Source organism: Hippoglossus hippoglossus, chromosome 21 (assembly GCF_009819705.1).
Source record: "Hippoglossus hippoglossus isolate fHipHip1 chromosome 21, fHipHip1.pri, whole genome shotgun sequence".
NCBI classification, from domain to species: domain Eukaryota; kingdom Metazoa; phylum Chordata; class Actinopteri; order Pleuronectiformes; family Pleuronectidae; genus Hippoglossus; species Hippoglossus hippoglossus.
Genome location: NC_047171.1, coordinates 10,283,924 through 10,344,871, shown reverse-complemented (window position 1 = coordinate 10,344,871; position 60,948 = coordinate 10,283,924). Strand labels below are relative to the sequence as shown.

General features: G+C 42.0%; 1 protein-coding gene across 1 annotated transcript; it reads right to left on the bottom strand.

Annotated features, from left to right (window-relative positions):
• Positions 1 to 1,214: 1,214 nt before the first annotated feature.
• vwc2l (von Willebrand factor C domain containing 2 like) lies at positions 1,215 to 24,299 on the bottom strand. Its single transcript, XM_034574694.1, has 4 exons — positions 23,361 to 24,299; positions 22,101 to 22,617; positions 10,420 to 10,549; positions 1,215 to 4,759 (listed from the first exon to the last, which is right to left on the bottom strand). The coding sequence occupies exons 2-4, from the start codon at positions 22,512 to 22,514 to the stop codon at positions 4,608 to 4,610; spliced, it is 696 nt and encodes a 231-aa protein (XP_034430585.1). The 5' UTR covers positions 22,515 to 22,617; positions 23,361 to 24,299; the 3' UTR covers positions 1,215 to 4,607.
• Positions 24,300 to 60,948: the final 36,649 nt, after the last annotated feature.

Below are 60,948 nucleotides of genomic sequence, written 5' to 3'. Positions count from 1 at the left end.
AAAAGATCAATGGACGCTCAATATAAAGTGTAGAATGAGGAAAACAAAGCAATTAATTGTTCCGTCACAGCTCCTAGCCCTTGCTGTGAATTACAAGCAAAACTGTGTGTGTCTGTGTGTGTGTGCATTCCCCACCACCAACACTGGTCTGCAGGTACAGTATGTGCGCTTTTAAGAGGTCTTCCACTGGCCATCTCCCAAGATGAAATTCAATGGGATGAGTCAGGGATGCACCTAATTGCTATTGATTGCAATGTGCTGCATAAAATTGCTTCCCTTTTCTTGTCCACGGTGGGAGGTGGGAGAAGGCAATTAGCAGCGTGGACAAGATAGAAGCCCGGACTGACTCGTAATGAAATGGAATGGAGGAATGAACCTGTGAGTAATGCCCTTGAACTGGCTGAGCATTACAAAAACCACATTAAACCCTGGTGTTTTCTCTCTGAGAACTGTGGGCCAGGAAAAACATTGTACCGTTTTACTTATTCAGAAATGTTCTGTTCATGGTAACGATGAACTTAAGGGTTTTTTTGTGTCCCAGGTCAGCTGTAAAGTTTGCACATGGCTGAAGAGATTTGCTCAGCAGTATCCTCTTAAGTATCAAATGAATTTCACCTTGCATCCCGGTCATACATTTAGGTGACAGTAACTGCGGTGCTTTTCAAAGTGAAGAAATTAGCCTTTTGTAATTGTGTGCATTGATCATAGACTGTATATAAAGATGGATGACGCAAAAATCTCCTGCACACTTTGAGCCAGAGTCTGTGCAGTAGTGATCGCGGTGTGGAGCCGCAGTATCCAGGTCCCGCCTATACACACACTCGACCAATCACGAGTCAGTCTTAGCTCTCAATCATGACGTTTTTATAGCATCAAATTATAAATTGAAACCAAACTTGCTGAGATTTAAGCATGTGAACATACACCAGTGAGATAAGAACTACTTAAATTGACAGAAACCGTCTTTGAGAAACATTTATATGATGTGTACTTCGACTTACTTTCACTTTTAGGCGGTATAATTACCTATACTGCAGCCAGCCACCAGGTGGCGATCAAGACACTTTGGCTTCACTCTTTTGTGAGCAGTCATGCTAATCTTTCTATACAGTCCATGGTTTGGATCTAGAAGCATCAGCATAATCCACAGTGAGGACAAACAATGAAGAAAAAAAACAAAAAAAACAACACTCTCTTTTTCCGAATCACAACTTCTTTTTAGGTCTATTTAACAAAATAGTTTTTGTCTCCATGAATAATACACATTTCATATATCTTATGTTTTTTTGTTTTTTTTTACTCCACCTCAGATTTCAGAATACACATTATACGTTTGAAGATATTTACATATGAACAACATGGGGAGCACCAGGGGTTGTTGACCGTTTCAAATTTGGACCTTTTGTCTCTTGTACAGTTCAGGGTGAACCTGTGTGAGCGTGTATTCATATACAATCAAAGATGCTTTTGATTTACAAACATAAATTTCAAATCTGTAATAGAAACTATATTGTAAGACATATGAGTTCCACACGAACAGACCCTTGGTGCCCCCACAATTTAATACAATTGATTGTAGAATAACAGTGTTTCTCTCTTCCTATTCCAGATAGAACTCTGTGTTGTTCAGGCACACTTTTATGTAACAGTTTTGTTGCTGAAAAAACATAACAGGAGGGGGGGGGAAACCACAATCTTTCATTAGTCTCCAGCTACAGTAAGTCGGTGTCTCGTGGAAAGAGTGAATGGTTCATCTTGACAAAATGCCCATGTACAAGCCTGCGGTGGAAATGATGCAAGGACACGTGGGGTCATTTGAAAAGACACTCGCAGACAAACAAATACTCAAGTTTCTTGGCAGAAAGTGAACAAAGACAGAGTTTACTGCTCATTTGTCCTTGAAACAGTGCAGCTTCACATATTTGCAAGGAGAAATGGACGATGTGTTTTTAAAAAAAAAATACAGCTTCCTCTTTCTGGCGACAGACAATAGGCCTCTACTGTATGTTAATCTACATCCACACTGATCCTCTTTAGTTCTCAATGAGAGAAGTAAAAGTATTTTTCCTATGGCCTCACTTTTTTCTCTCCTACCTTCACATCTAGTTGATAAAAGCTGCTTGTAAAATTGAGCTGAGCAGCCATAGCTGTTACAGTGTCGCACTTTAGCTGTATCAGATCAAGTTTACAGTACAATGTCACAGGGATCAAGTTGCCCGTGTACCCGGATTTGTGATTTTTTTGCTGTTTCTCAATTGACTTTTATCTCAACAATGTGTCTTTTTAAAGCCATCGGTGAACTGGAATCTGTATTTTTTTTTAGCTGCGACTGAACATTCCTCGTCCTTTATACTCTGCTGGCTGTTACTGGAATGTCAAAGGGTCAAATAAAGAGTAGTTTTGGTGAAGATGTAGCTGTAAACCATCACGGAGGATTCAAACAAAGCAGCGTTTAAAGAAGTCTGTCCGTGCAGCATGAAGCCAAAGGCCATGCTTCGGGAATGTCTATCAGCAGAAGCAGCGGTAAGACAGCGATGGTGGCAGAGATGCCTCAACCTTGTCAACTGACTAACTCATTTCAGTCGTCCACTCAGTTAAGTAATTCCAATACTTTTTTGGGGGGGGGATTCATGTAACGGCTGAATAATTCTGTGGCATTTCAAGTAATTAAGATAAATGAGGCACCTTTTATTCATCCTAAAATGTCTGGAGCTTTGGGGCCGTGATTGATAAACCATACATGTCAGTTTTGTTTTATGCGTCTGCAGACCTCAAGCAGATAGATGAGGCCTGTCTTTGCCCACTGAAAGACACTAAATCACTGTAGCTTAATGATGACAATGACTCCGGCTCCACTGTTGCACCTAAGACTGGACTCCACCCACATCCTTTCACTTCTAATTCCTCCACCACCCATGTGCTGCAGTTAAAACACCACGCAGCTGACTTCGCAGGCTTTGAGATTCTTCCCAAAATTAGTTTTTACTGCCTTTTAAGGTAATATAGCTCTTTGCTCGTCAGCCCTTTATCCCTGTGTTCATTTCTGTCTCATTACACAGCGCAGGGAGCTGCTATTAAGCAGCCCATCCATCAGCGCCCAGAAATGGGGTCTAAAAGGTTAACAGGAAGGGATTTTCTGGAAATGGAATAAACCCTTGTGATGAATGGAACGAGCTTTCTGGATTTCACCTTTGAATTAATGACTAGTATTTATCATCTCAAAAACAAAAATGTTTTGGCCGCTGGTTGGGTGCTTTTTCTTTCTGACTGGACCCCTTGAGGGCCACTGTGGTCTGGGGGAAAATATCAAAACAATATATTAACTAAGCCCCGGCCACAGTGGATTAGCTTTTCTATTCTGTATCGGGGCGTAACTACAAATTTATTAGGTAATCTATAGCAGTGGGTTAATGTAACCGATTTGTTTCTTAACAAGCCTTGTAGGTTTAAGTGCCTCACTGGGTGCAGAGCAACACACTGTGTCTGTTAGACCGTGGATGAATTGGGTGCTTGTGTACGCTCACACGGTCTATGTGCATGTGAACGCTCCTTAAAAGCATTTAGACAAATGCAGATTCCCTCCTTTTGTCTGCCGGTTTCGCGTCGAGTGCTACCCAGCATGCAGGCTGCGGCAGCGCCAAAGCACCCAGCTGGATGATTTATCGCAGAATACTCCGTGATTAAGGGAAATTAAAGCAGGCTGCTCTCGGCTCGCTAATTGCTTTGATAACAAGTTCAAGTAGTTAGTTAGTGGGGATATTTTGGAGGATATGGACCTCTGAGAGAAAACAATAACGACAATTAAGCCGGAAGGGGCTGCCCAAAGTTGTTTTTCCATACTTGCTGGTTACTATCTTTTCTGTTCTTCAGCTGATTTTTCAATATCAATGTACCCTGCCTGTGCTGCAACAATAGAGACAGGACTCAAAACGGTGGTGCGATGATCGATAAAGTCACTGTGTTGGGGGCTTTACAAGTGGTTTATAAAAGTGAGAGTAGCATCGTCCAAGTCTTAAAGGTGACTTTCCCGCCATAGGGATAAAACATCATGGAGACAAACGTGTTTGTGTGATGTGCATTTTGTAAACAAGCTCTTAGAGTGAAATTGTGAAACTCAAAAACACACCTTTGCAGTGCTTTCAAACCTCGTGTGAACCCTCCAAAAAACAAGCGCTGTTAAGTGTGCTTACGGTTTGTTTTTTCCTGCTGTTGCAATTTGACAACACCTGCGTGACAGACAGACAAGCAGATGACATACACACTGGAATCAACATTGAGCAATTCAACATTGCCATCAGTTAGGAAAGAGTCCCGGGAGCGTAGAAACGTTTTGTGTGTGTTGTGAGAGCAGCAAGTCAAGCGAGTCAACTTCTTGAAAATATATAGGACGATTAAAACTGGAGGGTGGAAGCGGCCACGAGACAAGTTCCGTCTTTTTTCTCGGTGGCTAGATTTGTTATTCGTGAAGCTTTGTGAGTGCGTCTCCTCGATACTATGCTGTCTCAGGTAACATAGGAATTGTGCTCCTGCCCTGTCAATCATACAAAATGGTGCAGTAGTAGGCAGGGCCTTGCCTGAGCTTTTCCACCATCCCCGGCGGAGTCTCTCTATGACAACGACTGGCCGTTGAGGCACTCCCGCCGCCAGCACTGTGCAGGCTTCCACCAGTCTCCGTTGTGGCAGCGACAGATGGTGCAGTCGTCCACCTTTACCTCAATTCCGGCTGGGATGATCGTGGTTCCAGCAAAGCAATTTGCACCTGCCGCATGGGAGGGAGAGAGAGAGAGAGACAGAAAAGAGGGAATGAGAAAGACAAGAAATGGATGTGACTCTCCTGAGAGCTTCTCTTTTCGGAGGGGTGGTGGAGTGATGCAGAGAGCTGCGGGGAGTTTGGGGAGTCAGAGCAGACGTACAGATCTTTTCACGGGCATGCACCGATGGGCTTGTTTTTGCAACACTAAAGCGCTTTTGTTAGTCTCCCCTTCTCCCTCGACATAGAGCGCTTTGCATCCTAATGCACCACGAGCAGAGAAGCCTGCCAGGCGCTGGCTTGGCAGTACAGAGAGGCTGGAGTACAGAGAGAGGGAGGGAGAGAGGGAGGGAGGGAGGGAGGGAGAGAAAGCTGCTTTGAGAGGCAGCAGGGAGGATGGTGTTAATCACTTCAGTCTGTATGAAAGGGCCACAGAACTCCTTAGCCATTCCTTCCAGTTCCTTTCTCCCCACTCACTGTACTGGCTTCCAAAACAATAAAAACAGATGAAATATGACATCTGATTTACCCCTCACAATACTCCACCTTCCTGTTGATCAGATGTCTTAAATTCTGAAATGTGTTTCATTGTGTAGCACTGGCACACCTCATACCCGCGTGTTTGGTAAATCTCAGCAGATCGAGAGACGCATTTGCCTGCATGGGTACATTTAAGGATCTGTACTCGAGGAAGCCCAACAAATGCTGTTACCTTTGAGAGGGACTTGTGTATCTTGTTCCTCTGCTTCCTTAGGCACAAGAGCCAAGAGGTGCCAGGAATTCGCCCCAGTTTTAATCATTTAAATGAAGCAATCAGCGGCTCAATTGGTGTGACGGTGACTTTGGATTGCTCTCAGTAGTCTGCTCCCGCAATCCCTGCCAGATTCAAGACTCCTCTACGAGTACTCATAAAAAACTCATATGTCTCATAACTCTTGAAGACACAGTAGCTTTCACGGCTAATATTCATCGACATCTTAGTGGCCCAGTGAATTTGATTTAGTGGGAGCTAACTTAATGCTAGCAATGTAAATGTGAGGCAGCGTGGTTAGTCGACCTGAGGAGCCCAGAATGCAGTTGGGGACACGGGGACTCAACCTCTCCAATTGGACACTATGCCTGTCTTTTTGATTGAAGACATTTTTACATGTCACAGTTGGTGAGGCAAGGGTGCAGTTAATAAAATGAATGTGATGATGACTGAATTCCATTTAGCTGTTTCAGTTTCAGGTATATTGTATATGCTGGTTCACTGACACTAAACTAAAATGCCACCATTACCATTTCCTTTCCTTGCTAAGCCATCAAAAATGTTCCGCTGTGAAACTGGCCTGTTAATGTTTTGGCAACTGAAAAAACACAGAACTAATGCTGCTTTCAGACATGTACTGAACTCTGGACAATTTTTTGGCGGGGCTGTATGTTAAAGCGCAAATGAGTTGCTTTGCCCATTCTTAGGAGTTTTTCCTGAGAATGTCCTTCTGAGCCCTGTGAGACTGCAGCAAGAAAATTCCCAGCGAGCAAATGGGCGTGTTGATGATGTTTCTAACACACAAAGGACGCAAAACTGAAATTAAGCATAAATTTCAATGATACTGAAGATGTCACCTTGGAGAGACGATGAGATTCGAGAGCTTTTGGTGATAACAGCCTAATGCCGGTGATGTGTTGTAAACAAAGACGTGTGATTTTTACTGTTATACATTATGTCCTGCCTTTTGAATGCTCAACCCAAATACTGAGGAAATTTACTTGTTGTTGTGAATGTGTCTGACCCAGACAATGTCCTGCTGCGTTCTTCTTTAGTGAACGGCAAATGCTGGAGAATCTCCGGATCAAATTATCTGGACCTTTTCTTAGAGTTCATGTCTGAAAACGGCTTAAGGTTCGGTGAACATTATGGTTATTTACTGAGTAAGCACACCAAGTCAAAGTATGAGATGGGGCCGACCTTCTTTTACAATATATAACCACAATAACTACTTTTATTCAACCTAATCAAGTGTTTCAATAGCCTAAATATTGGCTAAAAGGTTTGGCAATAACTCCCAATATTGCCAGAATGAAAAGAAGGTGCAGGAGGCGGTAATGATCAATGTGATACTGGCAAAACAAGCTGCTGGCTATCTAGCATCTCCATCCTTTGCCTCGGCCTGGATTAGCCCCATGCTTTTTTCTGACCTGATAAAAAAACCTTTTGATCCGAGCTTAGAGGAGACATTGAGAGCGATCTGAACTCTCATTGATCTGCCTTTGAACAGCTGGCACAGGTTACAGGACACACTCTGCAGAGGTTGATGAGGGTACACTGTGACTGCTGCTGCTGCTACCAAGTGTGATTGTTTGTTGCCAAGATAGATTCCGAGCCACAAGGACAACACTTTCAGCTCCCTGTCACCACTCAGGGGAAACGCGGTGACCTGTCCGAGCAAAGTGATCAATTCACGGCCAATAGAAGTTATTGAAGACGGGGGGGGACTGTTTGTCCTGTGTCGAAACTGCCTCAGCACATACTCCCCCCTAACGACAGATGGATGAGTGAATGCGTATCGGGGCAAATTAAAGTCTATTTGGCGCAAATACAATTGCTGCCTGAAGGTAAGAAAATCTTTTCACCTGCCAAAAACCTGCAATTACCCAAACCTACAGCTCGTCCACAGAATATGTCAATTTGAAAATGTTACCAGGCTGTAACTATATTGTACTTTCACTCGATGACAGGTCTGTCACAATAATCACGGTGACAGCACTCAGAGGTGGCAGATCTATAAATGGTTCTGTCCTGTGGAGACACCGCCCGTTTCCAGAGCGCTAGTTTTTATCCTTTACATCATGAGAACTGGATGATTACATGTATCCCCTGATGCATTTACAGTATTTAAGTCGCGGCGTCGGTTAGAGCTGAATCAGTTGGATTCATTGAACGTGAAGCTCGGAGATAAAGCAATCCTATTCACTCCACTGTGCTGCCTTCTGCTCTCTGTGACTGTTCTCAGGGAGAAACTCCAAGAAGCAGACCGACTAAGCTCCATGCGTATGTTGGTAAGCTCTGACAAAGAAGGAAGCCACTCGGCTGATTCGCAATTTAAATCAGATTTCTACCAGGTTACATTTATTTTAAAAGGGTTTTTTTTTTTAGATGATGAAATGATCTTGAATGAATGACTGGTCTTTGCACCCATTTTTAATCAACATACACATTTTAACAAATCATAAAATCCTAATGTTAGAAACATTCCCCTCTAACATTTCAGTCCTTGGGAAATTCAGATTTTTGTTTTGACATGTAAACAACCCACAGGCGTCTTGTTTAACCATCTCAGAATGAGTGGGTTCAGTCGGACCTTTCACCTGCGCTGGAATGGTGCAGATGCAGTGTGGAGATACTACAGCTGCCCTTCCCACTCAATAGAGTTTGTCTGCAGATGCAAAGAGAAGCATCGCGCGTGTGACACCCAGTGACCCGGCAGACATACACTCATTTATACAGAGCGTGCTTCTTTGCCTCTGGAATTAGAACGTCAAACACAACTTTATCAAATCCGAATCTCGAAAACGCACATTTGGGTTTTTTGGAAAAATGCTTCTCCACCATAAGGTGTAACAAGAAAACACTTAACTAGAAATACCATTGATAATTTCGTGAACTAATCAGTATCTCTCGACAATTACATTTTTTTTTTTTTTAAATAAAACAAAATGTGTCCAGGCTTGTAGTGGTTCACATGTCAAGAAAAAAATTAATCCCATCAATGTGTTGACCAGAGCTCTGAGAATTCTCACCAGATTCCTCACTGAATATCAGAGATAAACTCTGGATTTTACTCACTATATTTATTCTTTTTAACTGACTGGACTACTCTTCATCTTGCTGGACCTGAGTCTGACAATTTAAGCTGTAGCAATCAGTGCTTTGCAAACTTCTCCCAGTAGAATGTTGCCCACTCAAAAAAGTTACATTGAGCAAGAACAGGAATTTGGGGTGAGGAGTGGGAGTGAAAGCAGCACCATTCTCCCTATTCCAAGTCAGTGTATCATCGTAAAGCTGCTATTTTAAGTTTTAAAATAACTTTGAATTTGTCCAATATTTGGTTTATGACCCACATCAGCCTCAGGTGTTCTTTGTGCTCAGTAGGAATTGATAAACATTGGACTTAAATCCAATCGGGCAGAATTGCTGGCATGGCTGGAGAAAATGGTGAAAATTAAAAACTGAATGAAAAGATACCTAGTCAATAGTGTGTGGTGGAAAACTCCTGCTAACTGTGGTTATCGGCCTTTCTTGTTATCCTTCCCTGGTGGGAAGTCGTATTCAGTGCACAAAGCATATTGGCATTTTCAAAGTGCTAGTTTCACATGATTATTGGAGCCCGATGCTTGCAGCAGGTGAAGTAAAAGACAAATGTCTCACTGTCTCCCACTGATTGCATATCTAACCAGAGCCCATAAGTAAATGTCTTCCTTTCGCAGTCGTCCCCCCCCCTGTCCCCCTGGCCCAAAAAAAAATTTGACCTAAAGAGCATTCCTTCATCGTCCTCTCCACAAAGGCCTCAGCCATCCACCCCCATAGAGACTTATCTGGCTGCCAGAGCCTGACCGGGCGCCCTTAGGGAGCCTAGAGACGGCAGGCCTGCCCTGAAATGCCAAGGGTGTCACTGTGTCCTGTCAGCCTGGATTAGCTCTCTCCTAGCAGCTTATGCAGCAGCCTTGTTAGGGTGGGTGTTTGTGTTTGCGTGTGTGTATTGAAATAAAGAAAGCAAGGGGGATGAAAAGGAAATGAGAGGAAGTGTGAAAAAAAATAAACCTCAAGTAGGTTGTGGTGAAACGCCTCAAATTTCCTAAATTTCTAAATTCCTCTCTTCAACCGTTGCCAAAATAAATAGAAACAGATTTCACCCATTTTTCTTTTTGTTGCCTTCTTTGAAAAGGGGGATACTCGTTCAGTTAACAGTTTCTCCATTTTTAATGTGGCACAGCATTATTATGAGAAGACTGAAGGCAGTAAAAAGGGGATTTAATCACAAATCTACATCTTGGTACATGTATATTAGGTTCTCATTAAGTTCAAGAAAACTATTTTTAGTTCTTCTCAGGTCTTTAATTATCTGAAATTTAGGTGTGAGTGTAAAAAAAGACAAAATGTGAGTCTGTATTTTCCTCACAGCTGCATTTGGCTGTTGATCATCCCGGCCAGGATCGCATTGCAGACTAACGGTTACTGTACTTTCCTCATAAAGCTCCATGTGTCCCTTAGGATCGGTGCTGGCAAAGGGACGTCTCCCCCTCCGCCTTGTAAATAGCCAATGAACCATTGGAATCCCATAATTCTAGTTTAGTGATTGGCTGTGTGTGACAAGGGCACCAGGGCACTGGGAGATAAAAGGCCCTCTGAGGACCCATTAGTCCCTCCTACCATGCCTTTAATCAATGGGCTAATGTTTGCTCTGCTTACTGTGTCATTTATAATTAAAACTAGTACTGCTCATTAGTGTACAACGGGCCCAAGGTAATAATTTTAATTCATAAAACATCAATTACATCCTCATCCTCTAAAGGCGCGGCCATCAAATGGCGATAGCCCAGATAAACTCGCCATCATCGGTTTAATGAAAGTTTAATGACTTCTGAGGAATGTGCGTTGAATTCCAGAGGAGGTGAAGAGTGTTTACCGTTTTTACAGATGGGGCAGCATTGCTCCGGCTCGTACACGGGGTTGACGCACTCTGGGACGGCGCAGTCCGACACCACGCAGTGCACCTCGTTATTTGGTTCGCAGCGGCACCATTCGCAGGGTGACGGCTGTGGGCAGAGGGGGCAAGAAAAACAGCGGTGCCAGGTTAGACGGTTCAGAGTGAAATGCTCCACAGGACTTAGCCTACTAGTGGACAGTTGCAGAAACTGCCTGCTAATATATGCATAATATATTTGCTGACTTTTTTCAAATTAAGAATACTTCTATTATTTGGACCTCCCACTGTTTTAACAAGCAAAGAAACAAGTTAATGAATTATTCACACAGCCAACAAACAGAGCCTGTAGCTGACTTTGAATAAAATGACTAGGAATAACTATTAGGGAGTCTAGAAAGTGGTCTTCGTGATATTTAGTATTTTGCTGTGTTCTGCTGCGTTCTGCCTCAGGCGTTGGTTCAGAGGCTTATCCTACCACCTCTGCAACATGTAAATCAGTGCAATGCAGCTCTCCTCGCTGCTGCTGCTGCCTCTTTTCTTTACTCTATCGTCACAAACTCTTCTGACCGGAAAATGAACCCAAATGCAATTACACGGAGTGGAAAAATACAAACCGTTTCCACGTCTCGAAAGGTCACCTGCTCATCATAATAGATTTTCTTTCTGCTCATCACAGTTAACAGTCTTTTTTGGGGGCCTCTCTATGCGGAGTCCAGTCTATCAGCGACCCGGTTCCAAACTAACCTCAGAGGGTTCAAATATTCCATCATCAAATATTGATTTTATTTTTTATTTTATTTTATTTTATAAGATAGGTCAATTTATGTGAAGCACACCAACTGCAACCAACACATTTCAGCTGAGTCATAATAAATATAATGAGTCGACCATTTGAAAGGTTGCAAAAGTCAATATTCAATGCATATCATTATCATATTTATATTCTATACTTTATTTTATGTTTTGTGAGCAAGTCAGTGACTTGACTAATGTGCAGTACAGTAAAGGTTACATTTTTATTTATATTTTTAGAAGCATAGTTTGGCATTTTGTGAAATACAGTGAGAAGATTAACTCCCCGTGTGTGTAGCTGTTGCTTTTACACTTGTAAACTGTTTTGAGTGAAATAAAAAGGGCTTTAAATGTGCTGTTGGGCAGATTTTGTTCCTTGTGGATGGAGCTGTCTGTTTCCTCATGCATCATCCAGTCTTTACGCTAAGCTAAGCTAACCAGCTGCAGGCTACAGCTACAAATACACCATACACATTTGAAAGCTGTTTTAAAAGCAAGAAAGCAAGTAATCCTTCCCCCCCCCCCCCCAAAATGAAGAGCTATTCCTCTAATCGCTAGTTATTGCACTTTGATTGAGTGATTCTGTTTTCCTCATTATGCCATCAACTGTCCCAAATGCACATCTGAACAAGTTTGCCATATTTTTCCATTCACGAGTGACAAGCTGAGTTAAAGTTAAAAACAACAACAACCCAGTTACTGCTCATGATCCGGTTGTTTGTAGAGATTAGTGAAAGAACTATGGTGACACCGGATGCTTTAATGTGACTATTCAACCAGTTTGGGCAGGAATTCATCAAGTGGCACAAAAAGGGAAAGTCGGAATTTAAATATTAGAATTTATATTAGAATTTATGGCAGTCTGGATGCACTGCAACCATATTAATGGGTAAACATGAGTGCATGACCTATTTTGTGATTGTGACTACACTTCCTGCAGCATGAGATCTCCAAAAGCTCCTGTGAGAACCAGGTCAGGGAAAACGATTCCATTTTCTTTCCTTGTGCTAGAAATGTTTAGAACATTAACTGTTTGATAGATGTCGTTAATCTGATATGCCAGACAACTGTCCAGTGGCATACAAACAAAGGATTTTTTAGAAAGGTCAACAAGAAGTTATCAGCGTATTTTGTTAAAGAGCAGACCCCTTACAAGGAAATGAATCCGTGCAGGAAGAGCGGCCGCGTCTGGGACTTGTTTCTGCTCTGATATATAAAAAGCTATGTTGTGTGCCTCCCCGCTTTTAAAGATTCACACTCTCAGTGATGTTAATGAAGATAGATTCCCTCTGCTTTTTCACCGTCTGCTGCATATTTTTCCGAGTTTTCTGAAGTAAAAACCCATCTCAAGGCTTTTCCTCCCCCGTTCCACGATGCACTTAAAGGCTTTTAAGAAACACCCATATAGATGACATCTGAGCCTCCATAAATGAACCCTCCTCACATTAGAAATTCCTGTCAGAAGTTCCTCTCATATCTTACCCCACTCAAATAGGTGACACCAGGCTGCTGACGTAAACTAGAGGAATATGTATCAAACGCCCCTGCAATTCTCCACCCTCCTGTCAATTTGAGGGGCTCATTCAGAACTGTAGCGATTAAACATAAAGTTTAGGTCTCATACATATGGAAGATGGACTATGTTTTATTAAACGTACAGGGTTAGAGGGCTGGCTAGGTGGGACTCTGTCAGTGGTGGAGCATAAGGGGCTCTGTCTGACACGATTGGACTAGTCTTATCCCTTTTATGATTGTCCAAGTATTTCTTGAAGAGATATTTGTCTTGGTCCCAGGACCAGTGATAACCTGCCGAGAAAACTCAGCTTTACATATGTTAAGTGAAAATGAGGGACCCTAACCTTTGGAAACAAACTGCATGGTATAAATGTCACCTCAGACACAAACAGCAGCAGAAACTCAGTTAATTTATAAAGGTTATCAATATTTTTCATGAGGGAATTGATGCCCTGTCCACCACACGGATATTTAGCCAAATGACCGTTCCCTTCCTAAGTGCAGATATAAAATGCAGTTTCTTTGTATCCATGTGTACGTGTAAACTGGAGTGTTTGGGAAACAATGACATCAAAGCTTTCTGTGTGCCTGCACCTTCTTGCATTGTGTGAGGAGCATGCGCCAGAACACTGGAGGCTATATCCCGGTTTCTCTACGTTTGTTTTTTTCACTGCTACGTCTAATTACAAGTTTGCAGCTAAATTTAGCATCACTGCAACACATTACCAGCATTCAAAGGCGTCTGCCTCGCTCAATTTTATTTGGACTGCAGGGTTCTTCTCTGGTATTTGACGGATTGTTGATGTATAGACTATATCGCCACCTACTGGCCAGACATGCTTGTTTGAGCGCTTGCAGTTGTGTTTCTCTTCTTGCCTGGATGAAGATCTTTTGTAAAACCAAGGTTGTGTGGAGATTTATTTATTTATTTATTTTAATGAAGAGAAAAATATCTGTAAATAAAATATCCGCAGTGTAGACAGGGCCTCAAGCAACAGTGTTGTATGCAGTAATGAGATGCACACGCTTATATGGAGGCTCCAACTCAATCAGTGTATTTACATGCAAACCAGCGAGATAAATGCGGAAATCCCCAAATCTGTGTTTGGCCTCGTAAACATGATATCCAAACCTGGATAAACGCCTCTTTCTGACGGAAAATCCGAGCTGGAGCTCTGCAACAGTAACTTCGATACCAGGACAGCTCATCCACTCTCACGATCACAGTGCAGCGAAAAAACATCCTCAACTCATCTTATTTAGTTGTTTTTCAGTGAAACACGAAAATATGATGATGAGCTAAATTGAAAGGGAAAATCTAGCACGGACGTCTGAATGCAGAGGAGGAATTGCCTGGCTCGTCCTTTATTGCTGCTGATAAGATAAAGAAACTGAAACCTGAATGCGGTAGAGTCCTGGCAGACAGAAACCTAAAAAAAATGGACTCGTTCTTAGATGTTGAAAGAGCTCAGTGTGTAGAGAAACGAGAGAGGCTGGATGTGGAGGAGTTTGACGGACCTGCACTGACGCAGACAGTCAGAACTCTGCATAATCTTAAGGTACAAATAAGTGTTTCTCTGTGTTTATGTTAAATCCACAGTATAATCAGGACACAACTTAAAACCAGGGAAATCTCCCCGGTAGCATCATTCCAACAATTATAACCAAGTCAAAAAAGCGAGAAACATGCATCCAGTGTTTCCTGAAAGCTGCTTTTTCTTGGAATAAAAGCAACAGGCCAACAACTTGTTTCTGTTCTTTACCACCGAGCCCGTAGTCACCAGTAGATGTTAGTGGCAGCAGGACAATTAGTTAAGTGGATGGTAAAGATCCAGCTAACACCAAGTCTGAATCATATTTGATCGACTGCCAAAAGTGCAGCGGGGAAATTAGTCTAACACATAAAAATGGGGACAATTAGACACAGTTAGTTTGGCACAGACACCGTTTCGCTTCTCCCCCATAAGGCATATTACTATCTTTATAAGATAGAGAGGGAGATGATTAAAAATTATACAGGCGTCTTTAAAGTGCAACATTGGTGAGGCATGACGTCGGCTAAACCTTCCACTTGTTTTTCTTAGCTTGGTCTCAAATAGACTCTGCTGGTGAATAAATTGGATTTAAACTCCACATAAGAGTTTTTACACGTTTGGTTTGAGTCGATTGCAGTTGATACTTAAAGCAAACATGAGGGAGAAACGACAAAAACACAACCTCCGTTTTTTGTTGTTTCTGTCTCACATTTATTTTTCATTATTGCAGGATTGACAAGAAACGGCGGCAGCTGGTTTCTCGACAAGCTGAATGCAATATTGAGAGAGATCCGGCTGTGTTTCTTGATCCCACTGCTACCACTTCATCCAGGTGGCTTCTACATACGAGGGGACTGGCTACGAGAGAACAGTGGCGTTTATTCACATCACACGCTGGCCTTTAAAAGTAGAGCACATCCAAATCTGAGGTGGCATTTCTCTGTAGGTTAATCTGCCACCGCGCCCGGTGAAGCAGGTAGAAGCTCGCCGCTGCACACGCCTCCTACAGAAGTATGCTAAAAATGTGAAAAAGAAAAGTACTCCGTGTTCTTATGCGAAATAGCCGCAACGTGTTCGGCGGCGGCGCCCGGTTCTTTCAGCGCGTCCCTTTGTGTGAGTTCTGCTGTGAAGAGGATCAGTCCAGACTCAAAAGAAAATGGAGCAGCAGCATTGAATTTGGACGTGCCGCCAGATGTTTTGGTGAAGGAAAAATCTCCTGTTGCCCCCCCCTCCCCTCCCATCTTATCGGCGTGGCTTTCACAGTGAACCGGCTGTCGTGCCTTTCATTCCCACCCTGAGACTAATGGGAGACGGGGCAGGGAAGCAATGAATAGTCAAATAACCTTCAGCTGGGGCAAATGGTAATGTGAAAAATACTGGGGGGCTGGACAACAGGGTCACAGGAAACGCACCCATGCGGATAATAGGAGTGACGGGAATGGATTGACAGTCAAGCTGCATGCTGCTGTTCAAGTCAAGACAGTATTTTAACGGCGGGCAGGGAATTCAGAGAGAGAGGGGGTGAGACTGAGAGGATCTGGATACTGAAAACACTGATGATGTTTATACAGGGGAATTGTAAGTTCACATTGTCTGCACGTTGTTTCTTATAATTAGGACGCCGGACACTTTTGCTTAACTGAAAAGAAGAAATTGATTTCTAGCAATCATTGCTGTCATACTGTACATGTCAGCGCTGAAGTGCAGAGGCACTAATTACTGCTGTGTGCGATGTGGAGGCTGTGTGTGCACGTGCATGCTGCTTTAAATCGATTACTGTGATTGTCTGCACGTGGGCTTCCATCACACATTCCTATAACTAAGGTACGCTAAGTGTGCTAAGGTGCTGAGGTACGTAAGCTCTGCAAAGACTTCTCTTGTATTGAGCTGACAATTAAAAATTACTAAAAACAGAAAATACAAAAAAACTGCATTTTCTCTCATTTGTATATTACAAATGCTTTGAGGTAAAAGGCAAAAAAAAAAAATCTCTGAATATCCCTCCTCCTTTAACTGCACTGCATTTGGATAGATTAGTACCAGGGATTTAAAGGAATGATACATAGGAATAAAGTATTAAGGCCACCTGTTTTAGCAGTGACTTGCAAATTATTCATTTAACATTAGTTACTTCCAAACTGGGAAAGAGAATCTGATGGCTGAAATCTGTATGTACCTTTAACCCCCTTCCCCACACCCCCCACTCTCAACTCTGTATCCCTTCCCGAGGGGGGATCGCAGGAAGCACGGACGGGATTGTTCACATTTGAGTTCACATCCCAGCCCTCGCCTGACGATCTGGGATCTGAACTCACCCTATAGCTCCTGGTTCTTGATTGCAGCTGCGCTGAGGCCAGAGGCACACCGGCTGCCGTGCTGGGTGGGATGGTGCCTTCCTCATCTGATGGGGAACCCTGTCGGTGAAACACCTACTAAGGTTGAGTGGCATGACTCTCTGACAGGGCAACAAAACAAAATGATAGAAAATACACCCGCTGGCAGTGAAGCCGCACCTGCAAAATCTACATTAGACACTGTGGATGAATTGGTCCTGCACAGGTTAGATCCAACAAATGATGAGCTGACATTGCACTGCAGTCAGCTGCTTTACATTTAAGGCCCATTACCACTTGAATGAGGGTGACGTCTACTCTGCTGACATTGGACTTCGTGAGTGACCTATTGCATGATGGGATTTTCAGCAAAATTAATTAAATGCTACATCAATTCACCCTTTTGACTTGGAGCCCCCCCCCCCCCCCCCCCCCCCCCACCTGCCAGCATCCCAGACGCTCTCCCCTCACCGCATCTCTTTTGTTATCTTCATTCAAGATGCTGTGTCTCTGCGCTTCTTCTCCATCAGATGCTACTGAAGCTAAATGCAAACGTGCGCACAAAGCGCCTTGATTACAGCCAATGAAATGCCAATGAGGCCCACACCAAAGGTTAACCTGTCGGCTTCTCTAAACAGGGGTCTGTATCACAGCCTTTGATTTCCTTGGAAGACTGCGGGGTTCCAAGGCTTTCATGTCCTCGCCGAAGAGGCTCAACCTCCACACTGGATATGGACGAAGTCATTACTACTCGTGCGGCCTTAGATGGCGGAGGGTGATCATCCTGCACCAAAGATTCCCTCTGTCCTTATTTCTGCTAAGGTGCTGAAGTACGTAAGCTCTGCACAGACTTCTCTTGTATTGAGCTGACAATTAAAAATTACTAAAAACAGAAAATACAAAAAAACTGCATTTTCTCTCATTTGTATATTACAAATGCTTTGAGGTAAAAGGCAAAAAAAAAAATCTCTGAATATCCATGGCATCCAAGGCAGGGGTGAAAACCTCTGTCCTTATTTCACCATGATAATCAGTACGAGCAAATGAATCTTTCTTTTTTCCCCCTTAAGTAAGAAGAAATGTCCTTCCCTCTCCAGGGCCTGTTAGGTTAGCATGAGGCTGAGGTGCACTATTGATGGACTTGATCTTGCACTAGCTGCATGGTGTATGCACACACAGCAGAACTTACACATCTCAATGCAGGACTGAGTTTGATGCTGTTTAACATGTAACTGCACCAATCAGGACAGATTCATTGTGTAGGTGTTAAATACGCTGATCCCACGTAACACAAACAGTACTTCACATTCATGCTAATGTACCAAATAAATAATGTCAGGCTGCAGCTAACAATTCTTTTTCGTAATCTATTTTTTGAATAAATAAAATTAGTATTCATGCAAATCAAAGAAAGCAGCTATATCTGACTGTTTGGAACCAGTTCTGCCTGATTAATGTCAAATGATTAATTGCATATATAAACTGTTGGTTCACTTTTGTGTTAATTGACTAACCAGTTAATTAAGTAATTGGTTCAGCACGGGTATAATTGCCTCTAGAGGCTTAATCATTGTTAACGTTAAAAAAAACTAAATGGTGCAACTCTCCATCTAACTGAATGTATGGAGGCACTCTATGGTTCTTTTGTTTTTCAAACTGAATTCTCATTTCCACAGATAAACTGTAGCAGACTGGTTAATAATGATCTTTGCCTGCATGTTATTTGGCTTAACTCCCTGTGCAGCCCCCTGCCTGCTTCACTTTACCCCAGTGACCTGACGTGCTAACATTCACAGGTGTGACATGTTTGAGCATCTCCCGACAGAAGGCCTCGCCGTGAACACTCATTATTCAAACAGAACAAACGTACTATTAAATTACATGAAATTCTGACATTCGCTGTTTCCTCACACTGACGACTAACTTAATCACGCTGTGGTGCACTTGGGATGTTTCAACCCAAAATGAAATGTATTCATGCCAGTCAGAACTGCAGTGAGAGCTTCAGGTTGTTGTGTTTATGAGTGTGTGATGACAGTTTGTCTGGATTACAGTCAGATAAGGATGTAGTTTGTTTAATAAGTTTGTAAACAGGCAGCATCTCCCTTCAGCGGAGGCAGCCCAGGTTCATGATCCCCTTCCTTTATAATTTTAAATATTCATAATGATCAACTCAAAAGCTGCACTAATCCATATTTTTGGGGAATAATGGTTCAAGTCACTTATTATAGCCTTGTAGCTCCATAGAGTATTGTAGCATCTTTCAGACAATTCTTTTGATTTTACAATTAGCTACAAGAAGCTACATGTTTGAGCCAGTTGACTTACTGTCTGTCAAATGGCTCCCTGTCATTGAACCTCATCAGCAGCAGCGTATAGAGAAAACTATTTTAAAACCAAGTGTACACTGCCTGTAAAGTTAGTGAATAGCTGGGGATCATAGTAGAGCATTTCAGGTTGGTGGAGACCAAACACGGAGCCAAAAGGAGAGTGAATATTGGACTTCACCCTCATAAACAGCTAAAAACAAGACTCCAAACGAGTGCTAATGTTGCTCTGATTGCTGGATGTCTAAAGAGGGAACTGTTTGCTAACGCATTTGCCATAATGACTTTGTAAGGTGACAATATGTCAGTGTTGAGTTTACAGCTTGTTCCACTTGCAGTGCTTTCAGTCAGAATATAAAATTCCAATGTTTTAATAGCTCAGACGAAGAGTTACTGAAAAAGAAATAATGTGCTCACAGGCTCATTGTTTGGTGTTTTGAACAATGTTAAAACAATTAACAGTTAATTGCTACTTAATTGAATATGTTGGTTTTATGGGAATGTTTTGCAAAATTTGATGAGACAATTCTAGGCAGAATAAAAAAAATAGCTGTGGGCATTTGCGAATGATGGCTTTTCAGAATAACGTTGTGTATCGGTTTAATTTGTTTCTTAATTAGTTTTATCCAGTGTTGGGCAGTAACCAGTGATGTGCAATGAATCAGCTACTGACCTTGCTGTTATTCTTGGGGAATCTTTTGAAAGGTTAGATTCACATGTACTTTTTGTTCCATCTCTACTTAAAAACAGCGACCAACAGTTGCTGCTTCCCTCATTGTCATCTGAGCGGCTATTTGGTTAGAACAACAACGAAGCACACTGCTGTTCACTGACATATAAACATAAATATAATTGGAAGAACCCGTCGCTCACAAAGCTGCCACTGGTATTTGTTTTCAATTTTTTACACCACAACACTGGTGGATAAAAACACTGGTGTTTGTCTCTAAAGATTGTCTCCCCACAGTGATCTGTTTCTGAATGCATCTGAGGTAATAGTCCCTGCTGTCTGTTGTTTTGTATGAGCAACAGGGTTGTGTTGTTTTCACCTTATAACAACTTGTGGCTGGTGGCTTGTTTCTCTCAGCAAACACCGGACTCACTTGATGTTCAGGTGTCTAATATCTGACCTTATGTCATAACAAGTAATTGTAAGATCCAGAGCATAGATACATTCAGTCGTGTATCTTAAACTAAAATGATATAATATAATTAAGTTTGCCATTGTATTTTTATGCATTTGGGTAACACAGCTACAAAACTACTCCTAACCAGTTACTGATGCGCTTGCACAGATGCGAACACTGTAAACCGCAGAGCTATACCGTTGTTTAGACCGCATCATGTCATTTTATATTTCAATCTCTTACAGCCCCAATCCACTCGTGGGGAATTTGAATGAGGTTCCCTCACGGGCAGCAGCAGTTTAAACACAGACTGTAGTTATCATGCTTGTAGTGTCATTTTTAATCAGGCAGTAGTGTCAGGCTCCGTAACAGCCGCCGAGACACTGGTCTGATGTGTAGGAACAGTGCAGGAGACACGGGGGGGGGGGGGGGGGGGGGGGGGGGGGGGGGGGGGGGACCGGATCTGCAGCAATGATTCAGTGTCCACACCTTAGGTCCAGTGTGTAAGATTTAGGTGAAAGGGATCTATTGGCAGAAATTGAATACAAAATAATCCTAGAGATGTTTTCACTGGTGTGTGTCATCCAAATTGTACGAATTGTTGTTTTCTTTACCCTAGAATGGACCTTTTATATTTAAATACTTTATATTTACATCAAGAGTGGGTCCTCTCTACGGAGGCTGCCATGTTTTTTAACGTAGCCCAAATGGAACAAACTAAACACCTTTTGAGTTTTTATGACAACTGAAGGCTACCACAGGTTCTCTGTCATGTTTGGAAGGGGAGGGAGACGTGAGGGGTATTCAGCTGCAACATGCAGCTGCACCACTAGATGTCACTGAATCTTACACACTGAACCTTTAAAGCATTTAAACACTGTTGTATTTTGGTTTGGTTCAGTTGTGCTTGGGGAATGATCGGTTGATGGTGTTGAGAGTTGAGGGGGGTGTTTACTCTGGGACGCAGCCATCTTTTTACGGCCTTGGCTAATAAACACATTTTCATGATGTTTTTGCTGTAGAATGCCAAGAACCAATATGAACTCACACCAACATCCTCTCCACTGCTGGTCAATGCTACTGCAGAGCTCTTTGCAATTGTTGAACTGCACTTCACAAACAGGAGGGAAGGCAGTGAATGTGTTTGATTGACTTCAATATGTTAACCTTTAAGACATATTGGGATGCACATATTCATCTGCGTCACTGGACAGGACTCATATTCAACATGATTGAATATGAACAGACAAACTAAGATGGCTGCTGCCGTGGCATCCAGACTTTAATCAGACTGATTCATTGTTTGTGACTGACTGAATCCACCTGGCAAAATTAAACCAGCTCATTAGCGTCAGATAAACTGCAAATGCGAGTTCAAATGATCTGAACAATTTTATCACCACTGCATCATAAAACATTATAAATGCTCCTGTGAGACAGTTCATATTGGAAACGTTGATGGCACAAATGCAGTTTACCATGACTTGTGTTTTTCTAAGTTCAAACTCAACCAGTTGCTTTAAAGGGATAATTCACCCCAAAATGAAAATGAACACATTATCTACTCACCACTATGCCAATGGAGGGGTGGACGAAGTGTTTGAGTCATTTACACAATGTTTTTAGCCTAAATGTCCTCGGATATCCTCGTCTGGAGTCTCGTTTGCATGTGGATATTAAGGCTAAAGCCATAGTGTAAATGAGGTCGTTTTGAGTCAAATTTGAATGTCGGGCCTTACGCACACTTGGATGACACCACAGGAGCAGTATGGAGGCATGTTAGGTTTTTTTCTGTATGTTTTTTTACGTTTGAAGAAGTGCTCACCATTTACTTCAATTGTATTGGATTTGGCTGTAACACTGTTTACCCCTGAAACTCTAAAAGTGTTATATAGACTCAAACACTTCACCCACCCCTCCAGCGGCATAGTGGTGAGTAGATAATGAGTGGATTTTCATTTTTGGGTGAACTATCCCTTTAATGGACAAACGTAGATTATTAAACAAATCATAGATCAAGTCAGAATTTACCTTGAATTCCTCCAGGATCTTGTACGTTTTCCCCCGGTACTCGCAAAAGTTTTTAACCTCCTTGCACTCGGGGCAGCAGCCATTGTGCTCCACTTTGGTGCACTTGGGGTGCAGTTTGGGGCACTCGGGCTGGTCGCACACGGGGCCGTCCTCCGTGCACACGCACGGACAGTTCGAGTGTCCCGGGTAGAAGCGCTCCGCGAGTTTGTAGACGAAGCCACTGTCGTCCACGCATCCTTTCCCCCGGTAATCGTCGAAGACCATGTTGTCGCCGTTGGTCCGCTCCACCTCGTCCGCGGTGTAATCCTCGGGGTTCCCCACCGAGGCCGGAGACGCGGCTCCCAGGGCCAGCAGGAGGACGAGGGCGGACGGGAGGAGAGGGCCCATCCTTCGCCGCTGCATCGGTATCCACATTCAGCTAAGACGGTGTGGATGTCATCCCTAAGCTCCGGGTATCCTCTCCGTGTCCGTCCTGCGACCCGTCATCGTCATCAGCATCATCACCGGAGGAAACGTGCTGCAGTGGGAAAGAATGAGAGGAGATGTGATGGACGGTGGTTCTGCTGCTCACTAACTATTACACCTCACCTTCCCAGTACTTTCCCCTCTTTGCTTTTGCCCATATGTTATTTACTGCTTCCTATACTGCTGCAGGCAAGGAGACAAATGGGAATGCAGCTCGTTCAACAGGCTCATGTCTATACTCTTGAAAGAAAATTAATCATTTTTAACACAACAAACACGAGTGAGTAAGTGTGTGTGTGTGTGTGTGTTTGGGTGCTCCGAATGATCACCTTCCTGCAAAGTCTCAGCAATAGCAACACATGCAAATGTTAAATCATCCATTATCTGATGGTTGGGGGGGTGGAGTGCATATTAATATTCACAGTGTTCTTCCCCACATGCATTCAAACCAAATCAGCTTTGCACAATTTCAAACTCAGAGACAACAGGTCGCTTTAAGTCCGCATCAGATTCCGTCCATGGCAGCAATTATAAAAACAACCACTGCTTTAACAGTAACCTGCGTTTTACTAAATCAGCCACGTTGCATGCAAATGGCTCGAATCTCTGTTAAATGCGCAATGATTTCACCCAAAATGCGTTACCCCCTTTTGAAACAAAAATCCAGTCAGTTAAATAGTCCTGCACGGGGATAAATACGTCCACATATTTGGTCTCTAAGTGCTGCATTCGTGTATTGACACATCAGCTGAAATACCTGTGACGGGTGTAAATCAAGCGACAGGACAAACTCACCGCGTTGAAATTGCTTGATATCCACTCAGTGCGAAGCCTCACAGCCCTGCACACACAGGGCTACGGAGCAGATTACAGACAGACGTCGGGCTTTTTGGAAAACTTCACTTTATCCACAGGGTAAATTCACCACGGGCTCCACAAGAAGATAGAAAAAAAGGCTGCTATAATCCTCCCCCCCTCCTTCGGTCGTGGTGGTGGGTTTTTAAAAGCAATTAAACACCAGCTCTTTGGAGATACGGTTCCCCCCTCTGCTGCGCAAAGAAAACGGTATCCGTGTAAAAGTGGCTCTGCTTCATGATTATCCTCATCGGACTCACCTTTTTTTTTTTTTTTTGGAGACAATCTCACAGTTCACGTCCAGAGGCAGAAACACACATGGTGAAAAAAAAAGAAAAGCTGCAAGGGGAAAATAAAATCCTCCAGCGTTCCCTGAGAAATCCGGAGTCAATTCAGTATTTCCCCCAACGACTGCAGGTGAATGTTAGTCAGTGTTGGTGCGCATAGCGCGTGTAGCCAATACATCCAGCGGTTGCATGAGAAGGAAGAGCCTAGAAACGAATAACAATCCCGACGGGTAGAAGTTGAGGAAAATGTTAAACCATCGCAGGCACCGGAGACGAGGAGGGGGGAGGTTCGGTCGGAATCGTCGTCAGCAGGGCGAGACTGAGGAGGGAGCGCTCTGACTTTCAGCACCTTGGAGAGCGACTGTCTCCTGCGTCCTGCGCTGAGCTCAGCAGCGCGCCCCTCCTCCTCCTCCTCCTCCTTCTCCTCCTCCTCCTCCATCCTCCTCCTCCTCCTCCTCCCCTCACTCACTCACAGACAAAACAATGCTCACATCCCACCACCCGAGGACAACTATGCCCACTGCATTTCTGCAACTGCTCCTGCGAGAGTTAAAGGCCAAAAGCACAATAAAAGTCGAGGAATGGAGGAGCAGCTAGAAAAGTGGAGAGGTAGGTTTAGGTCAGGTCTGTCAGATGTGTGTGCTGTGGTGAGTGCCCTTTCCCCCCCCTGTAAACTGGTGCGTGCATGTCCGTGCAATCGTCCCTCCGTGCACGTGTGTCTGCGTGCGTGCCTGCCAGGGTGTCTTCACATGACCTGCAGCAGGATTCCATTGAGTCACCCATTAATTGCAGCACAGTTTACAAGAAAGCCCATTTGTATTCTGCAGAGCAACGCAAACGCGGCGGGGTCTGACTCGCTCCTCTCAGTCCCCACAACACAACAGGAAAATGCAGCTTGGCTTTGCAGAGCGGCATCATGCTTTGTTTTACAGATGGTAGCCCGCAGGGGCCACTGCCTGACTATGTGTTCAGTGTGAGCACAGATGAATGAGTGGGAGTCAAAAGACCTTTCACTTAATTAGCTATTCTCATGAGGGATCATACACATCTTATCAACTGCAACCTTATGGCCTGTCTTGTTCATATATAACTATGCGTTCATGGCCTTGATATGTGGAATGATTATAACCTGCTTCTTTTTTCTTTTTTTTTTACAAGAGCTCCTCCACTGGAAACACCTGTCAGCCCCCAGGGTATCTCACCTCCATATTAGAAAGGATTTGTCTTCTGCACAGCTGCTGCTTGCTTGACCCATCATGGAAGGTCAAATCCAACCAAGAAATATGCATGTGTATTTACTCCAGCACGTTCTATGCCTGACTGAGAACTAACATTAAGATGCTTCATGTGGCTAAATCTGATTACAGAGTCCAGGAGTGTTTCAAAGGAACTATGGGGACCGCAGGTAAAAGGAACCTGCATGGGTGAGACTACTTTGTACCAAGTTGAACCATTAGGAACCAAGGTACTGAGAATTTGGCAGAAAGCTAGAGGCATCCTACATAGCAAAATGGTTTTGGCCCAGATTTGGCCTACATCCTACACATCCCACATTTGGACCACATAACCCGTGGAATGATGGCACTTGGGCAGTCTGCTCCTGTTTGCTCCATCTGGGCCACGAGTAAACCAATACTGCATGTGAAAGGTGGCCTGAATTAGTTTTATGCAACTTGGACCATATTCACCATTTACCACCTGGGCCACTATAGGGTCACATTCATATTACTCCTTCCCTAGAGCAGAGCTTGTTTGTTTTGGGATCTTTGGGCCACATTTGTCATTTTTCAAGTGGGCCACTGTAGGCTCACATTAATTTTGTCTGGGACACAAGAAGGCCAGCGCTGTCGCATCATTGCCTGTAGTGGCCCACATCCCTATATGCTATTTGGGACAAGGGCTCGTTATGGGGTTTCTGAGCTTTGTGTCTGGTTGTGGTTGAGGTTTGTGACTCCAGCAGATCACAGAATTTAGGGAGGTGCTTGCAAAAATGTCCATTGCTGTGGACTGACTGAATAATTGGCTGTTCTCTGTGGGCCCTTCTCAGCTCAGGGCCCCGGGCGATTGCCTGCTTTGCCTACCCTGTTGCAATGCTGCTTGCAACATCCATGCAGTACAGGTATGGTTTTAAGCATAAACTATTTCAAATAAACATCATATTGTAAACTGTATGTATTCAAAACTCACCCTATCAGGTTGATTCCTCCTCACTACCTACACTTAAAGGAGTGGATGATAAATAATGAGAAACTGGGAATTTAGAGGACTTTAAAGGTTTGAGAAAGGAAATGTGTGACTTGTTCTACAAGAGCTGCTGCTTAATATCTGGAATGCGTCCTAAATACATTAAATGCACAATGCTCATTAATGCTCGGGCACATCCTGGACGTCTTCTCCTCTGATAGGTGCAAATGGCAAACCTGCTCCCCGGTAACATTTGTCATGTAAATGCAGGATCAAGCTCCGGGCTTGATGACAATCTCACCTACACAACTGACACTTTTATATGGAGAGGAGCCCGTCAGCTTCACTCCTCCTATTATTTTCCTTATGTCGAAAAAATACAAATAAAATCTGATCCATAATCTGTGTGTGAGCCGTATCATTAGGCTAAACGACGTAGCTTGTGAGTGCAGGGCTACGTTACAGATCACGAGGCAGTGCAGCCCGTGTCAGTGACAGCGATGACGGGGGAAGGGGGGTTTGTTATTGCTGAAAGACGGCAGGTGTTTGAAATGCAGATGCTGGCATCGCTGCAATCACAACAAAACCTGTGGCAATCAGGGGTTTGTCAAACTCCTGGTAACACTCGCAAAGTGCATAATTACTGTGTCAGCTGAAACATTTAGCAGGCGAACACGAGGGCGAACGGAGGTTACACTGTTAACTTTTCTCCTTGACTGACTGCAGAGCCGAGGAAGGCGTATTTTTAGTACACTTGCAGATGGGGTTTGCATCTCGTTTTAATCTAAACGTCGACTGCTTCTCTCTCTCTCATAAAATTGCACAACCTCTTTTTGCGTGGGCTGTATTTTGCCCTTGTCACTTCTCTCTCTGACTCTGTTTCCTCTTTAAATCAAGCCTCCCCCACATACAGATGTATTTTGTGTCAGACTAGGGAGCTCGTAATAAAAAACCAAACAATCCCTCATGGTTACTAAAAGCATGTCTTTCTTCGAGACTTTGCCCAAACATGCACCTTCACCCAGGATTAAAACCTGTGCGTTTTCCAGGCTGCACTCGACCGTGTCCTTAACACTGCAGCGCCAACTCCACGCACACACACATCCCTTCCCCTCCGCTCACTGTAGAGAAACGTCTTGTCCGTTGACCTGGTTACAAAGAGAAAGGAACACTTATGGTTTGAAAAGCCTTTCATCTTCCTGCCTCCTCTCACACCACCCAGCTGCAACAGAGCCAGAGCAAGTATATCATTTATTAAATCTAACATTGCACTTGAGCAAATGTTGGATCCTAATGTGAGATGTGTTGTCTAAGACGGCCGGCCAGCTACTCCAACACGCCATGGTCCATTAGGCCTTCACTCTGGCTCACGGAAAACATGGGGTGGATGATAAAAAAAACAACATAGGAACAGAGAAATGAACTAGAGCCACCACTTCTATTAACAGACTACCCATTCTTTTGTTTTTTTATTTGGCGTGTGGTGAAGCAGTCCTTTTGGTGGGACAATGCACTCATATGAATTTTTGTTCCTGTTTTGACTGAAAGAGATGTTTCCATTTCCAGTTGAATTTGATGTGCGGCAAACCAACCGCCAGCCAACAGCACTGGGTTCCAATTCAATCAGCTAATGGAGAGCGTGCTGCCGCCCCCGCCACCTCGCGCCTTCCTCCTGCCCTCCACCACCTCCGTTTCCCTGATGTAATGCATTCACAGCGAGGGTCTGCCCTGCATATTACAATGGTTATAATGGTTTACCCATTAAGGCTACATGTAAAGCCTCCTAGCAGGTTTTGGGCATTATGTTTGGTCACAGCCATTCACGCTTACTTATTACACTGAATGCCAGAGAGTTCAGCTGAAGCTCGACAGAGAATAGAGGAAAAAGAAGCAGGCAGGGGGGGGCCTCAGGTGGATCGAGACTTTTGTGTAGGCGAAGCATACATTTTTTTCTTTTCCATGGAAATAGGGGTTATGCTTAATAAAACCTTTGTGCTAATGTCTTTGGCAGGGAATTTCACGTTTTAACAACGCTCAGCTCTTGCTAAGTATTCTGTTCGTGCCTTTAATTTAACACTAGTGGTACAATTTCTACTGTGACAAATTTAATCCTTAGCTTGAGCTCCTGCAATCCCCTGCTGATTTGATTCTGTAACAATGTGAATTCATGTCTTTCTGGCTGATCCACTCACAACTTGTAAAAATAATTCTGCAGAATCTGCTTTGAGTCATAAAATTCAGTAAAGTCATGAATCTATTAGCACTAAAATCAAGATGGTTTTATAGTAATTTGTGTGTGTTATGTGTGTTGGTCTGCACATATAATACAGCATCAGTGACAGAGGCTGTATCTTGGAGCATGAGACATTTGTGAAGGTTACATTATTTGACTGACTGATTTCCAAATTTCACCACCAATCCATTTTCTGCATCACTTGTCCTTCGGAGGTGGCAAACTCCAAACAGAAAGACCCCAGCCCCCCCGTAGGTTCAAACCATAGATTTTAAATAAAGATGAAGGACGCCTCTCCTCTTCCTCGCACTAATCAGAAATGAAGCTAAAATGTCCCCAAAACAAACACTGCCATCTTGCACTTTTGGAACCAGAGTCTGTGCATTAACGATTGGGTGATGGAGCCGTGATAGCGAGGCCCCGCTAATACACATGCTCGACCAATCGTGAGTCAGTCTCAGCTGCCAATCATAACATCTCACCCTATTTTACAGCATCAAATATCTGATTAAAATAAAAAAAATTACGACTTGAACAACATCAATGTGATAGGAAATACCTAAAATGGCAGAAACAACTGTATTTGAATTTCTAGTTTGCTCTATGTCCCATCCGCTAATATGGAGGAGGCAGGGTTTTATGGCCTATACTGCAGCCAGCCACCAGGTGGTGATCAAGATGCTTAGGCTTTACTTTTTGGGAGCCATCATGTCGTCAGTGATATTCATTGCACCACTGTGCCGCCCCAAATTTCTAAATCTATCAAATTTGTCACATGTTTTTTGCATGTTATATAGTGCATGTAGATATGAAATACCTCAAAGCTACATAATGGGAAACGAAAGAGGAAACTGCGTTAAACGGACAGTAGGAAACAATGTGTTATTTACAAACTGGAAGCTTTTTGTAGCACGTGTGCGGTGTGGATTGGATTCCTGAGTGTTCCAATTCAAGCCGGCCTCCAAGTGAATGCATCTCATAGCCCCACACTGTTTCACCCCATGCACTTCCCCCTGTGGTCCTATACACCACGTCCTGTATTACATGGCACACTGATTCAGACTTTCAAATAGCCCCTCTAAAGCAAAGACGGGAGAGATTCATTGGCTTTTCGGGATGACTCAGCTCCGGTGGCAAACGGTGAATGGCGGAGAAATCCATGCTCTGGTCTCAGTTTGCCGGTGGATCGCGGGTCTCCCTGTGATACTTATTATCCCAGCTGTGTGTAACGGTGCCCCTGTGAGTGCTGGCATTTTCCACCGAGTTAGAGTAAGAGCTCTCGCCTCCTCCCAGAGGGAACCTGTAGGGACTCTCTGATTCGCCTTCACCAAAGGAGCTTCCGCAGCTCCGGGGAGGTACTGAGCTCTGAGGCCGTGTCGCTGTGGTTGGTTGCCTCTTAATGACTCTTCTGCTTTAGACATGCAAATAGAGCTGAAGTGCAGAGAGGGCCTGGAGGGACAATTTGGCATATGAATCAAATGCAATATACTGGATATTACTTTGTAATGTGTGACTAAGTTGTATGAATAAATAAGTCCAAATAAATGAATTGAATACCCAACAATAGCAGTGTGCATCATGAATAATAAAATGATGAGAGGTTTTCAATTTCCAAAATGTTACAACGTTAATTAGTGCAAACTTCATTCATTTCTAATATTGACGATTTTAAGGAATAGGTCAAACTTTTTGCCTGAAGGTGGTGAACAAAATTTCAACATTTTTAGCAACATTAGTGGCTAAAAGTCCAGCTGAGGAACAAAACCGTTCACAACAGCACATTGTGACATTGTGTTTTGTTTATAGAAATTCAATTTGATATATAATTTTTAAATTGTAATCTGGGAAATCTAATATGCATTCAATACATTCCACCCCCTTCCACCGGCCCTCAAAACATATCCACGTGAACGGACTGACAACTGCTGGAAGGTGACTCACTCGTTAATTTCTGGTTATTTTACCAGGGCTACAGATGCCACTTTTTGACTGTAGAGGCAATTTGAGGGGCTGCGTTTAGCTACCACGGGATGTACATGTATGTTACCGCAGGACAAATCTTTTTAAACAACAGAGATTACAACTAAAGAATTAAAGTTTCTATGTATTATTTGTTTTGATGTATTTGATTTGGAACAGATCTGAAATCCCAAAATACATCTCGCAGTTGGCTGGGGTATAAATGACACTGACTGTCACTGCTGTTTCTTATTTGTTTTGCACTTATGCATGTTCCTCTCCATCTTCTCTGTCAGAGCCAGTCTTTGTTGAAGAGTTGGCCACATGACAATAGGAGCCATCAGGTCTCATTTATCTCTCTCTCTCTTTTGGAGTTGTCGGGATGTGTTGACCCATCTTTGTTTAATCTTTTAGCAAATTAAAAATATAATCCCAGTGCGGTTATGGGCTCAACACAATGTGCTTTAACTCATTCTAAATTAAAGCACTTGTGTTCGTCATAAAATGAACTTCCAACACTTAAATAACCTCTGTAATATACAGGAATTACGAGAATTCTTGTAAAAATATTTACAGGTATCTTTTAGAGTTGATGTGACAAACCCTTCTGCAGGCTCACAGTTTTATTATTGAAGTTTAACGATCAGTTTCACTTTCTACATACCTTCATATGCTTGATACTGAAATCATACGTGGGTGCAGCCTCATTCAAAAAACTTGAGAAAATCCCTTAAATTCCTTTGCACAGATGAAACCACATCCACTTAGTGTGCAGTCTGAGCACCACTGCCGCTCAGGGAAGAGTCGCACTAATCACCGCTTTGAGTTGGCTTTGCACAACGACACGGTGCGTTACAGCATGAACTTCCTCAGATTTCACAACACTCAGGAGGCACTGGGGAGGTGGAGTGTTTCCCAGCGTTTGGCAGCCAATTAGATTGATTGACACCACGTACAAAGGCTGTCAAAGGGTGTCTGCCACGAGCCGAATGTATTCAATGGTAATGATCCACAATTACACCAACCCCCTGGGGATGTTAACATTGTTCTCACAACTGTTGTTGTGAAACTTTTGACACCTGTAATGAGAAAAGAAAACATTTCACTATCTGTATTGTTAATCACCAGTTGACCGCTTTTAGAAATATGTGTCTTGGTTTTGTTTTCTTGAAACATTATCAGTAATGAGCCTATGTTTTTTTTCCCGATCTTTATTCAAGAGTGAGGTCTCTCAGTTTAAGAGCAGGATTGTGCCTGCACTCAAATATACTCTGCATGTGCTTAGATTTGCTCTGCTTTGCCTGTGCCCAAAATCCAAGAGCAGAAGCAAGAATCCGAGAGCAGAAGTGTTCGAACCTGAACATGAAATCAACAAGCTCTACACTCAAAGATCAAAGGGAAGTTTGTGACTTTTATCATCTGACCACCCTTACCTGGTCAACCTGGCCGGGGGGGGGATCAATCTACGCCCCCTGTTTTTTTCCGCTCCTTGGTGGATCACCCTTCTGGATCCGCACCCACCTTGACACCTTTTCTGCAGCTTCAGTTTTGTTCTTGGCGGCTCTTCCCTCCTGCTGCCCTCTTATACCAAGCAGACCTAGAACTGAGTGTGTGTAGAGAGACTATCCTGCAGCGCCCCTGCAGCTCACCTCAATGGGCTCACAGCCGGCCTTCCTCCAAAACCAGTGAATGCTCAAGGTCAGTGACAACAACATATAACAATAATGCCCTTGGATGATAATAATCAGGGGCGGCCACCTCTGTAATCCGGCCCCTTGCTGTCTCGATTGTTGACCTGCTGTTCCTTTAACAAAGGTTATGCAGTACAATAATGCTTGAAGAGGGAAAAAGGAATGGATGACAATAGTTTCTTGAACCTGAGGTTTATGTTTTGATCTCAGTTAAGTTGACCAAAGCTGAGGCAGAGTACAGATAATACTGCATGCAAAAATTTGAACACAATAAATGTCATGTGGAAACTTATTTGCTGTTTTTGAGTTTATTTGATCAGAAAATTTGAAGAAGACCTTGAAGTTCTGAAAGCAATTTTCTATGTGTATATAGTGTACAAATATTAAAATCTCATGAAAAGAAAAATGTGTGTAATGTTTCCTTTAACATAATTACACTGAATCACATGTCGTTTCTAAATCCTCCATATTCCACACATAGAACTGTGAACGCCCAGTGAAACTACATCTGATCAATTTGCAGGTCCATATGTCCTCCAATACGATGACATTGTCAGACTGTTAGTGGGTCAATGCTGCACAAACAACAGTTAGTGGTTGGTCAAAGTGGCTGCATATAGACCCGGCAATGTAAATACACAATCAATGCATCAATGTATAGTTTAAAAGGCCATCTGCACTGAGTAAACAGGGGCTCATTTTAATCAATGGATTTTGCATTAAAACAAGCTTCTGTTGATGTCCACCAAAGTCTGTAAATTCCACTGGTCACTCCACTCTGGAGTTCAGGTCATCATGGTCAGTAGCTCCATCTGCGTATTTGGATAATTCAAAGGGTAAATTAGAGCTGAGAGGAAGACATGGACTTCTACTGTTTATTCCCTACTGTATGTTTGATACGGGTTCCTCTACGGAAAAGAGTTGGGGGATACATGTGGTCAGAAGTAGCTCAGAAGACGTGACCATGTTGTAAATCAAGAGTTATTGTGATCCAAGTGGCTCAGACTCGGCTGGAAGACATCACCAGGCTACATTATGCAGGTGTGAATGTCAGATCATTCGTTTCTGGAAAGTCCCAGGTGAACACAGAACCCTCAGACTAATGTCGGACAAGATTGGGGGGAAAGAAGGTTCTGAAACTGTCTGACAAGCACCTATGAGGGACTATACTGCCCCCTTAGGTGTGATGACAATGGAATCTAGTACTTTGTGTTTTGAGGAAACAGTCATTGCCAATTCTCAGCAGTGTAACCAGCTTCGGGAAGGGGTTTGAAGTTTTCTGGAAGCTGGTGAAAGGAGAACTCAGGAAGCAGCTGACGTCTTATGCAGAAGAGTTTAATGCAGACTTGATGCAGTGAGGAGACGGAGGTGATGGACAAGATCAACAACACAGTAACATGAGCAATTGTCCCAATTCTGAAGATGTCTCCCATAGCAACCCAACTTATCTCCTTCCCTCCCCACCTCACATCACCCATTCCAACAACACGTCAATAAAAGGCCAGAGATGATGGATTGGAGATTTGAACCTAAAGCACATATAACTAAATCACATTTTGTCCGTATATGTCTTGCCTCTTGACCTCTGCTCTTTTTTAGAGAAAAATGTGAGCCCCCCTGTCTGGAACCTTTGATTTAGATATGAAAGTCCCCTTAATAACCTGGCCTTGAGTATTGCTTGGGGCAAATGGAGTATGTGTGCAGTAAAATACTTTAGCCATAACATGAATTCAGCCACAATAAGTACTATCAAACCTTATATTCATTAAATGTACTTTACAGGATGATTCTGGACAGAGTGGGACTTGACAATGTACCTGCTGTCACATCAAGTGATTTGTTAAGATAAAAACTCTTTATATAGGATTGGACTTGTTAAAAATATATGTTCCAGTAGTCTCACTCCAAGATATGTAAAATCCATTAAGTTATAGCTAGTTGTTATGATTGCTTTCCTTTTCCAAGATGGCAGGTGATATTCGGCTAATGTGTGATATTAGAGTAATGGTGTGCAGTGGATGAGAGCTGCCTGTTCCTAGTTTATAATTAGCTACTAGCACACAGAAGAGTTGCTGCACATGGCTCCTCTCTGCCACTCCACAGACGGTTCTCTCGTGGGACCACTGGCTTCCAGCAGAATCAAACCCCTCTCACCACAGGGATTTTCATCTTCTCCATTTCTCACTCGGCTCATTCCCTTCTTCCTCAGCCGTCTTTCTTCCGCGTAACATCACTGATTCCCGGGGATGTAGAAGTGGGAATAGCTACCCACCGAGGTGCTGACATCATCGCTGCAGATGGCAGAGTGTGGATTTGTGCGCTAAACTAATAAGACCAGGTGTTCCACCGCAAGAGACACAGCATTTTAAATGGGCCCTGCAAATGAAATGCAAACGCATTTAACTGTTAAGTGAATGTAAGGTGCAGAAAGCCTGGCATCTGGGATGCTATCAATATTCATGCCCTTATCCACTTATGAAAGTACTTCCCAAACATACACACCCACTGGTTCCCAACTTGTTGACTAATTGTTTAGCGAGTGGAGCGATGGCAGGAACTTGAGAGCAAACTGTGACAAATAGCTTTTGCCCAGAAGCAGCAAACTCTATTTACATAATGAAGAGGGTCAACAGGCTTCCTGATTTATCTGTGATTATACAATTGGAAGTAACTGTGGACTGGTCTTAGCTGTGTGTTATATAATATCTATGGTCTTAGCTGTGTGTTATTTAATATCTATTGATCAACCTGCTGCTGTCACTCGGGCACAGTGTCAATATATGTATAAAGTTAGTCAGTGTCTATTTTAATTGTTTATTTTGACATATGCTGTAGATTTATTAAATATTTTTTAGTTTTTACATTCTCAACCCCACAGTGAGCTCAAGTCTATTTCAGCTCCACTGACCTATGTCCCACAGTTTGTATTGTGTCCATATTATAAGACAGTGGATGTCCCCACATTATTACTTATCACTTTTCCGCTGCTACAAAAATAGACAAGGATTAAACTGTTTACCACCCAGTATTGATGTCTGAAGGTGCAGTAGAGTGAGATTTCAAACTCTTTTAGAAGCCTATAGGTCTGTGGCCAATATTAAGGGCTTCCATTGTTGAAAACAACAAACATGAAAAGTTGGATTTGGGTTTCATCATCTGGCTGGAGGACAAAATTCTAAATGTGGCTGTGTTTGCAACTTATTGCTGCCATGGCGATGCATGTGTTGAATCTAATCATGATGTAAGCATAAAAATTACTAAAGCTAAAGTTTCTTACAAAAGCTAATGCAGAGTAGTAAATGGCATCTCTCTCAGACATGTGGTTTATCTACCTTTAAAACAGACATTGCATATATTGTGTCAGTTGTAGTATCCATCCATTGATCCATTATTGATGCCGTTGTTCTTTAAGGGTTCCGAGGAGGCTGGAGCTAATCCCAGCTGACACTGGGCAAGAGGCCGGGTACACACCCTGGACAGGTCGCCAGCAAATCACAGGGCCGACATAACAAGACAACCAGTCACACTCACATTCCCACCTCCGGTCAATTTAGAGTCTCCAATTAACCTAACCTAAATCTGCATGTGTTTGGAATGTGGGAGGAAACCTGAGTTCCTCATGCAAACACAGGGTGAACATGCAAACTCCACATAGAAAGACCCCCGGCAGGATTGGGATTCAAACCTGTACCCTTTACCCACAGTACAAGTCTCATTCGCCCCATTCATGCACACATTCATACAGCGCTTCCATGCAGAGCCCACTCCTTCTATCACACAACATTCATACACTGGAAATTTGGCTCTTGCACAAGGAATGCAGATTATCTATATGAAAAATGATGAAGGGAAGTTTGAAATCATAGAAAAGCTGAATGAACGTGTTTTGTTAATAGATTATAGATGTATATGCACAGTGTGTTATGCATGTAAATAATCAGCATATAAAGGCATAAAATGAAAATAGCGCATAGACCTTGCTGACATGTTCCTTTGTAGGGCAACATTCAAGCTTGTGATTAGCACATTTGTTGTCAGTCACAATGTAGAAGACATCTTATTCCATATGCCTGATTTTGTTTATTCAACAGGAACCACTCCTAATCATCCAATTCATCAGATGCATGTTCCCGTCGTGTTACCACACAGAAACACAGAAGCTATTGACTGATGTTTGGATCAATTAATGTGCATCGATATCAAAGCCAACAGAGTGGACAGGGAATCGGATTTTTCAGTTGGCCGTACAATATGCTATTAACTCGCTCTCCTCTGGTGCATCTTTTATGCATGATACGGAAACTTATGATCTGAGAAAGACTCCCCCTCAAATCTTAAATTCTCTTAAATCAAGAATATTAATAGGGGAGTCCACCTCAAAATACATTTGATCCTCGGTTCTGTGGTTGTCTGAGCTCCGAGGAATCACCCACACAGTTTCTCTCCATCAGGGCTGCTTCCCCCCGCAGTCTGGGAAGTGTTCAATGCCAAATGCCCGCAAATATCCTCGATAACCCCCCCGCCCTGGTACTGTCAGAGAGTCTGTTATGCTTCCTTCAGTCATAAACGTTATCACTCTGGGCAAAAATGGGATACTGCCCTCTCATCACAAGAATAGCAAATGTGAATTCATTTTTTTTGGGTGGGTAGACATCTGCCTTCATTTGCATCACAATTAGCCTACAAATTAATTCTTAATTCCTATTTTGGCATTCCCCAGCTCTCATGTTTGTTCTGAATAATTTCATGCAGGACCATTAACAGGGTTCTAATAGGAGCTCTGCCAGTGAATGGTGGCAAACAAATGTTTTGAAGATGGTTGAAATGAACCTGTACGTTATATAAGCCAGACTGGCTGCTCAATTATTCACATCTCTATCGCTTTATAGAAATAGAGTGCAGAGGGCTAATGAGACAAAATGAATCAGGTTTTCTCTTTAAAGATATTTTAAAGAGAAATGTTCATATTAAACCAGTCTGCATGAGTATAAAACAATGGCAAAATGTTTGTTTTAAGAGCCACATGTATAAATCCATTTAATAATTCCCGAAATCTTAGTCTGTATATGGCTCACACATCTCGAGAGCAATCATCTTATCCGCCTCGCACACTCGAATTGTATCGTTCAGGGTCCATATGGAAGTGCAGTGTCAAATTTGGTGCAATCAATAAGTTCAATATCAAGACATTTGAAATAAACAGGTGACCGGCGCTCTGTGGCAGCGGCGGCTGGGACTCATCAACATAAGTGGCGTTTCCAATCACATTCTCTTTTCTGCAGCAGAGGTGGCTTCAGAGTTCTGTGGCAGTCGGTCTTTACTTGTAGTGGCTCTGATACTGCAGTTCACTTTGACTGTTTCAGAAAACAGACAGGTTTGGGAATTGGGCACCGCACCAGTTTATGTAAAAAGTGGTGGCTTTTGTGTTTCAGAATTGCTTATATTTGACCTCATAGGACACCACACAGTGTCATAGCAGTCAAATGTATACGGTTTTGTAACCTTTGTATCCATGACAACTGAGGGATTAAAGATGACATGCTTTCTTCCTGCTGACTTGTTGTTTTGGATGTGTTGTTGGTTTGCCATCATGGCTCCTCCTTGCTCTCTTTCATTGACGCAGCCATCAGATGTGCAGGGGACGGCCCATAATGAGAGCGCGGTTTGACAGGAGCCGATCTGCAGTCACGGAACGGAGTGAGCCGACAACGCAGGCAACAGGCTCCTCAAGACAACAAACACAAAGAGGAGATTGGTTCCTCTCCTGAACAATCCCTTAATGACAGCCTGGCTGCTTTACAGCTGCTTTTATTCTCAACAGCCTCCTTTGGGACGTGGCCCATTCTGCAAGTAAATGCAGTTCAGCTGAAGGGCTATTCATTATATAAATTTGATGATCAACCAGGTCCTCATTGAAAGTACAGTCACAGTTGTGGACTGGCTGACAGTGGGAGTGCCTTGAATTCATTTGAGGGAAAACCTGCCGAGTGGAAGCGTTCCACTTCACATGTTGCAAAGGTGCCCAGCTGCTAGGATCCCAGAAATTATTTATTGATGGAAGCCAAGTGATGGCAAGTTCTAGTTTAATGAGGGGGAAAAAAAGGCATTTGTTTCATGCTAATATGTAAAAAAAGCTGTTTGGAAATGAGCTCATCCGTGACATCAATTTATTCGTTTAAATGGCAGGAAATTCAGGGATATTGATGTCAGCAGGGGAGCGGAAGAGCAGACCGGTGCAAGGGCAGCAAGAAAAGGTGGGCAACATAAATATCTCTCACTTGAGGTGATCATTGACAGAAAAACCTGCAGTTCAATAATAACTGAGGCCGAGAGTCCATACGTGAGGAAGAAATTCAAGAACTGATAATCAACCCTGAGCTATAGCATTGAGACATAGTAGTATTTAACACGATGCTTCCTTTTTTATAAAGCATTTATATGGCCTCAGTTACACAGTTTGTGTTATGGCTTGTTTAATTGGGCTTCTTTAGCATATTTATTGATGACTTTTGCATATTACATTTGTTGAAAACACATTAAGAAGAGGTCCTCGCAGCATTCCTTTAGAACTAACTCTAACTACAGTAGTTCAACCTACAGTATATCCTATATAAAGAGAGAAGACAGTCCAATGTGTTGCCCTGTGAAAGTGACTTGGCTTGTTAGTGCCGATGGCTGCCTCCTCTGCATTCACATACATAATACATCTCAGCTCCATCTTTCATTCCCTTGTCTAAATAGGAGGCTTGCCCTCATGACACGCGGAGCAGCATGGAAGCAGGTTGAGCTGGCAGGCCTTGGCAGGAGACACCTTGAACGCCGCTCATATCTGCCAGAACTGTGATCCTGTCAACTTCAATAAGTCTCCCAGGAGAACCTTAAGCCTACAGTACATATGGAGATCAACCTGGATGGAAATACTGAACTTAACTTCCTAGAATAGCTGTGACATTTTCTAGTGCTACATCCACACAACTACATTTTAAATTTAAAGGAGAAAAACTCTGCTGGCGTCCACAGTACTCCGGAGTTATCGAGCCGTTAAAACCTTCTGAAAACCTCTGGTACCGTTTTATTTTGAAAACTCCAGGGTTGCGTTTTAGTCAGATTGAGCAGAGATGTCTGGGAAACCTCCGCTTGCTGATTGGGTCTTTTTCCTTCACAACATAGCCTTCTCTCATGCGTCATGTTCCTATCACATGACCACTTCCAGCTGCATTGGCATACATTATATGCATTTTCAAGTGTGTTAGTCTGGACAGGGATTGAAACTAATATGGAGCCAAAACGATGGTGGTCATGGAGATTGTTTTACAACAAAACCGTACTGTAGTACGTATGTAGCTAATGTCTAAAATTGCTTTTTGCACAGACCTGGGGGTCATTAAAGTATCAGTATAAACTGACAGTGAAGTAACACATAGTGGACTTTTGAAATAACTCAGCCCAAGCATTAAGCTATTAAGGAAGCATGGTCCTTAATTAGATGAAGACATAAACTCTTTAGATGAGTCGATAAGAGGGAGCCACCTAATGTGATCTCTAGCAGATTGAAAAGCATTTAAGGCAAAGTACCAGCGACTGCTCAAATGGGATTGTGGCCGCTGCTTCGGTCCCATCAGCATTTACCCCTGCTCCAACCCCGGGAATGTGGCTGGGAAAGAAAGTACAGAGTAATTACTAAAGCACAATAACTGGGTATGTCTTACACAATTTCCTCTGAAAGACAGGAGGAGGGCAGCACAGACTTCACCACAATCTTTATCTAAAAGTCAACACAATTATGCCTCATTAAAAACTAAGACATGTGTTTTTATGTGTGACGCACGGAGCTCTTTGGATAAACTTGTCCTCCTGAGGTAAATTTCAAAGACGCTGCTCAACCGCTTGTCTGTGTCACTGTGTGTATAAATAAACACAGCCTTGGTTATGGAAGGGATTAATTTATGCTGTTTAAAAAAGTACTAAGTAGATGTATGGCATGTTGAATTATTGTGATTACTGTGAAATGTTGCTTAAGCTGCCTGCGAAGAAAACAAGGCAGAGAGCTTACAGCGATGCTAACTGCTCTGTGAGGCTGTGCTAGGGTGTTGAATGCTAACAACGACAAGGCAAATAGGCTGTAGGTATGATGTTCACAGTGATCATGATCTTAGCGTTGCATGTTGACATGCTAGTGGATGCTAATTAAACACAAAGTGCTGCTGCTGAGGCTGGAGGGTAATCAACCAAAGTATCGGATAACTTTAAACTTTGAACTGATAATCAGGAGGGTTTCAAGAGACTTCGGGGCCCAAAGGTAAAAAGTACCTGGGGGGGCCCCGGCATCGAACTAATTATATATTATCATAATTATAAACAAAGTAAATATATTATAAGTGCATATTAAGTACATATTATAAAGTACATACTGTATATACACATACACAAAAATTGTAAAGTAGTCAAGTTTAAGCGCAAACCTCCACCACCATCCCAGGCACATCATGGACACACACCTAGACATTATAGTCTTCAACCAAACCTATATTAAGTGAGTGGCGTGGAAACGGGAAACACTAATGCAAAAGCTACAACACGAAATCAAGATCCACAAAAGCCACGACACGAATGCAAAAGCCACAACACAACTACACATCCCACTCAACGGAAACACAACCACACAGGTTGAAATGAGCCGAGATACTTACTGCTACTACTTCTTCCTTGGTAGTGCTCCAAGGAACCGTGCCGCAACACCTCAAATAGACAATTGTCTTGTTGCAGGTGCAGACCGGTTTGTCCAGATTTTTAAAAAACAACGTTTGTGTTGTGGCTTTTGCTTTTGTGTTGTGGCTTTTGCATGTGTGTTTTCCTGTTAGTGCTCTTGTGTGACACGTCTCAGCCACTTTAAATGGGGCCCTGGGATCTAAGGTTATTGGACGTTCTCAGGTTATTGCCTGCTTTTCCTATCCTGTTGCAACACCCTGGCTGATAATGGTGCAAGAGGAAAATCAATTCATCCAAAGGAGGACATGAATGTTTGTTCCAAATTACAATGTAATCCTGTAGTTGGGAAGACATTTTACTGAAAGACTAAAAAAATCAACCTCCTGGTGGCCCTGGACGAAAAGTAAGACAATCATTTAAGCCATAGGATTCATGCTCTGGGGACCATGAATACCTTTGCAACAATTTATGTAATTTCATCTAGTAGTTGGTGGTTGTGGTGACCTGGCAACAGTCGGAAAAAAAAAACTTGTAGCGCCGAGCATAAATTCCAACCTTCAACAAGTAAATCACGAGACATGACTAAGAAATAAAAGAAATTTTGACATACAAAAACATGACGAGTCAAACGCTTCAACGATCTTTCAGTAAAATGAAATGACAACATCTCATCAGTGATATTTATCAGAATGACAAATGATTGATTCGCATGCTTGAGTTGATCCCTTTACAGGAAACCACGCAGGCTTCCCGGCGCGTCTCTGTCTGACAGTTTTGTGGCCTGTCACGCAGACTGTGCAGGAGTGACCCTCTGCAGATATACAGTTGTAACCTAATCCACTAATAGTTCAAGCCTCAGTACGGAAGCAGTGACGCCACGGAGCTGAACACGCCTCAGCATGAATCAAAACTGACACACTTATCTCACAGCAGACAAATGTTTCCAGCAGGCCGGGGTAATTTTTTTTCTGCCACAGTTTCAACTGAACCTGAGCAACCAAAATATTTTTTTTGCCGTAGATTAAAAAGTCACCAGCAGCTGGCCATGTTACATGTTCCCATATAGGGAATATAATGTTATTCTCTCTGTCGGCTACTCCTTCCTCTTATCTGCAGCATTTCCCAAATTGGAATATGAATAATGGACAGTTTGAATCTGTATAACCTCAGTTTGAGCTCATATATTAGAATTGACAAAACAATTAAAAATAAGAAAATATTTTTGTTGTTGGAACAGCGTCGATGGTGTGTTGTGAGAGGAGGGCAGCTGACTGATCAAACTGAGTGGCAGCTCACTGCAATACAGACATCTTTTCATTTTTACTAGTGCCAGAGATAAAACTGAGATACAGTATATCAGGTAGATTAGAAAGCAAGGCATACTCCCTCTACTTAAAGCACAATGGTTGGTTATAAAATACTTCATAAAGTACAGATTGGAAGGACAGAGAGTCGTGAGGGAAGGACATTTTAAAGACTGCGGTTGTATTCATGAGGCGTGCAGCTTAGGCTGTTCTTCTGAGTTAAGACGAGCACTTATATTGCACAAGGCTCTCTCAAGTGTGTAACATGATGGGCTACGCGAATTTTTTTTTGCAAAATCACTTGAGATTCTTTTCCAGTGCAAACACAGGCCGTGATTGGCCACAGTTGTGACAGCATTCATTGTCATTCCCATCTCTTCCAACAGTTTTTGTCTTGTTTTTTTTTAACATGGTGGCAACATTTGAACTCATCCCAGTCGGCAAATGATACCAAAAGACAAAAAACAACAACAATATGATTTTTTCCACCCTATTGGATAAAGTGCTGCTGCGTGGAAGACACTTTTGAAAAGTAATTTTAAGTTTGCTTGTACTGGCAAGCAGAAAAATGGCCGTGACCCAACGCCTTGCCCACCACTTTGTTTCCTTTATGGCTTGCCTCTATTATTAATTGACATCAATATGAATCACTATAGATTATCATCAGGTGCATTCCTGAGCGTGCAAAGCCGACTGTGAAATGTGACCGCGCTGTTTTAATATTTATCGGCGTGTCAGAGAGGCCTGCGATTTCGACTAAGCGCGCGGGACTGATCTACAGTTTGAGTGGCTCCAGATTCCATTATTGTTAGGCTGATGTTGTTTCATTGGTATGAGTGATGGAGAGTGCCATTGTAATTGTTTGGGGATGTAGTTCTGGTGCAGCAACTTCTCACCGCAGGGGAATGCGCAGTAATATTTTCTCCTCCCCGCATCGGGCGATGGTACGTTCCTCCGCACTCCCTTATGATACGCTGCCTTCTCCCCCCGCACAGCTAAATAATAAGCCTGTCAGTTTGATTTAAAAAGGCTGTGGCAGTATTATGAGAGACACCATCAGATTTGGAATAATTCATAAATCACAAGCAGTAAAGGATAAATCAATAGAGCTGCGAGTTTAAACTGTTTTCATTCTCCCTTCTCTTTATGTCATAGCTCAGAGCAGAGACACAATTCAATTGCGGAGGCACGGCCGCACACTGCACAATAAACTTATATTGTTGTCAGTGCAATGAGACACATCCCCTCTGTGCACATATCGACAGCATAAAACCTGAAAACTGTGGATGTGATCGGAAAAGTGTTGATTATTAAATTGACTGGATGACTGGCTTATATTGTAAAGGGTAAATGGAATCACCCTCCAATGAAAGAAAAGCTGATTGCATTTGCAACTCTGCATATATATTTCTTTTGATATGATTATGATCCTACAATGAAAAAAACTATGTATATTTCCATCTACATTTAGAAAAGGGCCATACATGTACCAACACATAACAGTGTGACAGATACTCTCCAATATCTAAACTTCCTTATTTGACAAAAATCCTGGAGTCCTTGGAAAATTTTAAATTGCACACTTGTATTGACTCAGAAAATGTGTTTAAGCCACAGTTGCCTGGTTTCCACCCAGATCACGACATGACTACAGTTGCAGTCTTCAGAGATCACAACTGGTTCCATGCCTACATCACAGGTACCACATTTCCCACTAAGGCAGTTCAAGGGCCAGTTGGGAGCCAGTGCCTAATCTTGAACTAAAGCTCTCTGCAACAAAAAGTGGTTACAACAAAGAACTCAGAAATGGGATGCCACATGGGTCTATTCCTGATCCTTTACTATTTACATGATACACAAATAGCACTTGTCTTTTCCTAATCAGTGCACTAACATCCATTTTTATGGATGATACAATTTCTGTGCCCCAGAAATAGTCTTGGGCTTGTTTTAAAAATGCAGATAAAACCAATTCCATTATATGTCTTACTTCACCACTGGCTCATTACCTACCATTGCAATTTAAATTGCACTCATATCTCTCTCACTGACTCAGACAAATACTAAGGGATCTGGTTTGATAGCAGGCTCAATATTTGATTTTGATATTAAAAGTCAAACTTGGCTTTCTGTGTAATCGACTCTTGTAATTAGTTTATCCAGTTCTTTGTCGATTGTGTTTGTCTGGCACTGTTTGTTTTTTAGTCTGATCTTATTCTCAGGTCTCTCTTGAGATCTCAATGTCAACGAGACTACCTGATAGAATAAAGGTAAAGTTTTAAAACTGGTACAGTGATGTATTTTGAATATACTATAGGAGGTTTGCCAGTGTAGCCCCACATTAAATACAGCTGAACAGAAAAGAACATGCATCCACCTGAGTCCTTCCTTTTCATACATGAGTGAATACATATTCTGGATCTTGGATTCGTGACAAGTTGTGGGGAGTTTAAGCCACTGGGGGTTAGTGATGTGTACTAGCGTCTATGTGATTATGAATGCTACATTTCACTGCCTGGTAATTGGTGGGAAAGAGGAGCCGTATCACAGTCTGTCTTTTGTTTATTTCATGCATCAGTTGATTTTTAATTCCAGAGGTGCAGTAAACGCACTTATCAAACACATACAGGATCATTACTCATGCTGATGAACAACCCAGACTGTAGCCGGGGGGGGAGAGAGAAAAGCAGCAAAGAGCTTTCTTAGCTCACACTCAGCTTATGCTTGGTTTTAGCAACAACTGTATATTTTGCTTAGCAAGACACAGGTTATGAGATTAATCATTATGTTTGATCAACATTTTCAAATGTTTTGCATTGAGGAGCCTCACTCTAAACTGAATTCTCAAATGAGAAGGTGCATATCTTGTTTAATGCTGCTTATGTGTTAACTCAAAGAAATTCTTATCCTTGAACACTTATTATACAACACATGCTGCAGGAAAGAGGGAGAAGAGATCCAAGAAAACTTACACATGCACCAGGAATTAATTTCAAAAGTCTTTCCTGCAATAAGTACAAAGTTTGATAGTTTAAATCTTGATTAAAACTACAGCTTAATTTAAGCCTGTAGAGCAAGTTATATCAGTAATCCCTTATTCTGTCAAGATGCCTATACTGGTGGTGGTTACTTGTCTTGATTTACAAAGAAAGTGTATTTATTTACCGGACTTGTTTTTTATGATGACGAATGGTACGACTTATCTGGTAATTTATTCATTTAGTAATATGTCTGTGCTTTTCCAGAGATGATATTATACTCAAATAGGTTCAGGGTAAGAAAAAGCTCATTTTTATTTATGTTTATTTATTTATAAAGGGACAATGCACATTACTGATTTAGCCATGCCGGCTGCTTTTCATTGAAGTTCTCTCTATTCCCTATTGGCATAAGAAAGGCATGGAAACTGGGTGTGCGTTTAAAAGATAATCAATGTGATGCATCATTCAAACAACATTATAATAAATGTGCCAGATAATTACATCAAAAATAGTTTTGCTGTTTTTAATCCGGCAGGTGGTATTATTAAAGAGTCTGTTATAATTGGCTGCTTGGCATGCTGCCTTTCAAACAATCCATTTATAGCTTTGGGCTGTTGCTTCTAAACACTCTGTCCTCTGGTCCCAAACCTCTTCTGCTTCCAAACCAATACAAACATTAGCAAAACCACCAATGTTTTTTTATAAGACAGTGCAGTTATAAAAGCTCGATACCTTCATTCAGCAAATCAAGTCTTCAAATGAAAGTTGGAAGATTCGTTTTTTCATTTTATTATCTCAGTACACTGAACGTACTGGGAATGTTCACTGGATACATAATGCATATTCAACATTAGGACATTTTCTTTCAAAAGGAACACTGGAGGTAGAACAAAAGCAATATGAGAAACATCAGTCTGTGCAACGTGCAAGGTCACGAACAAATGACGAATCCACACGGGAAATATTGCATAAAAATACAAAAAACTAATTCCAGACTGGGGGAGTTGTGCCATTCAATGGATTATCATTGTTAACTTAAAAACCACAGTCAACACAGTTGTCTAACCAGCAGTCGGTGAGAATCTTATTAGTTTTCCTTGTGATAAACACCAAAATAATGTCAAAAAAGGAAACTAAAAATGTTTAAAAATATACTTAACAATTGTATCTTTTACTGATTTCCTCTGTCAGTCAATTTGAAGATGCAATCCCTGTCTAAGACAATAATATGGGCTTTCTCTCACTCGTGCATGTGTATTGTATTAAAATAATGAGACGTCTTCATACACTTGAAGTGGATTCTCTCTCCAAGAGTGAATAAATTATGATCCGCTGTTGATTGGATTTCTGTCAAGAGATTGAGCAGGAAATGAAAGCCTTTGTGTTTGAAGGGGGGGGGGGGGTTATGGTGGGAGAGAAAATTGTACGACGTGATTAATGCTTTTGTGCAATATATGCAGTCATTTTACGGCTTACGATTACAGGAAGTAAACAAGGCAGTGGCGGTGACGGCTAATCCTCTGCATCATCCAGTCTTTGGAATCGGTCTGAAAGGGTCAATGATTGACTCTGATTTAGCCCGTTCCCGGTTTGGAGGAAATGAATAGATGCCAATCACACTCCTGCAATTCTATCAGCAGGACTGCCCAGCTGTGAATGGATGGCGCACAATGCTTTCTTTATACCGGTCCTAAGTTATAATTACGTGCTGCAATACATATGTAAAGCATAAAAGTGTGCTGTGATATATAACATGAAATAGGGACGCAACATAGTGTGAAGGTCTGAAAGGGAGTGCTATTAAAGCACCAAAAGAACTAAGTGCTACACTGAGTGTTACTCCATGGTCCATTGCTTTGTATTTGCATTTTGTGTTCAAATTTTTTAGCTTCACCAACACCTTGAAGATTAAGCTCCCATTTCTTGCATTACCTCAAAAAACCTGTCCGGTGTTATGAGCAGAGAGGGTGGACTGTGTCTGCAGGCTCTGAAATGCTTTCAGCACAGAGTGGGACAAAGCCAAGTTTTCTTGCCAAGGCCATTCAGCATCCAGATATACTGTAGCTCCTCGAGTTCAGGCTTCCCTGTCTGTCACACTTTTTCTAACCAAGACAGGAGGCCACAGAACATGGTTCCCAGCCACTGTGGTAACAAAGGACAACCAGTACAGCTTACCCCGTTACCTTTGTGTCACAAGGAGATTTTTGAATTAGGTGTCATGGTAGAAAGGCAATCAACGATCAGGGGTGTCGCAATAGGTTAAGCAAAGAAGGCTTGTGCCTGGGGCCCTGACTTGAGCGAGGGGTCCCCCCCGAGAATGAATGATTACATTAGTCCACAGCAACGATAATTTTATATGGAGGCCCTTAAATTCTATGATCGCTACACAGGAGACTGCAATGACACGGAGGTTCAGCAACCCCCCTCACAAGGCCCCATGCCGCTATAGCTTTCTGCCAAAAGCTTCGTAATTTTGGTTGAGACCCTTGAGACACCCCTGTCAACAATCAAACCCTCACCTCAGCTTGCCTGTTAATACAGGGATGTCACTGCTCGCTCTTCTTTTCTAACAACACATTCTGGTGTCAGAGGATATGCACCACTCCATCCATCTCCAGCTGCACCAGCTCTACATGTTCTCCTACAGGGATTCACCTGTGGAAACCAGCACATAGTAGGAAGTCTTCCAAAGACCTCTGCATCACAAAGAGAGCTTTTGTTCTGCTGGTTGAGCTGTAGGCTCTTAAAGACAAAGCAAGGTGATGGTGTTTGTGAAATTTACAATGGCCATTCTGAAGAAGCCTCCCGAAGCCTGCTCATGTGTTGGCACTCACGGGCGAGTGGCTGCCTTAATGCCTAACAGGCATGTGTTGCACTTTCTGACATAATTGGATTATTGTAATGATTCTATAGGCTCTGATAGTCGAGTGGATAGAGTGGCAGAGCTCAGTTAAGAACGATGCCTGCTGGGGTGAGAGCTCCCTCACGCAGTTCATTGTGAAGCCCATCTGGATTAGCTGCAGCATCAACTGGACTGTATAGAACACGTCGTCACTGAGAACCCTGGAATATCTGCTACATAGCACAGGGCCAAGCTTTTTGCCTGATGAAAATCTGTTGTGTTGAAAAGTGTAAAAAAAAAAGCAAAGAAATGTCTGTTACTAAAGAAATAAGTCATTGTTTATCATCGGCCACACATAAACCTTATATTAAAAGGAAATCTGCAAATGCACAGGTTCACAATGGAGGTATATAGTGGTTGTTAATTTTTCAGTGTATTTGTTATTTAATTGTGTTTTTTTTCAAGTAACTGTGGTAGGTGTCACACTCCTGTATCACTGCTGTGTATACATCTCCTTTTAAATTACACGTCTTGAAATAAACCAGGTCTTTTAAATCAGTTTCAAAGACTTATTTTTTAGATAAATCTTATTGTATTGTCGAGCTACAAAACCTCATGTATACATTTTGGCCAAATAATTGAAGGCATATATTTGGATATTTAGATTTTATTAGATCTTATAATTTGATTATTTAAGAAACTTCAGAGCACTGGAGAGAATTAAGTTTATATTTCAAACGAAAATAATAAATCTATGAGTGATATGAATAAACAGCTGTTTAATTCTTCAAACCTTTATTCCTCCAGTATACATTATTTAGCCTAACAAGTTTGACCTCTCACCTGGACTGTTTGTGAAGCATTTCATGTTTTATTTTGATACTTTCCTGTCTTGTCTTTTCCTTGCCCTTGCCCCACACTTAATTACCTACCTGCCCCTGGAGTTCATCACAGTTGACCCTGTGTATTTATCCTTCTTGCACCCCCGCACCAGATTTTCTTTGTTCCCCTGTATGATCATCGCTTTGCAGCATTTTTTCATTTCACTTTTTGACCCTGCTCTATGCAGCAGTTTATGAATTTTTGCCCGCTCCTTAAACACTTTGCTCGTCTCGTTCTGACTGCCAACCTGTGCAGAACATTTCTGATTAGTCTCTGTTCCCACCATAGACTGTACAGGATATACAGATGGATAACAAGTCTCCACTTCCTTCCTTCCACACTCCCAGACAGGATCCAAAGTCTGTGAAGTAGCAATCAGGGTGTGGAGCCGCAGCGTGGTCCTCTCGAAAACACATGCCAGCCCAATCATGAGTCAGTTTCAGATGTCAATCATGACCTTTCACATCGTGTGCACAGCATCAAATAACTAATTACAAATTGCTCGAAACATGAAAACTTTGACAAACATCAGTGTGATGAGAAATACCTAAAATGACAGAAACCATCTCTGAGAAAAGTGTATTTGACGTGCACTTTGACTTTTTAGTTTGGTCCATGTCACATCCATTAACATGGAGGAGGAGGAACTCATGAAACTGGAGCCAGCCACCAGGTGGCGATCAAGGTGCTCTGGCTACACTTTAGGGGAGGAGCCACGTCGTCCATCTTCATACACAGTCAATGGTTCTTATCAGTATTGTTGCAGCCACACCTGAAAAGGTCATTACTCAGCCGCTAAGACCACACACACTATTTTCACATGTTTTAAATCAGAAAAAGATAATTTTGTTATGCTGGTTGCTGAATAGAACCATTAAATGCTCTTCTTTTATAAACTCTAAATGTTTTCATCCAAGGCTTCAATCTACTGGTCCCCAAAATTTGTTTTAGAGTGTGTTACTAGTGTTTGGAGATTCTTCATTTTTACATCCTGAGCAAAGCAACAATAAAAGAGTTTTGGGAGAAATGACTGCTTATGTATATTTATTTTATATTAAAGCATTACATTATAATGTTATCCATGCAACTTCTGTTTGAGGCAAAATTACACATATTTATATATATAAAAAACACCAAGTGGCTTAAATTATGATACAGTAAAATGTGATGAAAACATAAACCATGAGGGAATACAAAGCTGTAATTGCACCTCATTATGAAGAGATGGAAAATAAAAAGAAAGCTAAAAACACAAGATTTAAGAATTCCCTTTTAAGACTCTTAAACTGGGGGGTAAATCCGAAAGCAGGGTTTGTACTACAAAAACAGGACATTAATTTTAATGAGCAATATTTGTACACGAGCAGGAAATGAGATGGCAAGGGGAAAAGTCTTCTTGCATCTGATGCCTCTGAGATCTGCTCTGTATTACACCGGCTTTCGAGTTCCTACTCAGTTTGTTTGGGATTTAAGGGATGAGAAATGTATTTTTATTTTATTTGGGTTTTCGGGTCTTGTGGATTGGGTTTGTTTTTGTCAAAGCATAGAGAACAAAGAAATATGTTATCCCCATATTTAAGATGGTAATTCCAAAAAAGCACGTTTTTAATTTGGGTAGTTTAAAGTTGTTTATTTAATATTTCATAAAGTCTTGTGTAGAATTGACAACTGTGGTTGTGACTTGACAGAAAATCCAGTCAGAGATGTCATTATTCCCAGAAAGTAAAGAGGACGTGTGGTCACTACTGAGTGAAAAGACTGAAGAAGTGGATTACTGCCAAAAACAATATTGAGCATAAGCAGCAATGTGATCCATCATCTTAAAATACTCAAATCTCCTCAAAACAAAATGTCAACATAATAGCAACAAGAAGTTTAAATGTATTAAAATGAATTATCACATCATGCAATTTTGTAGGATCCTGAACTAATTAGATTGACACATTATTGTTGACTGACTCAATGATTTCTTATCAATCTTTTTAAAATATTAAATTGAATAACAAATATTATTACATGGTGTTTTTTATGTAGCACTCTGCAATAATTAGGTTGTTTTTTTACTTATGTACTGGCTCAATTATGTCTCATTAATTCTAAGAACAGTGTAACAATAAATGCACAGAAAATAAAGTAAATATATTAAAAAGAATAGGAAATAAACCTCATATTATTACAACATATTTTTATGTAGCACTCTGCAATAATTAGGTTATTCTTCTTTGTTATGTATGTACTGGCTCAGTTACGTCTTATTAATTTCTGAATTTATATGGTGAAGTAAAACAGTTTTGTGAAGTAAGAAGTTTGAATATCCTCCTTTTGGACCAGTCCTTGAACCTATCATGGTCTCAAGGTGTCTACAGCCAATCAATCCTAAATGGGTGAAACCAAGTTGAAGGGGGGAACAAGTGAAAACACAGCAATAGAAAACACTGGTTAACTGTGTAGTGAAGTTTGTTAAGTGAAAGTTTGATCACTATGCTACACGTCAGAAGTTTAGCGTTGTTTTTTTGGACTCGAAAATGTGAAAGTGTGGCGGTTGGAGCGAGTTTCTGTCGAAAAAACGTGTAAACCCCCCCATAATGTGGCGCTTGTTACCTGCAGCCTTGACAGGAAACGTTCAGGAGTTATATCTGCACACTGCAATCATATGGGGGCAGGAAGTAATCATGGTTTATTATTGTTGGTGCACTTCTAGTGTATTTTGGTCTGAGCCATGCGAGAAGGAGACTCAATGTTCCTGTGTCTGAAACAGCTGCTGATTTACAAGTACTGGTGAGTACCGACCATTAACTGGAGGTAAATGAACAAACTTTGAGTTTTTATGGATACTTTTTATGAATTTGATATAAAGCAGGTTTATACTGAAACCTTCTGCCTCCAGGACACATGAAACAAGCTTCCTCCTGCCTTCATGGCTTTTATAAGATAAGATAAGATAACACTCAATTAATCCTGAAGGAAATTCTTGTGCCCGCCTGCTCCAATATTCACATCATACAGTGAATAAAACAGAAAGATAAAGTAGGTGAAATAAAAAATACGTATAAGTATAAAGTGTATTATAATTGAAGAACTGTAAAATGTATACAGAGTAACAATTAACAAATAAGTTACATAAGTTAAATAAGTAACATAAGTTACATGAGACAGTAAAGCTATATATACTCACACTGCAAAATACATCAGCCACATGAATGAATGGATCTATAATCTTAATAAAATAAGTGTTCAATTGAATACTATGTGACACAGTTTACTTACTGGAACTGTATGTGCTCACTGCCGACAACTTTCAGTACTACAAACGTGTGCAAACCCATATCCTTCATCCAACTTACTGCAGCTGCTGCTGACACCGTCTCCTGTACATACTCCCTGGTAGAGACACTTTGTGTAGGCTAAGTGCCAAACTGCTGCCTATAAGGGGAAGAATGCTGAATAGATCAGAATAGAAAGGATTTTACAAACTGTTTGCCAATTGTTTTTCCGTCAATCAGCTCCACAGGTTATATAGAATGCCACAACATACTGTCAAGAAGATCGTAAGAGCTTTAAGTGTTTGGGCCACGAATATGTTGCAAGGATTCGTGGTCAACATTACAAATGCACCTTATCAACCAGTTAACCTTGCGCAAGGTCACTATGCCACGATTTACCAAAATCAAGTTCGAACTTTAAGCTTAATTTGACATGACACGCAATTCGTTTCCCCCGCCTGCATGCAGTCAGACACAGGTGGACACTCCGCTCGTCTGTGTATGATAGAAAGACGAGAAAGAGCCTTATCTTTGATTCGTTACTCTGCCGTCTGTGCTGTCGAACACAAAACACTTTGCTTGGTGGTGTCCTCCATTTTCACAGGAAAACAACGTAACATTTCTGTCTGACTTTACCGATAGGTCCAGAGGGCATTCAGTAGGTCAAGCTGGTAGTGAGCGCCCCCTGCAGGATCACAAAGCAAACTTCTTCAGTCGGTTTTGATGCGCTTCTAGACTGAATACTTTGAATTCAAACTGGTCATTACAGTTCGATATAATCGAGCAGAGGCAGGACTTACCCTTAACAACTACCCTCTGCACCACAGAAGTTTCAACTTGTTTGGCAGCAGTCAAACCGTGTCAGTGTAACTTCACATTACACGTGTAACTTTTCTTCTGCTTGTGTATTCAGCTTACCTCGACTATCAAAGCGTGCTAAGCCAGCTGATGACATAGCCACAGGCTTGTGTAAAACTGTAGGACTTTGTTTTTTCTTCAGCTCTGAAATCCTTGAAAATCCTTTGTGTGATGATGGGCAAATGCAACAGGAAAGTGGACGTGAATGGACTCTCATGAACGAACGGATGGACGTGAATGCAAAGTTGAAAGTAACTCTTAGAATTAGAGTGATGCTTTTTGTTAACTTCATCTCTGTTTATCCTTCACACCTCCTGAAGGTAAATTAGCTGACTTTTGGTTTTTGCACAGCAGATCTGTCTAAGGTGATTATTGTTTAAAGGAGATAATGGTCTTTTTGAGGGTTATCTGAGTTGTGTTCACTTTGACCTATTTAAGGTGGACGGATTCAGGACTTTGACACCAATTTTGCAGTTTTCTGTCCAAGTATCGCCAAAATTCAAATAAAAACATGTGGCCCACTGTCCGATGTTGGATTTTGGAAATTTTCTTGTAACTGCTAACTTGTTTTTAATTTCTTTTAGGTATCTTCTATCAGTGATTTATTTAAATGGTTACAATAGCTGTTGCTTTCCTCTGTTATCTAATCTATTTGAATTTAAAATGTAATCAAGTGGCTTATTGGAACTAGAGGTGCCTGCTGGTTTGTCCAAAAAGTTATTACTTTGTTTCAGCAAACGGCAAACACAATATGTTTTGTCATTTTACTCGTTCACTCGGCCAAAGGAACCTTTTTTTTCTCTTGGTTTTTGACGGCAGAATACCCCATTCATTAGGGTCACTGCCCCTGCAATTCTGCACAGCACAGGAATATCACCGCCTTTTTGCCCTCTGTTTGGCCCGCTGTGTTTGTGCAATTTTCCTCCAATGGTGGCCTCTATGTTTGTCACCCTTATCTCCTTTGACCAGGCCACTGCTTACAGGCCAATCTCTATGGAAACCTATGGCTGACCTGAGCTGTGAACAGACTTGAAAGACCTGTGGAGCTTGTCAGGACCCCGAACCCACAGGCTACCTCTCGACTTTGCCGAGGGCGCACGCCGCCGCTCGCTCGTGATTCACCAGGGTGCTGCGAGTGGAAGATATCACATATATACGATATATATACTGAATAATAAAAAGCATTTTGATGGGTGGATGAGAATCCGACACAACTAAGACCTTGTTCCCGCTTGGAATTGCAGACACACATATTAACCGGTGGATGCTACTTGACATTAAGAAAGTGCCATTAATACTGCAGCACATCATGAATCCTATTGTACATACTAATTCTGTAATTCACTGTTTATTTTAAAGCTGTGCTGGTCCATTATCTGTTTGCTGATGGGCAGGGACGGGGGTAGTGGGTTTCACATAACAAAAGGCACTGACCTCATTCTCCACCATCGTCTGAGCTGTGCAATGTGCCCCACATCAGACCCACAAGCATAATTCAAGAAAAGGTTTCCCCCCCCAGCTTTGACATTAGATATCTTAGGGATTTTATTTTGTATTCAAATTGAATAAATGATTAATAGCAAAAGCAGTGGAGCTGCATGGAGATTAATGACAGCTTGGCAGTGCATCGGCTGGTGAATTAGTATTCTCCTTCCTCTGGGCTCTGTCCGTCTCCTGCCTGCTAGAGAGATGATAGGTCCTGCTCTGCCGACAGGGACATCCCTGGAAATGTGACACCGCCGTCTCTGCGTGAACTGTTAAGATCAGTTTGGACTGTTTGCGTTGTCTATTAATGTCAGCGACGCACTTGGCAGCATATGCATATGTCACTAAAGGGTTTGGTCGTATGGTAAGTATGCTAGTGACAAAGCATAGTGCATGAAAGGATAATAAGGAAATACTCCAGTGGATTGCATTGCGGCTGTAGTTGCTGGTTTTAGCTTTGTTTCTCAAAACTGGAGATATTCCAATGAATAAAGTATTAATAAAATACCTATATAGGCTTAGCTTTGTGCATTCTGATGTCAGTCGTGCATCTTTGAGCAGGCAGCAGAACTGAACTTTATCGCCTGCCGTCTCTGTGTACCTGTCGCTCAGCTCGGTTGTGCATGAGAGCGAGCTGTGCACGTTTTCTTTGCGTGAGTCACAACAATCAGCCCTCATCATCCGGCACTCAGACACCTTGTAATAAATCACATCCTTCATGGTAGTTTAACAACATATACTGTAAAATCTTACCAGTTAAATGCTTAGAGAACAATGTAGTGCAGCATGTGGACATTTTTCATAGATGCAACTCTACATCTGACCATCTCAGTGCAGCTAGTTCAAACTGAACCCTTCTCTTGGCAGTTGAGCCCTGTTTTATGATTTACTGACCGGATCCTTTAGAGAGAGTGTCTGTTGGCTACTACTACGCCTCTCCATTATGATCACCCTCCGAAAGGCTCAAAGCTCAGGTAGTGAAGGATGGGGAGAGAAAGATATAGTCTAACTGTGGTGAGCATACTCTGACCAGAGGAAACACACTGTGGACTGTCATCTGAGTTGGCGCCGCAGCGTCATAATTCTAAAGGTATTAGCTTGATCCTCAAACTTGGCTTGCCGCAAGGAACGGGTGTGGGGAGACTGCAGTGAGGAGGCAGCGAAAATGCAGAGTTAGATGCTGAGCTTTGTCTTATAAGAGCGGCCACCTTGAAGGTATAATGGACTGAAATGGCACCCTGCATTTCAGAAACGAGGATTTTGCGGGCCGAACAGAAGTGCTTGTGTGGCCTTTTCAATAAAGACTTTGAGGCAAAACAAACATTAATCCCAATCAGTGTGTCTTGACTAAGCAAACACTTTACCTGAGGATACCATGTTTGAAGGGCTGATTGAATACATGCACACTCCTCGGGAAGAAAACTGCCCCGTAGCTCGGCTCGCTCAAGCAGCCCAAAGGAGGCAATATTTAGTAAATGAGCTTTACTCCCCAACCATTAAGGCTGTGGTTTCTCTTTGACTGAGGACCTTAATAGCCTCCTGCTTGGGACAGGTGCTGTGCAAATTGCCTTCTCTAAATGATTAATGAGGGAAGCTCTGTTCATGTTGTGGCTAAGACTGAAGTCTGTGATGAAAGTAGCACGTTTTCTTCACACACACACGATGTGGAGATGATGGAGGAAAAAGCGCAAACACACAACAAAATAGGGTCCATAAGGAGAAAATGACGTTTGGGACTCATTAATAGCTTTAAGCATCATGTGCATAAAGCGATCTCTGACTGATTTCCCCCCCCCAACCAATTCATGCACAAAGAAACTCAAACATCCGACTGAAGTAACAATAAACAAAACACATTATTGTGAGTAATGGGACTTGTTTGCCTCAGACTCTTTTGCCGACACTGTTCACTCAAGAAAAACAAAGCATTGTCATTCCAGCGAATGTCCCTCAAGTGACAAAGCCCTCTAGTAGCATTAGGACTCAGCTTGATGGATGCAACGGACTTAAACACAGGAGCCCATTGATTGTTTCGGGTTTAACACCGGCAGTCAATGCCCATTCATTTTAATCATGACCATAATTGTTCCCTATAGTGTATATGAGTGCACATTCATTATTTTGGTACTGAATCATAAACTTAAAGGTAGGGTGAGCATTTCTGGCGAATGACATCGCAAATTCATGCACACGCCTTGTCAAGGTGAACCACTGATCTAAAAAAAGTACCATTTATCCACCACAAATATTAGAAAAACATGACACAATACAGATCAGATGTTGACGAAAGAAAAATGAATGTAACCGACCTATCAAGCAGAAAGAGAGCAACCTCTTCATCCTTTTAAACTCTTCTCCGTTAAAACGGTTCATGCAGATCTTCACCGTTTCGTTATTTTGTTATCTTCTAGGGGTCAAGTTGCCGTCTGCGATGCTACAGCGCTTAGCATTTGGAGTGCTACTGTGCAAGTGATTGTGGGTATAATTTCCTGTGATATAGCAGAGAGGCATTTCCAATAGCTAACAGTAGTTGTTACACTCTGAGACAGTAGTGGTGATGTACATTATCTGAGGCCACTCTGCTCGACAGTACAAGGCAGAGGAATGATTACCTCGTCATCTCGTTTGAGAGGTTTCACATGTTTTATTTAGACATCGCTCCAAGAAAGGATTAGCGTACCATTGGCATAAACTTTTTATGACTGTTCCCATGAAAATCGCTGTGTCCTCTGCACTAGCATGAATACCCTTGTTGCTGAAATAGTGTTTTGCTGTGTAGGTAGTCCAGCTTTCTTTGTTTCCCAAATACAGTACAGATGGAGCGTACAGCTCACGGTACCTGTGTTTTCTGGAAGGTACTGACATCAATGTCTTCCTGTCGATTGTTTCTGAGTTTTTCTAGAGGTCACGGAGAAATGGAGAATATTCCATTTGGACTTATTATTGCTTTTACAGGTTATTGCTATTTTTATTAAAACTCTTTTGGCAGAATGACCTCATCATTACATTTTGATGGTGGAGAAAGTCTCTTAGACATTAAATGTTTGAAATTTGCTCCTTTTTTCATATATTCAGGGTTATTCAGAGTTTGTTAATGTTCAACTAGTCATTCACGTTTCCTTTTTTTAGGACAAGATGGACAATATCCCTTTTTATATATCGAAACATAACCCAGAATGCCAGCAAAAGAAACACAACAGCAGCTCTGTTTCTTAGCCAGAGGTAGAAGTTTACTTCAACCTTCTATATAGGTCCTTTGATCCAAGGGCAGATCGCATTTGTATTCTTCCAATATATGTCAGGAGTTGAGGTGATGTCTCCCATCAAGAAGCTGTCACCCCCTGCTGTCCTGAACACCTCCATTTCTACAGTAACAAGAGGGCAGACTCTGACCATTCCCCCCTTTTTTAATGTCTGTGCCTGGGCTCAAATGTGAGGGATTTGTAAATGCTCCCATTTTTCTTTGGCAGGGGTTTTATCTCACAGACACAAGCCATCGGCACAGCCTGTTCCCGTCACACCAGTGTTCTCCTCAGCACAGCAGTGGCCAGCTGTGTCCATTTTCTCTGATTATTGATATACTGACATTGTTACGGGGGGGGCAGTTTGTTCTAGGAAGCACAATAGTTTGTTTTCGCAAAGCCTGTTGCATGTGCCATAAATATCATATAACGAAGGACATTTCAGAGTAACAACATGGGAAAACCGCAGTGTAAAACCTCAACAGTGCTCGCTCTCTTATAAAAGAGGGAATACTGACCTGATTTTTTCAGACCTATATATTCTATACGTTTCAGGTATTGAATAAAACATAAGAATCTAGGTCAGAATATTATCTCAGGCTGTATCCTATAGATATGCTGTAACAGTTCTCAAGTTATTTTGCAGGTTTAAGGCTGATAGAATACAGCCTCCTTGGCACAGTGCATGGTTCATTTCCCCCCCCCCCCCAAAAGGGAAAAACTCTTCAGAATGTCATTGAGACCTTCAAGGTCCTTCGGGAAATACTGTCCTGATCATGAGCTGTCAAAAAACACGAGTTGAAGCACTTTTTTTGAAGGAAATACCCCTCAAAAATTACTTGTCAAACCTGGTAAATCATTTCCATTATGCTTAAGGACCCAAACAGCCTATTTGCAATGAGGCTCCACGGACCAATGACACTTCCTTATATTGGGAAAGTCATTTTCTCGACATGCTGTCTCTGAGATGTATCTGGTTCATAAGATGTCTTAGTTTCTTTGACAAAACCCCTGAAATGGCAGGATCAGATACACCTCAGCTATTAACCTGAAGCGAAAAGACACTGCTCGGCTCTTTGATAGACATCAGTTTGTTGCTCTTCATTAGTGGATGAAGTTTATGCGAATTTTGGCTCCAAAGTAAAGCATTGTGTTTTCTTTGTGTAGTAATTTCCTATTATGCATGTGCTATTAAACACATGCTGTGTGGTGCGAAGCATCTGTGCTCGGAAGCAGTTGCAGGAAGACAAATACAACTCAGCAGGACAGGAAAGCCGCTGTGCACCCTATCCCAACTGTGAACAATATAATAGCCTAAAAATTGTTTTTAGGATGAAAGGGAATTACAGCCAAAACTGAGTCATCATCATTGTCATTGTCATCACACCGATGGTAATAATTATAATCATTATCAATAGTATTTCCCAAGGAAATCAAAAAATAAAAAATAACAATTCCAAAGGAAATCAACATAGTCACTATTACGCTGGTGCTGAACAGGACTCAGCCGGCTGTCACCTGACACTGATGGACTTATCAACAATTTAAAATCAACAATTTAAACACTCCTCTCACAGATGGCTTGTTAGAGGAGGTCAGAAATAGAAAATGCTCAAGGGTAAGAAGAAGAGGTGTTACTGCCAATGTCAGACATGGATGTGTTTCAGTGCTTGCAATGTCTTCCGTGCCACTGGTAATTACAGCCGTGTGTGTGTGTGTGTGTGTGTGTGTGTGTGTGTGTGTGTGTGTGTGTGTGTGTGTGTGTGTGTGTGTGTGTGTGTGTGTGTGTGTGAGTGGCTGGCTGCGTCAGCTCAGATTTTTATTTTTTTTTGTTGCTGCTCCTGCCATGAGTGAGTGGAAGCTGTAGTGACTCATTATTGAACAATAGGTGATAAATGAGACATGGGCTGCTTCAGACAAAGCATGTGATCAGTCCCTGAGTGACGGGCCACTGTTATATGACTCGAAGGTGATAAGTCAAAGCCAAAAGAGAAAACTTTGCAAAAAGTCCCGTCACAACTTTTTCTTCGGCTGGGGGGGGGGTTCATGGGTTTGTTAATTAATACCTATGACATATTACTTTGCTATGCTATGGAGGGTCACCACACAGGGCAGGCACAAAGTATTATTAAGCTTTTGATGTGAACCCAGACTCACATTTTGAAGTGGATTCAAAGGTTTTTGTGGACCACACTCAATTATACATCTTAATCCCACTGGTCGCCAATAGAGATGAGCAAGAATGTTTCATAACCACAAAAAAACATCTTAACAAATATCATTATGGGTGATCCCCCCCCCCCGTAATACTAGTTGGTATTTTTGTTAAGGGTAGGCAAGGCAGAAATGTCAACAAAGCAACTCTCACTCATCTGATCATGCGTAATTTGAACTGCACTGACATTTCCTTTGCAGCCTTCAGAGTCCACTGAGGCAACAGTCGCCTGATTCAGCTGTTTGTTCAGCTCATTCCGAGGCAGGGTCCGGGTTGTCTGGAAACATCAAATAAGTGTTTGGATCAAAGTCTGGTGATCACTGCTACCGAGGGCCACACAGCACCGCGACGGGCAGTGGTAAAAACCACACAGAACAGACAATATTTATATATATATATATATTTTAGACAAGTTTATTTGAATTTTTTTAATTAAAGTTCTATATATTTGGTTGTATGTGTTTACTTTATTATTATAGTTATAGTAAAGAATATGTTTACACTGTAAAATATCAACCCTTAATTACATTTCTTTGTCGTAAGCATTTAGCAACGACCTCTTAGGAATCATTGCCAAATCTTTCGGTTTCAACGTCGGCCACCAAAAAATCCATATCGTTTGGGCTGTAGTGTAAAGTAATACAGATGAATATTTAGGGTTTTTGTATTCTACGTAAACAGAATCAAAACTTGAATTTTGAGGGGGGGGGGGGGGGCAGTGAGGGGATTTACTGTGCTTGTCTGTAAATGACGGCACACACCGAATGGAGCAGTGTTGCTTCTCAGAGATGGATATAGGGGAAGTGCTGAGAAGGCAAGATCAGAGATGAATCCCCTCCAAAGCCCCTGAATCCTGGCACCTGAAGATCTCTGGTGAGCAAAATCCAGCAAATCTAGCAACTTTATGAGCAGCTCTCCCTCTGTAATACATTACTCTAGTCCACTCTGATCTGCCTGGGTTGTTGTGCAGCACACAGCCACAGGCAAAGGGACCTGCACTGATGCGATTCAAAAGTTGCAGCCCGAATGTCAGTGTCACTCTTTCCATTCTGCTGAAACCAGCCTAGGAAATTAGGTGCATGTCATTATGGCTGCATATAAAATAGATTATGAGGTGTAAAGTTTTTGTGCAGCACTGTACGGACAGTGTGCCGTTGAGACAGCCCCTAATTGCTTTTGTAGCTTGCTGCTGTCAGTCACCTCAATGCAAGAATGTAATTTTAAACCACTGGTATTATAGTCGGGCTCTTCCCTTCTCTGGTACTTCTGCTTCCAATTTGTCTGACTGCAAGAGGTTTTCAGCATTTTTTTTTTTTCCTCTTCTTTCATCGAAGAAATTCTATTGTGTCAGCAACCCTGGGCTGGACATAGTGATGTGTGATCATTTCTCAGG

Coding starts and splice junctions, on each gene's coding strand:
- vwc2l (XM_034574694.1), bottom strand. CDS start 22,514: ATGTGGATACCGATGCAGCGGCGAAGGATGGGCCCTCTCCTCCCGTCC. Junction 10,550..22,100: donor AGATCCTGGAGGAATTCAAG/GTAAATTCTGAC, acceptor CTCTGCCCACAG/CCGTCACCCTGCGAATGGTG. Junction 4,760..10,419: donor CTGCCCCATCTGTAAAAACG/GTAAACACTCTT, acceptor CCCATGCGGCAG/GTGCAAATTGCTTTGCTGGA.